At 46.5% G+C, this 71,872-nt stretch overlaps 1 protein-coding gene and 1 long non-coding RNA gene across 2 annotated transcripts; one reads left to right on the forward strand and one right to left on the reverse strand.

Moving 5' to 3' along the window:
- Window positions 1–30,162: 30,162 nt before the first annotated feature.
- On the reverse strand, window positions 30,163–48,118 carry SYT4 (synaptotagmin 4). Its single transcript, XM_077346700.1, has 4 exons — window positions 47,757–48,118; window positions 42,742–43,556; window positions 36,934–37,054; window positions 30,163–34,869 (listed from the first exon to the last, which is right to left on the reverse strand). Exons 1-4 carry the CDS (start codon window positions 47,788–47,790, stop codon window positions 34,562–34,564), a joined length of 1,278 nt encoding a protein of 425 aa, XP_077202815.1. The 5' UTR covers window positions 47,791–48,118; the 3' UTR covers window positions 30,163–34,561.
- Window positions 48,119–59,526: 11,408 nt separating this feature from the next.
- On the forward strand, window positions 59,527–60,503 carry LOC143841719 (uncharacterized). The gene is made up of 2 exons (XR_013232757.1): window positions 59,527–59,697; window positions 60,297–60,503. It is a non-coding gene; the product is annotated as an uncharacterized LOC143841719 (long non-coding RNA).
- The last annotated feature ends 11,369 nt before the right edge of the window (window positions 60,504–71,872 follow it).

Genomic DNA, 71,872 nt, shown 5'->3' on the forward strand with positions numbered 1-71,872 from the left:
TGTTTAATTCCGTAGCCCTCGATATTGTCTGTCTTTATTGCCCCAGTGAATGAGCCATGGCAATGAGAATTGAACCCAAACAAGACCCCGAGATGTCCACATGCTTTCATAGGAAAGGGAGCTTAATTTAAGGAAACGGGCAGCTGAAGACCTTTATTTACGGCATGGAGTTAAAGGACGTCCCCTGGGAAATACCATCCCATTCAGTCTTCGTTAAAGGGACCAGAGGTTCTTCGCCAGGAACAATGAGAATGCTACCAGTCCAAACCAGGGCATCTGGTGGGTCCCAGCACTCCATTTTCTCCTGTGGGACAAACCAGAATCCCAGGGGCAATTCCCCACCATTGCCCGTGGAAAGGCCATGCAAAAGCTGCAACTATCCAGAGGGAAACGCAGGAGGAAAAATAACCACAAAACACCCCACACCTTCTTTCTTTGTCTTGGGCAGTCCCAATATGGGTAGGTTAATATGCCTTTCCCCCCCACCCCCAATTTTCTTAGACTGAACATATGAGCGGCTTTGTTTTGTGCCGTTTTCACTGTCAGTTTTCCCCACTGATTTATGCCAGGTTCTTTTACGCAATTAGATGCTATTTGCTGGGTGGAAATAACATTAAATTTCATTACATACATTTAGCGCATGGGGGAGGGGAAGGGGAAGGGGGGACTGGCCCAAGGAAACGGCCTGGATGCTAAAATAAGAGGCTTGCGCTGGTTTTCGAGGAGAACGTGAAATGAGGATTTGTGAGCCAGATGTGCGGGTCTCGAAAATTCAGTCGTATGTGGCTGAACGCACATCCCAGCTGATACATGAGTACACTGTTCATTATAGATTGTCCTGCTTATAAGCACATTTTAAAAAAAATGAGGGTGCTTTAAGTTGTCATAAGAGGTGGTAGCAAATGCTGTCCCAATTTCTATTGACCCAATAAGAGGGTCATGGGCAGAAATATGGCAGGGGGGCAAAATACCATCTGCAATATTGTGTCATTTTGGGTTAAAAAAATGGGGGGGGGGATTTTTAAGAAGAAAATTTAGGTTTTGGGTGCTTACAGGAAGCTGTGGCCATAGAGTGCCTCGTCAGGTTGACATTCTCCACATGATAGCTCAAGAGCTCCCAGAACAGCAACTGGGCATGTGCAAAATAAAAAAAAATGGTATTTTTCAAATTCAGGTATATTAGATTTGAAAAATATTTGTATTTCCCTGTATGGTAAGAGCTGTAGGCTATAATGTGGAAATCCAGGTTTGATCCCGCACTCCTCCACATGCAGCCAACTGGATGATTCTGGGCTAGTCACAGTTCTTTTGGCATAGTTCTTACAGAGCAGTTCTGTTGGAGCTCTCAGGCCCACTTACCACTTACCAGGTCGTGAGTAGTCAAAGGGAAACAAGTTCGTTAGCTGCTTTTGGACCCCTTTGGGTAGTGAAAAGTGGAGTGTTTAAAAACAGCTCTTCTTCTATTCTCAAAAACCAATACCTGTCTTGATATTTGGGTTTGGCAATATTTGGAAATACTGAATATTTATTGCTCCAATGGAGCCATTAAGATCAAACCTAGATTGAGTCTATTCATTAATCTGGTGGGGGAAGGGTTTGAGGTAAAACACACCACATTTGGAGCGTAGCGTTTGGTGCCTCTCCTGATAAGAACCCCCCAAATTTCAAAAAGATTGGAATGGAGGGGGCAATTCCATGGGCACACAAAGAAGATGCTCCCATCCTCCATTTTTTCCAGTGGGAGAAAATCGGAGGGCAGCAGTAGAAGCCTAGAGAATCTCTGCAGTGAAAGTGAAGACAGATCATATTTAGAAGTGGAACCAGTGCAATGTGCCCAATAGAACCAGCACCAAAACCCAACAGGACTAAGGTCAAATATGAGGATCTCCAGGAATGTTCAACCCCAAAGCTGGCAACCCGAGAGGCGGGGTAGATTTCCCAATTACATCTGCCACCCATGAGAATAACGTTAATATAGTATTTCTCCCTCTGTTCTTCTTGCCTCATTCTGTATTCAAGAAGAACTTCAAAGCCATCTCTCGTTGGTGGTAGGCAAATCCGCACACGGAGACTTCTTACAAAATTATACATCCCAAGTTTTAGTAGTTTATTTACAATGCCCCAGCTTGGTCACCTGTCTCAGGGTGGTGAACCACAAGCATTCAATCTGTACAATAAAACAGTTTGGCAATAAAATCTAGAAACCTTAAACTCGCAATTAAAAGGACGAAGAGTCATCAGAATGATCAACATCAACAATATGTCCCAGGGGTGAAATTGATTGACGAAGGCACCAGAAGGCAGGAGGAGTAGGAAAGAAGGGATGGAAGGGAGGCCCGGGAGATTTTGGAGGTATAATATCCTGGCTGACCTCAACCATAAGCCCAGCAGAAGAGCTCCATCTTGCAGGCCCAGTGGGACTTGATAAATTCGGTCAGGGCTCTGCTGTCCCAGGGGAGCTCGTTCCACCAGGCATGGGCTAGGCTGAGAAAGCCCTGGCTCTAGTTGAGACCATATGTATTTCTTTAGGGACAGGGAACCTTAGTTTATTGGTATTACCGGATCGCAGTACTCTCCAGGACTCGTATTCAGAGAGACGGTCCTACGGATACTCAGGGCCCAGACCACATAAGACCTTAAAAGTTGTTGGTGAGCTACAGCTTAGTGGAAATCTTTCTAGTACACCATCAAATGATTCACTGCTGCTTAGTTGAGGGTTTCCCAATGCCCCCTGGGGGTTCCCTGGGGATGCCACCACCTTTCTCCATGCCTACCAGATGCTTTTATAAAGTAGACAGAGACAGGAAGGGCTTTCCACAGCAACAGATTGGCCATTGGAGATTTGATTAGCTATGGAGGAGGTCGGGATGCTGTTCCCGTTGGCTGCAGAGGAAAGGACACGCAGTAATGGGTTTAAACTACAAGTACAATGATATAGGCTAGATATCAGGAAAAAAATTTTCACAGTCAGAGTAGTTCAGCAGTGGAATAGGCTGCCTAAGGAGGTGGTGAGCTCCCCCTCACTGGCAGTCTTCAAGCGAAGGTTGGATACACACTTTTCTTGGATGCTTTAGGATGCTTAGGGCTAATCCTGCGTTGAGCAGGGGGTTGGACTAGATGGCCTGTATGGCCCCTTCCAACTCTATGATTCTATGATTCTATGGAAGGGAAGAGCTGGCTTTTTGTACCCCCTGGTTTTTACTACTCATTACAGTCTTAAAGCAGCTAACAATCAGCTACCCTTCCTCTTCCCACAACATGCAGGGAAGTAGGTGAGGTTGAGAGAGCTTTGAGGGAACTGTGGCTGGCCAAAGCTCACCCAGCCAGCTGCCTATGGAGGAGTAGGGAATCAAACCCGGCCCTCCCGATTAGATTCCCCTGTTCTTAACCTCTACAACAATCTGGCTCAAGGAGTTTAGGGGCCCTGGCCTACTCAGCTAGGCTCTCCAAGGAGACATCTTGCGATAGGAGATGTGTGTGATTAAAATAATGGGGTCTTAATATAGTGGGCAAGAACTGACTCATGCATCTTAAGGCGGCTTTGGCGTTCACTCTGTCTGTCAGTGACCCACACTCTTCCCCATCAATTAGCTGGGATAAATATTCTTGCCGATGCCTCATGGACCTGGTGCTTTGGAAACTCCAACCCCAAGCATTATGCAAATCTTAAGTGATTTTTGTGCCACCGCACGATGGCCTTAAAGACAGAAGAATCATTTAAGAAATACATGAATATGGATGAAGGCAGGCCTCGAGGATATTCCGTGAAGGGGCGTAGCCCGGGTCGCCCTTCCGCTCCTGTTTTTCACATCCGCTTAAGAAGAAGAAGAAGAGAAGAGTTGGATATTTATATGCCGCTTTTCCCTACCCGAAGGAGGCTCAAAGGGGTTTACATTCGCCTTCCCTTTCCTCTCCCCACTACAGACACCCTGTGAGGTGGGTGAGGCTGAGAGAGCCCTGAGATTCCTGCTCGGTCAGAACAGTTTTATCAGTGCTGTGACTAGCCCAAGGTCACCCTGCTGGTTGCATGTGGGGGAGAGCGGAATCGAACCTGGCATGCCAGATTAGAAGTCCGCACTCCTAACCACTACACCAAACTGGCTCTCTTAAGAGACGTAGGGAGTAACGTTATGGCTGATTCTCGAAAGAGGACATTTCCCTTCGACATGGGTTCCCCGTTTTCATTTGTATGATGTGCCTACTGGGATTGTGTTGGGGGGGGGGGCGCACCTTTGACATGATGCTGAGGATTCTAAACTCCAGCACATTCAAAAGAAATGGGATGGCAGCTCAGACCCCAAATTGCCTTCTGAAGAGACTGCAGTGTGTCCAGACAAATGATTATTGTTGTTGTTGTTTAAATTCAAAGGTCTCATAGAATCATAGAGTTGGAAGGTACCTCCTGGGTCATCTAGTCCAACCCCCTGCACTGTGCAGGACACTCCCAACCCTATCACTCATCCACTGTCACCTGCCACCCTCTTGAAGCTTCACAGAATCAGCCTCTCCGTCAGATGGCTATCCAGCCTCTTTTTAAGAATTTCCAAAGATGGAGAACCCACCACCTCCCGAGGAAGCCTAGAATCATATAATAGAGTTGGAAGGGATCTCATCTAGTCCAACCCCCTACACTGTGCAGGACACTCACAAGCCTCTCACTCCTCCACTGTCACCTGCCACCCCCTTGAAGCTTCACAGAATGAGCCTCTCCATCAGATGGCTCTCCAGCCTCTGTTTCAAAATCTCCAAAGATGGAAAATCCACCACCTCCCGAGGAAGGCTCTTCCCCTGAGAAACCACTCTGTCAGGAACTTCTTCCAGAGGTTTAGACTGAATTTCTTCTGGATGTTCAGACGTAATTTCTTCACTGTCTCAGGACAGTGAACATCATAATCAAATACAAAATGCCAAATACAAAATTATAATCCATGCTGAAAATTATTCTCATTATAATTCAACCTGCATTCGGTTAGTGTTGCTCGAAAAGCTGGTGATTTCTTATTTCATGCAAGAGCGGCAGCATGACAGGTGGTGGCTTGGAGGGGACAACAACCGGACACACCCAAAGCTGTGGATTGGCTTTTAGAAATTGGGAGAGTTGGCCAGAACGGCAAAGCTTACATGTCCAGTGAACAATCGCTCTGCAGATGAATTCCAGGAACTCTGGAGTTATTATATCGACTAACTAGGTAATTAGTTAAGGAATGCAAGGCATAATGGATTATATTCTATGTTTCATGTATTTTTTATTTTCTCTTCTCTCTGTTCTGTGTAAACTTCAATAAAAGCTGCTTTTCTTGTTGTTAGTTGCGAAGTCGTGTCCGACCCATCGCGACCCCATGGACAATGATCCTCCAGGCCTTCCTGTCCTCTACCGCAGGGGTAGTCAACCTGTGGTCCTCCAGATGTTCATGAACTACAGTTCCCATGAGCCCCTGCCAGCAAATGGGAGGACCACAGTTTGACTAACCCTGCTCTACCACTCCCTGGAGTCTATTTAAGCTCACAAAAAGCTGCTTTTACCAGCACCTTAAAAAAAAAATTCAACCTGCATTATACACAATTATTTAACATTTAAAACCATGAGAATTAAAGGTAAAAGTAAAGGTATCCCCTGTGCAAGCACCGGGTCATGTCTGACCCTTGGGGTGATGCCCTCTAGCATTTTCATGGCAGACTCAATACGGGGTGGTTTGCCAGTGCCTTCCCCAGTCATTACCGTTTACCCCCCAGCAAGCTGGGTCCTCATTTTACCGACCTCGGAAGGATGGAAGGCTGAGTCAACCTTGAGCCGGCTGCTGGGATCGAACTCCCAGCCTCATGGGCAAAGCTTTCAGACGGCTGCCTTACCACCCTGCGCCACAAGAGGCTCTATTTTAACCATTTTAAGACCCTGCAAAACTTGTCTAGTTGAGATAGGGCGCCGGGTCTTCCCTGGGATATCATTCCATCAAGTGAGCATTATGGGCAACCTGGAACTCATGTGCTGTACTCACAGCTCTGATTCCACTGTTCCAATTATCATGGCTGCTGCTGTTTTGTTGATGGTGACAGCAATGACAAGGGGACGATTGTGATTAAGAACAGTTGCTTTTCTTACCCCACTTCTCTCTGCCTTAAGAAGTCTCAAAGTGGCTTTCCTTCTCTTGCTCTCCCTGCAACAGGCACCTTGTGAGCTCTGACAGAATTGGGACTGGCCCAAGCAGGCCTCATGTGGAGGAAGAGTAGGGAATCAAACCTGGTTGTCCGGATCAAATGGCGTTTACCACTACGCCATGCTTGCTCTCAAGAATAGTTTTTTATACCCTGTTTTTCTCTACCTTAAGGAGTCTCAAAGCAGCTTACAATCACCCTTCCTTCCTCTTCTCACAGCAGGCACCTTGTGAGGCAGGGGGGATTGAGAAAGTTCTCAGAGAACCAGGAGTGGCCCTAGGCCACCCAGTTGGCTGCATGTAGGGGAAGAGTAGGGAATCAAGCACAGTTCTCCAGTTTTGAGTGTGCTGCTCTTAATCACTATTCCATACCATGCTGGCTCTCAGGATCATGATGATAAAAGTCTAAAAATACAATCTTAAAAGACACCTGGATCACAGATGAGGGAAAGAAATTGAGAGGAAAGCAAAGGGAAGATCTGGAATGTCTGCCCCCCCTTCCAAAGCACCGGGGAGAGATGAGATCCATGGCCATGATCTTAAAAAAATGGCAAAGCGTCATCTACAATTTGTGTAACAATTTAATGAAGATATGCTCCATTCCAAGCAGTAAAAGATTGAATAACGAATAGCAGAACACGTCTCATTCTGACAAACAATGAGCAAGGAGCAGTGGCAAGAATCTTCTGTCCCATGATCTGCCTCTCAATGACTTTTAATCTTGTGATCCAGATTCCAATCCTCACTCCACCACAGAAGGTGCCTGCATACGCTCTCTACCACAGGGGTAGTCAACCTGTGGTCCTCCAGATGTCCATGGACTACAATTCCCATGAGCCCCTGCCAGCTAATGCTGGCAGGGGCTCATGGGAATTGTAGTCCATGGACATCTGGAGGACCACAAGTTGACTACCCCTGCTCTACCAGACTTAACTCACAGGGTTGGTGTGCGGATAAGCTGGGGGAGTCAATCTTCCAAAGCAGCCATTTTGTTCAGGTCCGGTGGAATAAATGGTTTTCCCTAGCAGTGGGGAACAGGAACTGGGGGCGGAGCTTCCCGTTCTCTTGGCAGGGTCTGGGATGCCCTAATCTCTGTGGATGTTGTCTCCGGCAGGATTAGAAATACCTGACCGACTGGCAGGCCTAGGGATGCTTGTGCTGAAAACTTCAAGGCGTGGAAATGCTGCACAGCCACACGGAAGGTATCGTGCAATGAGAGAGACTGTAATATCCTAATTAAGATTTCGACGCCGTGGTGCAATGAATCTTCAATGGGTGCATTATCAGGATTTGCATATAAATGTAGATACCGAGGGAAACATTTGTACTCTGCAACAGAGCCGGGATAAGGAAACTCAGCAATAAAAAGATAAATTTGGGTTATTCACAAAATGATTTCACCGCCGAACATGAAATCCCGACAAGGAAACGTAAACTTTAAAATCTTGTCAGAATTCCTCATCAGTTTGTCTTCGGGAGTCCAACGTTGTTACACTTGCAGCTTAGTTGCTATGGCTTTTATCTCAAGAAATGGTGCCCCCAGAACCCCAGATAATTCCATTAAAGCCTATGGGGACCATTGACTATAATGGTCCCTGGAGCCAAAGAAATTTGATATTAGTGAATATTTTCAATTCTGAGTACCACACCAGGATTGGGATTTGGGAATATTGGAAAATACTTTCCAACGTGACCCAGAAATTCTGTCATCTTGTCGGTGATTTTGGGGTGACCCCCTGGGATTTGGGCAAAAGCTGTATGCTGGAAGCCAAATTTACCATAGAAATGTCGCCCAAATGTTAGAATACTATCCCAGAAACTCTGTGTGATGATGTCACTTCTGGGTCAATTAAAAAGTAGAGATGTGCAGTAAAGAACAATTTGGTACAACTGAGATTCGCCCCAAAATGATTTGGTTATACTCAAATGACTTGAATCCCAGTATTGGTACAGGAATTTGGCTTTGGGTGAGTCGATCACAGCTGGATCAATTCAGGCTTTGTGCAATTTAAAGAGATCTAGATGTCACTTTAAATGCCTTCAAACCTGCCAAACAGCTGACCCTACTGTGACGTTAAGAAAAGCCAGCGACTTTGATGGAAGGTCTAAAACAGTCCCCTGTGTGTAAGATTTGGTTTCCTAAAGCGCTTCCTTCTTTTTGCAGCCAAGAAAAAACCCGATTGAACCAAATCCTTTAATGTCTTTTATGACATCAGACAGCACGGGCAGAGCCTTGCTGTGTCCCTCACAACAGGAGCTAAATAATATATATTGTTAAAAATATATATGAAAATTCCAATCACCATTGATCCTACCACCATTGATGATCTGGGGCCAAGGGACCAAGCCCTATGAAGATAGGTTGAGGGACTTGGGAATGTTCAGCCTGGAGAAAAGGAGGTTAAGAGGGGACACGATAGCCCTCTTTAAGTATTTGAAAGGGTGTCACTTGGAGGAGGGCAGGATGCTGTTTCTTCTGGCTGCAGAGGAGAGGACACACAGTAATGGGTTTAAACTTCAAGTACAACGATATAGGCTAGATATCAGGAAAGAAATGTTCACAGTCAGAGTAGTTCAGCAGTGGAATAGGCTGCCTAAGGAGGTGGTGAGCTCCCCCTCACTGGCAGTCTTCAAGCAAAGGTTGGAGACACACTTTTCTTGGATGCTTTAGGATGCCTAGGGCTGATCCTGCGTTGAGCAGGGGGTTGGACTAGATGGCCTGTATGGCCCCTTCCAACTCTATGATTCTATGATTCTATGATTCTATGATTCTATGATCCTACAAGACCTTGTGGTATGGGATAAGGCGAAAGGCATATGTAGCAAAGAACAATGCCCTTGCAACACACATTTTAATTGAAGGGATGGGAATAGACTCTGAACATTTGGAAGAAAACACATCCATTTAAAGCACCCTTCCCAAGTCATTCCCAAGATTTATAGGTATTGACCAATCATCATTCTAAAAGCCACATGTTAGGAAAACAATAGAAATTGATGTCGGGTAACTTTCCCAGGGACGTTTTCCGAAAGGCAACGTTTCCAAGAATATAGATTTGGTAAGACCCCCTTGTTACCCCATGCTAAGGGGCTCACTAAGGAGATTTAGAAACGGTGAGGAGAGCTGAGCCCGGCCTTCACGGCAATCGGCTCTGGGCTTCCAATGGAAGAGCCGTTCCCTAACAAAGTGATTGGAGGACAGGCTATCCGTCATGTTGTCGCTAATCAATTTGAAGATGCTATTCTTCCAATGACTGATCAATCTATTAAAAGAGAAGGGGAGGGGCGGAGGAATGCGGGGAAAGACGTGGCCAAGACAGAAGGCGACACAATCGTCGGGCGAAGCTGCTACATCAGCACCTGCTATTCCTGGCTTGCGTCCTCGATTCCACCGCAAAATAATGAAGTCGAGCTCTTTGCGTGCTGTAAAGCGGTTGCCAAAACCAATATTAGAAGGGGGAGTTTGTCTGGATGAAAGGAGACCTCCACCCCCCACCCCCACCCCCACCCCCACCCCGTCCTCCTCCCTTTCATTATTTTTTTAATGTTACAATTTTTTCAGCATTCAGAAAGAGCACCTCGCCTCTTTCATTCCACGATTAACAAAGAGCCTTGCGGAACTGTAGCGTTTTCAAATTGCTGTTGTGTTCCGGTCTGTTCCTCACCTTCCTTCACCACTGTGGAGAGCATTTTCAAGGGTATCCCAGAATCCCAGAATCATAGAGTTGGAAGGGGCCATACAGGCCGTCTAGTCCAACCCCCTGCTCAGTGCAGGATCAGCCCAAAGCATCCTAAAACATCCAAGAAAAGTGTGTATCCAACCTTTGCTTGGATAAAATTAAATCTAAATAATAATAATAATAATAATAATAATAATAATAATAATAATAATAATAATAATAATAATAATACCCAAATTGAACAATGGGTGACCAAATTGTAGTTCACCAGATGTCCATGCTTGGAATTCCCATGATCCCCTGCATAAACTGGAAGGGGCTTATGGGAATTGTAGTCCGTGGGCACCTGGAGAGCCACCCTGCCCCACCCCTGCTATAGAGTCATCCAGCTGCTGCCATTGCAGTTTATTACATTGTGAATTCTCTTCTGGTCTAAAAAGCTGGTGAAGCCAAGGTGAAGTTACTCCCCAATCCGTGAGTGGAAAATTTGAGATCTTGGGTGGTGGCGATTTTCCTGAAAGGGGATCAACCGTTTTGTTGGTAACCGTTTGCCCGACCATAGCAATTAATTGTGTACTATCCACACAGGATCAGGGGGAAACATAATCAGTCAAATTTAATTGACAAGCCAGTGGAACAAAAGGAGATTTGATTTCCTCGAGCTGCAAATCTTTGGAAACCTCCAATTAAGGAGAGACAATTAAGATTAATTGAACACATAAGGAGGGAGGCAGCAGGCATCCAATAACATACCTTGCCTCCAAGTAATTAACCCATGTCCCAGTCAATCTCAGAAAGGTAAGACCAAATGCCTTTAAAAATCACCGTTGATTTCTCTTAAGGGCAAGGTTTTTAGCAAGTTTTAGAAAAGGGAGACGTTCTAGCAAACTAGCAGCTCCATTTAAAGCAGTGGTCCCCAACCTTTTTTCGGCTGGGGACCGGCAGGGCAAGTGCCCCGCCCGTGCAGCGCGCATGCGCGGCTGTGCCCGCGCAGCGCGCATGCGTGGCTGTGCCCGCACAGCGCGCATGTGCGGCTGTGCCCGCGCAGCGCGCATGCGCGGCTGTGCCCGCACAGCACGCATGTGCAGCTGTGCCCGCGCAGCGCGCATGCGCGGCTGTGCCCGCACAGCACGCATGTGCGGCTGTTCCCGCGCAGTGCGCATGTGCAGCCGGGCTGCGCATGCGCACATGCACGCTGCACGGCCTAAATAGTGCATGTGCGGCACATGCATCTGAGAACAGCAGCACATTTAAACTGTGATTCATAAATATGTGTCTGGGAACCTGGGTGGAGTACCAAATGTGGGAAGGGGCTTCCACAAACCTGTGGACTCCATCAGGACTGCCAAAGAGATCATACCTTCAGATATGCTCCAATTCTAAATTATACCAGCCAGCTTGGTGTGGTGGTTAGGAGCATGGATTTGTAATCTGGCAAGCCAGGTTTGATTCCCCACTCCTTCTCCACATGCAGCCAGATGGGTGACCTTGGGTTCGTCACAGCACTGATAGAGCTGTTCTGACCGAGCAGGAATATCAGGGCTCTTTCAGCCTCGCCCACCTCACAGGGTGTCTGTTGTGGGGAGAGGAAAGGGAAGATGACTGTAAGCCCTTTAAGCCTCCTTCGGGTAGAGAAAGTTAGCATAGAAGAACCAACTCTTCTTCTTCTTCTTCTACCCTTGATCTGTTTTGTTATTGATTGAGTTGAGTGGAGTTGAGTTGTAGACCACCCCTCTATGCGAGAAGGCTCAAGGTTGTTAATAACATAAGAACCCACTCGTACATCTTTAAAAATCATTAAAATTAGTAAATAAATTATCAAAATAAGAAAAAAAAAACATAAAATGCTCCAACAAATTCACTGTTAGAGGCTATCCAGATTCCAGATTCCAATGGTGGAGGGACGTTATGTGGTTCATAACTTGAACCTTCCTTATACTGGATCAGATTCTTGATCCATCAAGGACCTCTTGACTGGCTCTACCCCCAAAGGGCATTGTGCTCTACCAATTCCAACAGGCTGGTGATCCCTGGCCCCAGACAGGTCCATCTGGCCTCAACCAGGGCCAGGGTTTTTTCCGTGCTGGCCCCTACCTGGTGGGAAAAGCTCCTTGAAGAGCTGATAGCCCAGTTAGAGCTGACCCAGTTCCTCAGTGTCTGCAAAACAGAGCTCTTCTACCAGATATTGGGTTGGTACCACTTAACTCCAAGAACAACAGCACTGGAGTCCCACCCCCCTTTCCATATGAATACCCCACCCTGAAATCTAGCCAGTACCATTCTCTATGTAATTTAAACCCATAACTGTGGATCCTCTCTTCTGCTGCCAATAGGAACCTTTCCCTGCCCTCCTCTGAGTGACAGCCTTTCATGTAGTTCAAGAGAGCCATCCTGTCCCCTCTCAACCTCCTCTCCTCCAGGCTGAACATTCCCAGGTCCCTCAGCCTTTCTTCACAGGGCTTGGTCCCCAGGCTCTGGATCATCCTCTGCATCCTCTCCATTTTGTCCACGTCCTTTTTGAAGTGAGGCCTCCATCACTCCACCCCTTTCTGTTCCTCGGAGACGGTAGACATGGCTTACCCCCGGGTATCAATCTGCGGAACAAGAAACGGATACCATTTCTAGCCAGGTTGGCCGAAGAAGCAAAGTAGGATCTCCCGGAAGCGGAGTAACCTTGGAAAGTTGTAGAGCTATAAAATGCTCATCACAGAGACAGGCCTTTGAATAAAAAAAGGATCCTCGGTGAGGAAGGAGCACGGAGTCATCTGTCTTCCTGAGAGATGGACAGAGATTAATCTTTTGCTCAGTGGTTCGTAGCAAATCATGCAATGTCTACCTCTCCTTTCCTGGGGGGGGGGGGCACCCAAAAGAGGCTGTTCCCTTTTATGTATCAGACCTTTCTCTGGAACATAGATTAATCTGTGCCCTTGTTTGGAAGCAGAGCTCGGACTGTCTGCCTAGCACCCACTCTAATAACAGTCTTCCATCTTTATTCGATCACACCACTCCTGCTCCTGGAACCGCACTAGGGAGAAGATGGCGTTTTGTACAGTTCTTCATTATGATTATGATCACCAGGAAATCATTCATGTTGGAGGGTAATCCAGGATTCCAGGGAAAAGAAAGACAAACGCATGGAGGAGCGTCACAAATGGGATGTAGTGACACTTGAGGACAGGAAAGGAAGACAGTTTGGGGTCTATTTGGGGTCAAACTAATCCAAACCAAAAGCCCCATGATGAACCAGTTTATTAGGGGTGGCCCGTTTCACTTCTCTCCACTTGGAATTGGAATGGGGGGGGGGGAAATGAAACCAACTGGGGAAATGGCTGGAAACCTTTTCATCCATCCATTTCCCTCTCTTCCCTTGGTTCATGTCACACTGGCAGTCTTCAAGCAAAGGTTGGATACACACTTTTCTTGGATGCTTTAGGATGCTCTTGGCTGATCCTGCATTGAGCAGGGGGTTGGACTAGATGGCCTGTATGGCCCCTTCCAACTCTATGATTCTATGATTCTATGATTCTATGATGCTGCTGGAAATGGATGGTTTAAATCAGACTTTCTCCCAGCCCTGGATGTTTCTTGACAGCCCCGAGAGTGAGAGTTAATTAATTTTGTGGATATATTTTAAATGTGCTAAACCTTTCTTGGGTGATATGACCATATATGGCCATATCAACCCGCACCACCTCCCTCCCAAAAGGGCCACTAATGGGCCTGGAGGGGGTGGGAAGGGGAGGGGCCCCAGGTGGGCGTGTCCACAGCTCTGCTTCCCAACCATATTCTGCATAATTGAGCCACTTCTGGGGTTTCTTGAAACCTGAAGAATATTTCAGGGGTTTCTCAATGAGAAAAAAAGTTGAAAAGTGCTGGTTTAAATAGATTGCCCTGCTTGTCTGCTATGTTTATATGACATCAGCTTCCAAATGGGATGGGTCAAAAGGTTGGATACACTTTTCTTGGATGCTTTAGGATGCTTAGGGCTGATCCTGCGTAGAGCGGGGGGTTGGACTAGATGGCCTGTATGGCCCCTTCCAACTCTATGATTCTATGATTCTATGATTCTAAAAGCCCAGGAAATGTTCAGAGGAGGCACCTGCCTCAAACCTCAGTTTAGGGGACATGAATCCTGCCAAATTTACAATGAATTTTGGCTTGTGAACTGGTAGGTGCCCATCCCCACTTGGTAATATTGAGTAGTGAGTACTGAGAGTACTGAGAGTACTGAGACACCTGGTGTCTCAGTAGTATTTACCATTCATTCATTCATTCATTCATTCATTCATTCATTCATTCATTCATTCAAGAGCTTCTATACTTCCCCTCCCATCAAGTCATCTCAGAGTGGTCCACCACACAGGTGTGATATACAACATAAAACACATTGTTAAAACAACAGCAATATAAAACAGTTTACAAGCACTGGCCCTATAGAGGGGTGATGGAGTGAGGGAGTAGGAAAAGGTGAGGAGGAAAAGACGAGGGAGGCCCTAATTGCCTATTCCAACTGCATTTCCGCTGACCTCCAGCAAAGGCTTGACAGAAGAGCTCTGTTTTGCAGGCTCTGCAGAATTCTATGAGTTCTTCACCTCCCATCCTGAACCAAAAAGTACCTTTCCCTTGAGGGTTCCCCAACTATAAACAGAGGATTTGTGGACAAGCAAGATGGCAAACGCAGGGACAATTTGCCCTCCTCACTATCACAAAATCCTAGAAATACTCATATTTCTGTGCATTCCCGTTGCTTTTCCCTTCATTTTCTCACTGCAAAATCATCCTTCCAGTTTAAGGCCCCTCCGTGTTGCCCATTTGCGTTCACACTTTACACAAACGGGTTAGATTACCCGCTGTCAGATGGCGGGCGTTCGGCTTCAGGCGCACTAAACTTTTATACTTAAGGATATGGATTCCACTTAGCTTGATAGACTCCTCATTTTTAGAGCGTTTCGGCAAGTAATTCTTCTTCAAAGACCCAGAACGGCAACAAAAGAACTGCTCAAATATTTATAGGGATGTTATTGCCATAGGAGCAAAGGGAAGAAAGGTGCTTAAAGAAAACTCTTTGTGTAACACGGGACTCTGCTTTTCTTCCTCCCTGCAGCTCAGCAACTCAGTTTGAAGCTCTGCTCGACCTCCCATCAGAATGAATTGTTCCCGTGGGTTGGGGAGGGAGGACAGCGGAGTGGAGAAGCACATACCTGACATGGAGAAAGCCTCGGGTTGAATCCTTGACATGTGAAGCTGAAGGAGCACAAGTAATATAATTAACTAAACATAATAACTAAGTGCTGTCAAGGAGGGAAGGTGACATGGAATAGCTCAATCTCCTCAGATCTTGGCAGCCAAGCAGGGTCAATTCTTGGATGGGAGACCACCAAGGAAGGCTCTGCAGAGGAAGGCAATGGCCAACCACCTCTGCTTCTCTTCTTACAGGTGACTGTAAGCCGCTTTGAGCCTCCTTCGGGTAGGGAAAAGTGGCATATAAGAAACAACCCTCCTCCTCCTCCTCCTCCTCCTCCTCCTCCTCCTCCTCCTCCTCCTCCTTCTTCTTCTTCTTCTTCTTCTTCTTCCCAATACGTATCAGAAAGGTTATCCATTTGTCACCATCGCCCTCCTCCCTGGAGTGACGAAGGGGTTAACCGCCCCGGCTGGCCGTCCCGCATGCCTCTTGGCTCCGACCATGTTGAGATGTTTCACATCAAGTCGTGCTAGTCCCCTCCTGATTTCTCACGCTGCCTGCTCCCGTTGACACAACCCAAGATGACACGTCTTAAATAATATGTCAGAATACGAATATAAGAAAAGTGGAGCGTGCTGACCTCGGCACGGCAAGTTTTTTTCCTTGGGGATCTCGAGACATTTTATCCCCTCCCCCTCCCCCGCCATACCCTCACCAACCTCCCATCAAAGAGTTTTCTGGGGGGGGGGGGGTTGTTTGTTTTAAATGTGAAACTTAATCCTGGCATCATGCACCAAAATGAAATCGAGCAAGGCAGGCCTCTTAGGAAGCATTGCCTGCAGCAAGAAGAGAAATCAATGTCTCCTCTGATTCTGGGGAGAACGGCACGATAATTATAGTGAAATGACATCTTGGTTATTTCTATCCCAGTAAGATGGGCAGAATTTCACAATGATGTAGTCAAGCTTCAAGAGGGGTGGGGATAGACAGTTGGAGCAGAGGTCCATCTGTGGCTATTTGCCAAAAAGTATAGAGGGAACGCTCTGTCTGGGGTGGTGACCTCCATATTCTTGCTGGTGGAAGAAGAAGAAGAAGAAGAAGAAGAAGAAGAAGAAGAAGAAGAAGAAGAAGAAGAGTTGGTTCTTAGATGCCGCTTTTCTCTACCCGAAGGAGGCTCAAAGTGGCTTACATTCACCTTCCCTTTCCTCTCCCCACAACAGACCCCCTGTGAAGTGGATGAGGCTGAGAGAGCCCTGATATCACTGCTCGGTCAGAACAGTTTTATCAGTGCCGTGGCAAGCCCAAGGTCACCCAGCTGGCTGCATGTGGGGGAGTGCAGAATTGAACCCAGCATGCCAGATTAAAAGTCCACACTCCTAACCACTGCACCGAACTGGCTCTCCTAACCACAACACCAAACTGTTGAGAGGCAGCAGTGGGGGGAAGGGCTTCTGGAATTCTAGCCCTGGGGCTGGACTTCTGGGAGATGCCTGGTGTTTAGCCATTAGGTTGGACCAGGGACCTGTTCATAAAACCACAGAAACATAGAGTTGGGAGGTACCTCCAAAGGCATCTAGTCCAACCCCCATATCCTGGTCTGTGACCGTATAAATGAATGAATGAATGAATGAATCCAACCCCCTGCACAATGCAGGAACTCACAACTACCTGTCCATTCATCATGTCCCCAATTTCATGCCCTAGTGATCCCCCCTACCACCCCCCAAAATCTCCAGAATCCAGCCTGGCCTGGAAGAAATTCACCTCCCATCCCATAATGTCGATCAGCAATTCCCTTGGTAAGCAAGGAAGGGGCCACAAGAGACAAACACTGGCACATCCCTTCCTGCCCACCCACTCACAATGCCCACCCACCTCACAGAAATGCTGATTTTATGAATTTAGGCAGATGGTGCAGGGGGTTGGACTAAATGACCCTGGAGATCCCTTCCATCTCGATGACTCTATTATTTTAGTCATTCAGTTGCATCCAACTTTTGGTGATAATATGGCTCAACTGCTGCCATAATTTCCGATCTTGCTCTGTTTCCGTTAGTTGAAACATGCTCTGTCCGGTGTCCATCTTGATAGCCTCTATCCACCGTGTTCTTTGTCGTCCTGGTTTCCTTTTACCACCGACCAATACTAGCATGGTTGCTCTCTCCACTGAGCACGATCTGGCCAAAGCAAGTGAGCCGGAGTTTCATGATTTTTCCTTCTAGTCATACATCATGCTTTTTGCACTCTACTATTTCCTTGTTTAGAAGAGCCTAATGCTGGGAGCGATCGAGGGCAAAAGAAGAAGGGGACGACAGAGAACGAGGTGGCTGGATGGAGTCACTGAAGCAGTTGGTGCAAACTTAAATGGACTCCGGGGAATGGGAGAGGGCAGGAAGGCCTGGAGGATCATTGTCCAGGGGGTCACGATGGGTCGGACACGACTTCGCAACTAACAACAACAACATTTCCTTGTTTGTGTCTTTTGCTGTTCACGGAATCTGCAGAAGCCTTCTCCAGCACCAGAGTTCAAAAGAATCGATTCTTCTCCTGTCCGATTTCTTCATCGCCCAACAGCTATAGGAAATATGATAACTCAAACTAATCTACATTTTTAATCAGCCTTATGTCCTTGCTTTTTCATGTTACTGAGCCACCCCTATCCAAAAATGTCTGTCTTAAAATGGCTGACTTTGTGATTGGAACCAGCTTAAAAAGAGAACGAGTAAACCTTTCTGAACAGCTCCCCTTTAGATTTGTTAGCTCACTTTCGGGAGAAATGATTGCAAATATCTCCCACCCGCCGCTTTGACCCCAACCCTTTACCCTCGTGTAGTCCTTGGTTTCCAAGATCTTTCCTCTTTTTCTCCCGCGCATACCAAAATTCGCCCATCAAACGCCTGCATTTTAATGTTATTTGTGCATCAATAAATCAAGACGGTACATAGATCAGATGCATGGTGCTCCTTGTATGTATGAATTCTGTCTGTATCATGAATGCCAACTGCGCGGCGCAGGTGCCCAATGCAAACAAAGAGGTGGCAAACAGCAAGGAAGTGAAACTGTTGATAAAATATGAATGAATAGATAGAGAACTGAAACAGAGCAGATTTTTTTTTCATAGATCCATGGCAAAAGGGCTTTGAGAGTTAGGAGAAATTCAAAAGCATTTTGGGAGGTGGCTGGAGAGGCTTTCTTAAAAAGAAAAAGGTCACCTATTCCCATGAACCAATCACAGTCAGAGGCTGCAGGTAGGGATGCCAGCCTCCAGGGGGGACCTGGGGATCTCCTGGAATCACAGCTCTTCTCCAGACTACAGAGATAAGTTCCCCTGGAGGAAAGGGCTGCTTTGGAGGGGGGACTCTTTATAGGGATGCCAGCCTCCAGGGGGGACCTCGGAATACCCTGGAATTATAGCTCATCTCCAGACTACAGAGATCAATTCCCCTAGAGCAGGGGTAGTCAACCTGTGGTCCTCCAGATGTCCATGGACTACCATTCCCATGAACCCCTGTCAGCAAACGCTGGCAGAGGCTCATGGGAATTGTATTGCATGGACATCTGGAGGACCACAGGTTGACTACCCCTGCCCTAGATAAAAGGGCTGCTTGGGAGGGTGGACTAAGGGATGCCAGCCTCCAGGTGAGACCTGGAATTTACAGCTCCTCTCCAGACTACAGAGATCAGTTCTGCTGGAGGAAAAGGCTGCTTTGGAGGGGGGACTCTCTGCAGGGATGCCAGCCTCCAGGGGGGACCTCGGGATCCCCTGGAATTACAGGTGTGTGTTTTTTTCTTGACTGCATTAATTCAAGCACCCGCAACAGAACGCGTTGCAATATTTCTTTTTCTTTCCCTTGATGCAAGTCAAGCTTTCAAGCAATTAATGATGTTCTATATGACAAAGAGGGCACTTCATCGGTTCAGTTCCCCCGTAAACCCTTTGGACTCCCCCAGTCATTTTTATTTCTCATTCCGTGACCCCTTCAAATGTCCCAGGGGGCTATGGTCCCTGTTGAGACTAGCTGGTTTAGAGGACACAAGGAAGTTGTGGGCCAGTTTTTGTGAGCAGGCCTTTTTCACAAATAACCCATCCTATATCACTTAGAGCCTCTTGTAGTGCAGAGTAGTAAGGCAGCCGTCTGAAAGCTCTGCCCATGAGGCTGGGAGTTCAATCCCAGCAGCCGGCTCAAGGTTGACTCAGCCTTCCATCCTTCCGAGGTCGGTAAAATGAGTACCCAGCTTGCTGGGGGGTAAACGGTCATGACTGGGGAAGGCACTGGCAAACCACCCCATATTGAGTCTGCCATGAAAACGCTGGAGGGCGGCACCCCAAGGGTCAGACATGACTTGGTGCTTGCACAGGGGATACCTTCACCTTTATACCACTTAGAGCAGACTTACATAACTAGGGTTTTGTGAAAATGGGGGTTTCTCGATGGCCCTGGAAGTGAATTCATTTTTAAATATATATTTTAAATGTGTTAAACATTCCTCTGGCAATCGGACCACATATGGTCATGCCAACCTGTCCCCCCTTCCCAAAATTGTGATAACTAGTAATTGTTTTTATGGGATGTTTTATGGGTTTTATTGTCGGAAACCGCCACGAGACTGTTGGAGAACGGAGGCATAGAAATCTAAAAATAGGGCCTGCAAAATGGAGCTCTTCCACCAGGTCTACGGTTGAGGCCAGGGCAAAGAGAAGATCTGTGGGCCTCCCCCCCAAAGGAGGAGTAAGGAGGGGAGGTACTCCACCATGTTCTATGGTAACCAGCTGTTTCCCCCTGGTCCCCAGCAGGCATAGGTGGGGGGGCTGGTCTGTCGCCATGTTCTTGTTAGGTTGTATTTTATTAACTACTGTGTTTTAGGGGGATGCAGCCGTGAAATCAGACGGCGAATCACACTGGGCCGGAACTCAATGTTAGGCATGAACCGAATATGGAAGAGTAAGGATATCAGCCTTAGTACAAAGTGCCAGCTAGTCGATAAAGTTTTCTTCCCCATAACAACCTCTGGATGTGAAAGCTGGACCCTGAAGAAGAAAGACGGGAGGAGAATAGATGCTTTCGAATTATGGTGTTGGAGACGAAGGCAGCGAATACCATGGAAAGTCAAAGTTTCCAACAAGACAGTTTTAGAGAGGAGCAAACCCACTAAGTCATTAGAAGGCAAGATATTACGGCTGAAGCTCATTTACTTTGGACACATCATGCGATCAAACTCGCTAGAAAAATCATTAATGCTCAGCATGGTCAGCAGCAAAAGGAAACGTGGTCGCCAAATGCTCGACACGGTCAAAGCCGACACAGAGATGACCATGAACCAACTGAAAGAAGCAGTCAGAGACAGGGGCGCATGGCGAAGACTTTCCTATAGAACTGCTGAGGGTCAGACATTTCTTTTACCTTGTAACCCGCCATAAGCCGGATTTGCTGAGAGTGGTGAGCAATAAATTCAAATATAATAATACTAAATAAATAAACAAACAAACAAATATATAAAATGACCAGTGAGGGGCCTGGAGGGGATGGGGAGGTGAGGGGCCCCAGGTGGGCATGGCCACAGCTCTGCTTCCCAACCATATTCTGCACAATTATGCCACTTCTGGGGTTTCAGGGGCTTCTCAAGGGTAAAAAAGTTGAGCAAGGCTGACTTAGACGAAGGAAACAGCAGAAATCACTTGGCTACGATAAGCCTGATGTGAAGAACTCCTCTCTTTGGCCTTCTCTGCCACCCAGTCCCGCAGCATTTCCCCAGCCCCATGCTTAACGCTTCTTAATTTCTCCTCCTCGGATAAAACATTGCTATTCAAAACATTTCTGACTGGATAATAAGATTGCAGCGGCAAAAGGCCTTTGTCTTGATTGAAGTATGATTATATTCCAGCTGCCACGGTCAATAGGCAGGCCCGTATTCCCAGCTCTGTCGATACAGCACCATTTAGAACGCCTGTCTGATTTTCAGAGGTTGACATTTCGGAGTCTGTGATCCATGCTGAGCTAATTTAATAGAGATGCAAACGGAGATGTTGCGACTCAGGCTGACGAAGTCCGCTCTCCCTGTTCATTTATTTATTTTTGGCGCTCCCCAAGTAGCGGGAAGCCAATCGAATTTCGCCCGAGCCTGCATACTAATTATTTGGGGATTGGATGACATTCCCCCAGCGTGGGACCTGCAGGCTGCTCAATGGGCCTCCTACTGTTCACACAGAGGTGTCATCTTGGAAAAGCTACCTTCCTCTTCCCAAGACCACACCTGTTCTTTTGGTTGTTTTCATGAGCAAATCAGGAATTGTCAATTTGTGGAGACACTCTAGGATTCCCGGAGGCAGCCGGCCTGGGATGCGAACCACTGAAGTGCCACAACGAGTTTGAATCACTCAGGGGTGGTGGAAAGAGTCACTGAGTCACAGCCGATTGATGGCGACCCTGGAGGATTTCAAAGGCAGGAGGCAAACAGAGGTAGCTTGCCTTTGCCTGTCTCTGCATAGAAACCCTGAAGGTCCCATCCAAGAACTCACCAGGGCCCACCCGGCTTAGCTTCCAGGATCTGATCAGACTGGAATAGCTTGGGCCAAAACAATTGGCATGGAAGGAAGGCAGGAAGGAAGGCAGGAAGGAAGGAAGGAAGGAAGGAAGGAAGGAAGGAAGGAAGGAAAAGAAAGATAGAAAGAGAGGAAGGAAGGAAGGAAGGAAGGAAGGAAGGAAGGAAGGAAGGAAGGAAGGAAGGAAGGAAAAGAAAGAGAGGAAGGAAGGAAGGAAGGAAGGAAGGAAGGAAGGAAGGAAGGAAGGAAGGAAGGAAGGAAGGAAGGAAGGAAGGAAGGAAGGAAGGAAGGAGGGATCAGTGTGGGTAGACAGGTAATTGTGAATTCCTGCATTCTGCAGGGGGTTGGACTAGATGACCCTGAATTGCCTTCCAACTCTATTATTCTATGATTCTAGGAAGGAAGGAAGGAAGGAAGGAAGGAAGGAAGGAAGGAAGGAAGGAAGGAGGGAGGGAGGGAGGGAGGGGTCAGTGTGGGTAGACAGGTAGTTGTGAATTCCTGCATTCTGCAGGGGGTTGGACTGGATGACCCTGAATTGCCTTCCAACTCTATTATTCTATGATTCTAGGAAGGAAGGAAGGAAGGAAGGAAGGAAGGAAGGAAGGAAGGAAGGAAGGAAGGAAGGAAGGAAGGAAGGAAGGAAGGAAGGAAGGAAGGAAGGAAAGAAGGAAGGAAGGTAGGAAGGGAGGGAGGGAGGGAGGGAGGGAGGGAGGGAGAGAAGGAAGGAAGGAAGGAAGGAAGGAAGGAAGGAAGGAAGGAAGGAAGGAAGGAAGGAAGGAAGGAAGGAAGGAAATTTTCATGGTGGTGAACTCTAAATTTATGAAGCCCTTCAGAATATATGTTTTACATGATTCCCATATACTTGAAGGTGGTGTGGAGCCAGAAAGATCAGTTAACCTTGTGAGATATTTACTTTTCAGAAATTGTCTGGCAGGGACAAAGATGAAGGGATGGCCAATTGTATAGATGGCTTTAAAATGGATATTCAGATTCATGGAAGAGAGGGCTGTTAGTGCTCATTCACATGCAGCCAGTTCTCTAAGAGGTCTGTCAGCCCCACTTGTTGGGAGAGGAAGGGAAAGGGACTAGATGGCCTGGACGGCCCTTCCCACAATAGGATTCTAGGAGTCTAGTTCAGCAGTGGAAGGGGCTGCCTGAGGAGGTGGGGAGCCCCCCTCACTGGTGGTCTTCAAGCAGCAGCTGGACAGATCCTTCTCCTGGATGCTTGAGGCTGATCCTGCCTTGAGCAGGGGGTGGGACTAGATGGCCTGTATGGCCCCTTCCCCCTCTAGGATTCTTCTCCTCCTCCTCCTCTTCCTCCTCCACAGGATTCTCCTCCTCCTCTTCCTCCTCTTCCTCCTTTGATGCCTCCTTTTATGACAATGGCGGCTACTGAATCACAACAGGTGAGAGCCTAACATCCCTCCTATCTTTCCCAGACCTTTGCTTATGAAAGATATCTATTGTTCTTTTTAAAGAATCTGTCATGGCAATTTTAAGGCCAAGCAGAGGCTGTATATCTGTGGCAAACTTTGAGGAAACGGCCATTTTTAGATAAATGGGTGCTATTAAAGTCCTAAGTTATGGCAGACCAAGAGTCCAATACAAACCTCTCTGTTTTATGACCCCTTATTTCTTCTCACAACTCATTTCCTTGCTGTTCCCAGCTCCTTTCATGCAATTCCTGAGCACAGTAATCAAAGGTGTGTAAATGCCTCTTCCTTTTATTAGCGGGAGCCGGCAATACACCTTGGTCCATCCCTCACTGTTTCTGGGGCCATGGCTGCAGCAGTTCTGGATTTTCCAGCATCCCTAAAAGTACAGATCATCAAATCATAATGTTGGAAGAGTGTCAGAAGCCTTCAAGTCCAACTCCCTTCTCAGTGCAGGATCAGCCTCAAGCATCCATGTATGTGACAGATGGCTAGCCTTGCAAATGTCAGGAGTCTTTAAGTATCATGTCTTCCAAGCAAAGAATCCTGGGCTCGCCTCTCTGCTTACACTCCCCAAAGAGCCTTGTGCTGTAGCAATGCCAACTTCCTGGTGATCCCTGGCTCCAGGGAAGCCCACTTGGCCTCAACCAGGGCCAGAGCTTTCTCCATCCTGGTCCCTACCTGGTGGAACGAGCTCCCAGAGGAGATCAGGGCCCTGACAGAACTTGAAGAGTTCCACAGGGCCTGTAAAAGGGAGCTCCTCCACCAGGCATTTGGTTGAGGTCGACCTGTATCACCACTTCCCAAGGGCCCTCCTCCTGAGCCCCCTCCTATGGCACCCACTGCAGTTCTGCCCAATCCACTGGGCTATCAGTAGGAATTACTTTAATGCTTAATTTTCTAGGGTTCCATGTTGTTTGTTGTTCTACTTCATTCATTATTGTTAATCTAAGTTATCTGTATTGTTTCTGTTCTTTTTTATGAGAACTGCCCTGAGCCTTCGGGAGGGCAGTATACAAATAAAATGAATGAATGAATGAATGAATGAATGAATGAATGAATGAATGAATGAATGAATGAATGAATGAATGAATGAATATGTGTCCAGGTGCTGCTTGAAGACTACCGGCGAGGAGGTGAACTGTTTTCTTTTCTTGGTGATTTATTTATGGCATGTGATAGGATGGGGCAATGGAGAATAAGGAAGAACAAAGAGATAGACTCTTGAATAAGACTGTTCGGCATACAGACCAGGCAAAGAATTTCTGATGTTCAGAGGTGTGTTTTCTCCACAACTGCAAAATGATGCCAGATGCCCAAAGAGGTCAAATTAAGATTTATTCACATTTATGACTATGAAAAAGAAAACTCTGGCTTACTTTGGCCAAATCATGTGATGTAAGTCAATGGAGGGAGCAGTCATGCTTGGACTGGTCGGTGGTATAAGGAAACCAGGCCGACAAAAACCCGGTGGTTAGAGATGATCAAAATGGACACTGGCCAGAGCATTATTCAGCTAAAAGAAACACTGCAAGATAGACAAACATGGTGACAGTTGAGCCACACGATTGCCAAAAGTAGGTATTTGTAAACTGCTTTGGACTCCTCCAGGTAACGAAAAGTGGGGTTTCAAAAACCAGCTCTTTTCTTCATTGGATAGGAAATCCATCTGTCTCCATTTTTCTCTGCCTTGCAAAGAAAGAGAGATTTTATAATGTGCATGTTGGGGGGGGGGAGGCGGAAATGGAGATATTGCAGTTCAGTGCAAGCTTATTAAGGAGTTACACCATTGATCTGACTTGGGGGGCCCAGACTAGCTTGATTTCATCAGATCTCAGAAGCTAAGCAGGTTAAGGCCTGGTTAGACTTAGGATGGGAGACAGGACAGTTGGGATGGTAACACAGAGGCAGGCAATGCAAGCCACCTCTGCCCATCTCAGGCCCTGAAAATCCTCTGTGGTCACCATAAGTCATAGAATAATAAAATCATAAAGTTGGAATGGACCTACTGGGTCATCTAGTCCAACCCCCTGCACTCTGCAGGACACTCACAACCCTATTGCTCATCCACTGTCACCTGCCACCCCCTTGAACCTTCACAGAATCAGCCTCTCTGTCAGATGGCTCTCCAGCCTCTGCTTAAAAATCTCCAAAGAGGGAGAACCCACCAACTCCCGAGGAAGCCTGTTCCACTGAGAAACCGCTCTAACTCTCAGGAACTTCTTCTGGAGGTTTAGATGGAATTTCTTTTGAATTAATTTCATTCCGTTGGTTCTGGTCTGTCCCTCTGGGGCAAGAGAGAACAATTCTGCTCCATCCTCCATATGGCACCTTTTTAAATACTTGAAGATGGTTATCAGATCCCCTCTCGGTCATTTCATTCGTCAGCTGTGGCTTCACAACTTTCTCTCCTCCTAAGGCCAAGGAATGTGGTGGGACTTACTGTTGAGTAAACATGCGCGGATCGGGATAGAGGAAGAGGAAAAGTGCCATGCAGTTTGACAGCTTATCAGTATCATCTCTCTCTAATGTATCAGGAAAAAAATTGCTTGCTTAAAATTCAATCATCGGCAAAGGTGGGGAAGGGGGAACATTTGTAACCCCTTAATCATATCCCATGAAGGCATTTGTGATAATCTATGTGATAAATTCTAATATAGATTTGTATATTTGTAATCCTTTTAATAATTTCAATAATTGCAACAAACCGTTTTTATAATTGTGATTGGATTGTATATGTCGTAAACCACCCTGAGCCCACGAGGGAAAGGCAGTATAGAAAATAACTGAAATGGAAAGTAAATTAAAATGGAAAATAATTAAAATGGAGAATAATGCAAGTCTGGTATTGATTTCCAAACTCACATAGGATAGCTGTTATTGTAACAAAAGCAAATGAATGTTTAAGCAATGGAGCTAAGTTCCTAGCAGTCTGGCTAAATAAATTCAAGATCAGAAAGAAAAGAAGGGTGTCAGGAAGGAGCAGGGCTCATGAAACTGACAGCTTTCCAATCAGCAGAGTCAAATAGTTCTCAGGACAGATCTCTTGGAAACAGTGCTTAAAGAGAGGAGAGAGAGAGAGCAGCAGGTGTGAAACCGATGGCTACGCTTTCCAATCATCATTCAGACAGATTTTGCAAGAGAACAAGTTCAAGTGGAACTCAGAGAGAGGGAGAAGAAGACCAGGGCTGAATCTGCACGGAGCTTTTATTCCAATCTAAGGTTGATTCAGTCCCTGCCATCTACATTGAAACCAATTTCCATTTTGATTTTGGGTGATTTAAATTTTTCATCTGCAACAAGCATGATTGATCCAGAGTGACCCTATCTTTCCCCCGCAATATCCTGGAGTGGCTATAACCCTTGATATTTGAAAAATCGCCATCAGTTATCGTGCAGCTCTCTGCTTTCCCCGAAATAACTTGCTGCTGAGCCTCCAATGCTGTAGAAAAGCCCTGATAGGCCAGAGCATCAGTTCAAAGGCTTCCTCATTCCCAGGTTCCCAGGTCGGCAGAAGCTCCAGAAGCCCTAACTTTTCTTGGCAGAGATTTTCCTCTTGGATTTATTCCCCCTCCTTTGCTGTCTCCAATCCTCCCCCCTCCCCCTCCTCACATTCAAGAAAAGAAAGAGGCTCCTGCTGCACTTGGCTCTCCCCCCCCCTTCTGAGCTTCCTTAATCACCTGCAGAACACTTTTCTGTTTCAATGAGGGGGGGATAGAGTAATGCCCAAGTTCAAATTGATCTGAATTCAGCAGGATCCACAATGGAAAAAAACAAAGTAAGTGCAGAATCAGCCCAGGTTCTGATGCACAGATGATACTTTGCATTTTCCTAAATGAACCTGAAAAATGAAAAAAGAAATGACACACACACACGCAATAGAGAGAGAGAGAGAGAGAGAGAGAGAGAGAGAGAGAAAGAGAAAGAGAAAGAGAAAGAGAAGAAATAATAATGAAGAAAATAAAAATGAATGAACCTTTTGAATTCCTCAGTTTTTCCTGTAAAATTGTACATCCTTACTGAGGTACAGCTGCATTTTTAATGCAGCCTTTTAGTACACATTCCAGGCATGGGGGAGGCAAGTTGATATAAATTCTGGTATTTTCCTAGCACTGAAATTTGTGCCGTTCATTGTGTTTCTTCGTGGGAAAGAACCGCCTGAAAGGCCTCATTTTTCAGACGTCTCAATTGCCGAGGAAACCCGCCAATGATGGTATGAACTTCAAAAGGGTAATATAGCATGAAGATTAAAGGTGAACGTGTTTGTTTTCAGCTCTGATAGCAACTAGCAATTCAGATAATGTGTATTTCATTTAAATTTATTGTAAGGGATAACAAGAGAAAGAGCACCGTGGCAGATAATGGAATCCTTTGTGCTTTAAAACAGTTTGGGCATTTCCCTTTCCTAAGAGGATGGGGAGAGAGAGGGAAAATAAAAAACAATTTGAGTCAAAAGGGATGTTTTGTTTAAATGGCTTCATGTAAATCCACAGGGCCTGTAAGACGGAGCTCTTCCGCCAGGCATATGGTTGAGGCCATGGCGGGTCCCCCCAGAGTTACCTTCGGGGGATCCCTTCCAGGTGGTGACATCGGGAGAAAAATAGCTAGGGGGTGGGGGGATGGGAACTCTTGTATTTCCATCTTGCTGTGTTTACGGTGTGCATTGTTATAGTTACCTTTGTTACAGTTATTATTATTATTATTATTATTATTATTATTATTATTATTATTATTATTATTATTATTATTATTATTTCCCACCACTCCCAAATGGCTCGCGGCGGGTTACAGTGTCTTAAAACCCCATTAAAACTCCCATTAAAAGACTTTAAAATGTCACAACATGGCGGCACACTAATAAGATCCCCTTCCTACCCCTCTTCCTAAAAAAGGGGGGGGTGGAGGAGAAGGAGGTCAATGATGTTCAAGAAGAAGCCCCGGGGAGAGCAGTCGATGTACCCCAGCAGCCCCAGCCTCAACCATAGACCTGGCGGAAGAGCTCCGTCTTGCAGGCCCTGCGGAATGTCGAAAGGTCCCGCAGGGCCCGCAGCTCTCCCGGGAGCTCATTCCACCAGGTGGGGGCCAGGACCAAAAAGGCCCTGGCTCTGGTCGAGGCCAGGCGTGCTTCCCTAGGGCCGGGAACAACCAGAAGATTCTCACTTGCAGAGCGCAGAGCCCTGCGGGGGGCATAGGGCGCTAGGCGGTCCCTCAGGTATGTGGGTCCCAGCCCGCGTAAAGCCTTATTAATGTTAATATTATTGTTGTTGTGGTTATCTAAACATTATGGAAAAACGAAGCTCCTTGTATTGTTCTACGTTCTATGAAAACCGCCCCGAGCCTCAGGGGAGGGCGGTATATAAATATAAATAAATAAATAAAAATAAAATAATGTGAATGTTAAGGTTTTTAAGCGGTTTTAGGGGTTTACTGGTTTTTACTGTTTTTATTGTGAACTGCCAGGAGTCCAAATGGAGAGTGGCAGTGTATAAATTTGAAAATAAACAAACAAACAAATACATACATAAATAACTTTATGAGCCTCTTGTGGCGCAGAGTGGTAAGGCAGCAGACATGCAGTCTGAAAGCTCTGCCCATGAGGCTGGGAGTTCGATCCCAGCAGCCGGCTCAAGGTTGACTCAGCCTTCCATCCTTCCGAGGTCGGTAAAATCAGTACCCAGCTTGCTGGGGGGGGTAAACGGTAATGACTGGGGAAGGCACTGGCAAACCACCCCATATTGAGTCTGCCATGAAAATGCTGGAGGGCGTCACCCCAAGGGTCAGACATGACCTGGTGCTTGCACAGGGGATACCTTTACCTTTTACTTTAACTTTATGTAACCCTGAAGAAAATGGCTGCTTTGGAGGGTGGAGAGGATGATGTCACATGCTGCTGAAGCCCCTCCCCTCCTCAAACCGTGACTTCCCCTGGCTTCACCCCCAAATACCCAGGAATTCTCTAACTCAGTGGTATCAACCTTAGCACCACTCTGGAGCTGCCACTGTGCTGTCAGCAGGGGAGGAGGCAAATTTTCCAGGAGCTCCTCTCCCCTCACTTACCAGAACCCGGAGGAGCATCCGGTGCGTTGATGTCACCAGGAAGTGATGTCAGCATATTGGAGACATTGGAGGTAACGCTCTGGCTTTTGGAGAAACTCTGTGGTAAAAAGTCCATAGAGTTCTGCCCAAAACCCAGAGTGTCATTCCTCAATGACCCCTGATGTGCTGATACCACTTCCGGGTCATGTCAGCACTCCAGGATGTTCTTCCTGGGAGTGTGGGGAGAGACCTGGTGGGGATGAGGATTGCCATGAAAGCAGTTGTTTTGTAGGGGGGGTCCCTCCCACTTTCTGTATCCCCCAAAGACAAAGTGGGGGTTCCCCTGGCCTAAGCAGGGGTCTGACTTCCATATACGAGTGACTGAGTCATCCTATTCTTGGGTTGCCAACCTCCAGGTTGGGTCTGGAGATCTCCTGCTATTACCAATGCTCTTCAGAGGGTGAGGGTGGGATCTGTTGCTCTGTACCTTACATTAGCCTTCCCTTTCCTCTCCCCACAACAGACCCAGAGCTCTGCGCTTGCATGCATGCGCCAACTGGCCTGCTAGCACCGGTGCTGCCCCGCCCCCTGTGCCGTGGCACTGGCTGCTTGTGGCTGGCACGGCTGCTTCGATGGCTGAAGTCCACAACCCTAGTTATAATCCTTACCAATGGATGATAATAAGTTGATGAAGTTTACCGAAACAAGGGTAATTCACCGAGATTTTTTTTGTTGTTCTGCTGGAAATTGGCACAATCCTCTTCGGAGGTTCCCTCGTTAAATGGTTTATGGCGCCTGCGCAGATTTATTTGGCGCTTCCATACAACTTACCTTCAGCCACACAGTGAAAACCCTTGTGCTAGGGAGACAGGTGCCCCCAAGCCAACATTTTAAGAGATCTGCACAGCCAATCAGATCAGCCGTGGCCCACCAGAAAGCTTGCTCCCAACCCCGCTTGGCCCCTCCCCACTGGGCCCCAGTGAAGTTATTGTTGTCAGCGGGCGTCTTCATGCATGAGCATGCGTTACAAAGAAGGCACCCGTCTAAAAAGTTCTGGGGAAGGAATTGCATTTTGAGAAAAGAACGTTCAAAAGAAACTCAAAAGGCAAAGATGCATAAGTAAAATGTTGTGTTGGGATGGAATGAATGGACTTATTTATTCTCGTCTCACATATATGGCACAACATACAAAGCCAGCACAAAAGACGTACAAATCCTCCGGCCCCATGCTTCCTCCAAAGAACTGCTATTGAATGTACAACATCATTCACAAAATTGATTACTGAGTTACATCAGATTGCCAAACATGAATAGCCCCATCTTTCGGAGTAATGTCGTCGCCGTTGTTCACTACCTTGACAAACATTGTTATTTTTACAGGGTTTCGTACAGGACGGTATATTCTTAACAGGTTTCGAGATATTCACATTGAGAATCAAATACTTTATAAAACAGACATTCCCCTCCCCACCCCGATGCCTCTCTTAAAGAATCATCGTTTGGATTTCTCTCCCATCAAGTTCCCAGATGGGTTCGCGATGGAACTCGGCAAGACAAACTGTTTTGTTTTTTTAAAGATTTTTTTTTAAAAAAAGAAATCCTATTTACAATTTGCCCAGTGTAAAAAGAACGGTTTGCCTTCTTCCCTCACCCCCTTACTGTCATTTCACCAATAGGACAACTCTCTTCCAGGCAACTCATGGTCGTTGTGGTGAAGTTACCCAGTTGGTGTCAAAATGGCAGATTGTCTCTTTTTAAATAAAAAATAAGACACGCACACAAAGAAAAGCAAGGCATACTTCCGATCCAAGTCTTATGTGCCTTCTAAAGAACTATTGGCTGAAGGCAACTGTTAAACTAAGTAACAAGATGTTATACTAGGTATGGGCCAGAGATCATTCAAACTTCATACCTTCTGGGAATGCCTACTGCATGGACTTGCCCACCACAGGTCCCCCCCAAGTTGCCCAGAGTTGTGAGAAGCATTTGGCATCTCACCATTAATCCACATTGAATGCTAGACTTGTGAGACTTCACCAGTGCTATGGGAGAACTTGGAATGCGCTCAACATGTCACCTGAGGACATTGGGGAGGGCAATCAATTTGATGTTCCAAGATGATTGCACACATATGGGACCCTGGGACAACCACTGGGCTAGGCAAACATAACACTGTGATTATTGGAAAGCACTAAGCCCATAATTGAGTCTTTTTCAACCTTTTGACCATTCATGAGGCTTTGAGGAACCCCAAGTGTGGTGATATGCCTCTTCAGAGAAGAGGACAATGAAGTAAGATGTGGGAACCATCCAATCAATCAATTGATCATTCTTCCATTGAGGAGAAAGATACTAGGCCTGTACAGCAACAGGGAAAGCAGATTCCAGTGATGTCTAGGGATATCCATCCAAACTTCTGGGAAAGTCCGCATAAACCCTTTGAAGCTTTCACATTCTGTGGAACCCCAGTTGATAATCCCCGCCCAAGACCATTCAGTATTTGACTCTGAAGACAAATTTCAGTTCAACATGAATAAGGTTATTTTGATTCCCACCCCCTTAATAATGGTGGCATTGGATGCATTTTCCTGTTGGGATTTAGTATTCCTGCACTCTGGGTATGAATCAGTTACCTCCATGATCCCACTCAATGGACTTCTCATGAATGAATGAATGGGCTTTCCTCCCCAAAGCATCAAAGCCACTGAAAATCTCACTCTTGACTTCATTGCATTTTGATGTGCCTTTAGGATGGTAATCATAGTCATTTCAATGGGATGACCCTGGAATTAAGCAGTCCGAAGATCTGAAGCCAGGGCAGCTATCAGCTACAAAATGCTTGAAATGAAACCAAAGAGGTTCAAATCCTTTATACACACGAGTTGCAAATCTTTTTTTCTTCTTCTTCTTCTTTTTTTCTTTATACATTGTGCATTTTCATTAAAAAGCACGTCATGAAAATGCCTCCGAGCGTATATAAACACCATGATATCAAACACATCGATCAAAAACCTGGATAAATTACCGACACAAAAACCTGAAAGACTCCCAATGGAATTCTTCCAGTGATATTTCTTGCATATTTCACATTCCAATCTTCACTCAATTGGTTCAGGCCAGGTTAGGACTCTGGCAAAACCCATTGCCAACCTCCTGCAGTCTTTGCTAGATTGAACAATTCATTGTCTAACTCTCCTTTCTCCACTGTTGCTCATGCTATGGAATTCCTTGGCTCTGAGCCACCACCCCGGTATGCGAAAAGACTTGGCTTTCGTCTTGCTGAAAACCAACAAAATCAATGGGGGTGGTCTTCTGATTCCAAATATTATAGCCATTACAACTTTTTGCAGGGCTTGAAATAACCTGCCAGAGACGGTGTTGCCCAAAGACATCAAAGCAGTCATGGTTAGAACACCCATTCAATGGCACAAAGCCCCCCAGAACTTGAGCTCTACTGGACAGTGGAATCAGCCAATCCCCTTCTCCGACACATCCCTAGGGCCGTTAAAATGCCGTAACGTGCTAGTGGAGGCAGGGGTAGACCGGTAGCATCTTCTCCTTCCCCACCCTTCACCAGACGTTGCTATTCTGTCCTCCTTGCGAACAATTCGGACATAGGAAAGGGTGAATCCATGCCTCTTTTACAAAGTGATCTTCATCTTCCTACGTGATCTTCGATTCTACCAGACTTCATTTGGGATGGCTTCCTTAGGGACATGTCTGGAGAGTATCATGCCGGATGTGACATTTTCTGGAAAGATCCCGTGAGCTGGCTACTAGATCTAGGTAGCTCACGTCTGCAGGGGAATCCACCTTTTACTGTTTCGTTTCCACCTTGAGATAGTTACCCATGGGCTTGCCTAAAAACAATAATCTAGGAGTGAATGCTCTCCTGGAGGTTATCCTAAGCAATATTCACATCAAGAATACCTCTGACATCAAGTACCCACCTACGAAGGATAGGATAGGGAACTTTCCATTTGCGATTGTGCTAATTCAACAGCTTCGAAAATGCCTTCGAATGTAAACACTTGAATATGTTTCACAGGGTTCCAATGGAGAGGGTATCGCTTTGTGCATTGATTGGCTTTGCGTAAGCCTACACAACTCATAACTGGCCCAGTCGAGCACAACCCACAAACTTTTCTGTGATTGTTGTGTGCTGTAAATGGCCAAAAAGTTATGATTCGGTTGGCAGGTCTTGGCTAGGATTTGACCAATCCCAAATGATGAAGAATGGGCTTTATATTACACAACTCTTCCCCTAATCTGGCCAAAAGTTCTGATCCTATGACACATGCATGCTTGACCCCGAATGAAGAGCAAATGTGAGATTGCCCTGCCCACCCTCCTCCCCCCTCCAACAGAACTGGCCGATGACATGAATGCAATGAAGCTAAGCGAATCTCTATGGTGAAAGAGCTCATCTACATGTCGCATGAGGTATAAAGCTCTCCGTGAGCCTGCTTAAGCTTGGCCCAATGGGAACTGTACGTTTTTGTAGGATCGGTACTTGGTATTTACAGCATTTTTGTTTTGTCTTGTTTAGATTTCCCCACCGACAACAACACCCTTAGTGTTACAAAGCAAATAGAAACAAATAGTAACAAACCTTCATTTTGGCACTGAAAGCCATTTGGAAAGCATACCAAGGATGATTCTTGGTTTGACCTTAGAAATATCGGATGTGTCGTTCGGTTTGGGCCCTACCCCCACTGTATAGATATCTAGAGACAGTCTAAAAAAAAAATCGTAGACTATATTAAAAGCACAGTTCTTAACCTTCTTGTAACATTTACACTTCCTTACACCTAGTATCATCAAAGCCCTTTCTGAAACAAAATGAGTTCTTTTGAAGATGCCCATAGAGGTTTCTTTTTTCCCCTCCCCAACATTTCCTGTAATGGTCTCTCACTCCCTCCTTTTCAAAATGAACATGCTGATACCATGGAGTTACAAAAGAAATGGACTCTGGTGAGGTGTGATTCTTCAGAGACCAAACTTTTGGGGGGCTAGAGGGAGGAAAGAGTTAAAATTTTCAAGAAAGGTTTTCTACCTCCAAAATCCATTCACTCAGCCCTAGTTTAGGCTGAACATAACAGAGGTGATTTTAGGGCCAGCAACGGATAAAAATGAGGCTAACATTGCCGGAATGATGGCACAAATCTGGGTTTGCCGATGACTTTTGTAATACTAATAATCGTAATAATAATAAAAAAAGATTTCTGAATTAGGTTTACAGCATTTTGTGTCTCTGTCACTGTGTCGACTCCGGCAGAATACGGACCTCTGACGTCAGGATGCCGAGTGCTTCTCGCTTGCAAAACAAGAAAAGCGTGAACGGAATGAGAAAAAACAGAGTCACCGTCGCATAATTCAATTCAGTCTCAACATCAAGAAAAGTTGTGTGGTTTGTTTGTTTTTTTTCCGTCCCTAGCCTGTGATTACACATTGCAAAGAAAGAAAATGGATCCTTGCCTATGGGAGTTGATTTATTTTTTTGTCCGAAAGTTCCGTCCGTCCTCTTCCGGGGACCATTAACCATCGCACAACCCGTGCCATTTGGCAATCTGTCTCCTGGGGAACTCGCAGATTTCCTTCCAGTGTTCTCCAGCCGTTCCTTCCGCGGACGCCCCCAAGGTTAAGCGGCCGACGATTTCGTTCCGGGAGCCCCGATCTGAATCCAAAACCAAGAACTCGATGCTGATCTCTTCGAGGCCTTCACAGGGGATGTCGAAGACAAAAAGTTCATTGAACACTGCGTTGGGGGTACACTTCTTAACATGGGTTTTCTTTTTGGAGATCCTTTTCTTGGCGTGATAGAGGTTGACCTTGACATAGGGGTCTGCAAAGACAAGGGGCATCCAACCAATATTTTAAACAGCAGGAACCCAAGGAGCTCACCAGTTCAAGTCTCAAATCTGATTTTGGGGGCAAGCTATTTTCCTTCTGTTCCCCACATGTAATAAATATATAACAGGTCTACACTAACAGTGCTGCTATAAAGATTTTTATTTTGCCATCAAGACACAGCTGACATTGTGTGGGATGAGTGTTTATTTAATTTGTATACTGCACCTCTTGAACAGGCCATCTCAGGAAGGTATATAAATTAAAAAAAAAACCAAACCAAGTGGCAGTTTATGGCAATTCATAGGTAGAGTAGAGATCAGGAGTTTAAAGGGACTCCAAGTCCCTTTAAACCCCTGTTCCCCACTGCTCACCTATTTTTCAGGCTGTTTTGTGCAGTCCCTTTAAAGAAACTGCACAACACAACATGAAACAGATGAGTGGTGGGGAGCTAGTTGCTCCCCTTCACTCATGTGTTTTTCAAGGTTTTCATCAAACCCCACTGAAAGGGACTCCCCGTCGACCATTATGAAAAGCCACACACCATGCTACCATGAAGGGGTCTTTGTGATACCATACAGTTTTGCTGTATTGTGGTACCATAGTCATGGTCCAATCTCTACCACAATCCCCCCCCCCCTGCAAGTCATATAATATACAGAAAGGGAAATTTTTGGTCCTTTAAACATGGCTGAATTGCACTCGAATCGTGGTTCAGCAATTCAGCCAAGGCTATTTTGGATGGTTTTACTTCAATGGAAGGTCATTCTGGACCTGGTTAATCCCAAAAGTGTCTGAATCAACATTGATTTGGGTACTTTTCTGTTCTGAAATGCACGTGTCTAACCTCAACCAGAGAAATGTGCTTCTTGCTTCCTGAGATGCAACTAAATAGGCCATTTTTTTTTTCAGTTGGGTATGACCGTGCCTAGTTGCCATTTTGGTATGATTCCATCCCACAATACTCCTGTACTGTTCAAGAGGGGGAAAGCTCCGGGAGCTATACCAGTGTGAGAAGTACCCAGCCTTTCCAACTTTTCAAAGAAAGGTGAGAGAATAACTTCATAGGTAAGCAAGTTACAGATGTCCAGATAAAAGCCCCCATTAAAAACCTCATTCAAATGGATGCAAAAATTATAAAGTACAATAAACCAACAAACCCAACAACATGGTAGAACGCCCCCCCCCCCATCCCAACACTCCCTACCTCTAGAGCAGGGGTAGTCAAACTGCGGCCCTCCAGATGTCCATGGACTACAATTCCCAGGCCCTGTGGAATGCTGGACACCTTTGTCAAATTTGTTACGTGGAATAATGACTTGACACTTTGAGGTCATCCACTGGAATTGGAGCTTGTAGAACTGGGGCTTTTGGTTTGGCCTGAATCCAAGAGTGGAAGCTGAGCCCTGGAAGTGCTGCTCTCCTGAACCAGAATTCCAGATTCCCGACCTTTTTCTTTCAGCAGCTCTTCCCCCTGTCACTCATCTATCCCTGCTGCTTCCAATTTTTATGTTATTTATTTAGGCAGAGTCAAAGCCTAAATAAATAACATAAGAGACTTTTTATCTTCTTATGCTTAATTAAGCCACTGGATAGATTCTGTCTCTCCTTCGTCTCTAATTTTAAAATGCACATTGTTCAAAGGGCAGGGGGAAGGGCTGTGATTCATAGCAGAGCTTTACTACTTATATATCTCTGTGTGCTTTCCATGCCTGCCTAGCTAATCCGACAGGGGCTTCCTGCAGTCTTCTCTTGAATAGACTCTGCTGACTGCTCAATGCAAAAAGCAGCTAACACCGTGTAGCCGATATCAGGCATTTTGAAATGGGCCCTGCTGCATAAACGCAAAAAGGAGACCCACATCAGTTGCCTCAAGGTAAATTCACATGACAACTGAGTTTGTGCTGATGCTTTCTGTGCCCAAAGGGGTTCTAATGGCTTGTGCATAGACAGTTCCGGGAAATCTCCCGGACTAAATCTCCCAACCTGAGGACACCAGCCTAGTAGATGAAGTCACCAGTTCTTTACCGTGTAAAATGTACATCTCGGTCGCAATTACCTGATAATCCTGAAACATCCGCTTTGGGTAGGTGTCTGGCTTTTAATACCACCACAGTGAGGGTGTTTGTCGTGGACTGGTAACAGAGAGAAATCAGCAGCTCTCCCCGCCCAGAAGACTTCTGGAGAACCAAAAAGAGAATTATTTATGCGACGCTTTGGAGCGAGAAGAACATTTAATGCCGTTCTGAAGCTTTTGGGCCTAACCTCGATTTGTGCGATACATTCAGATCCAAGGACCGTTAACGGGGGCATCCAATTCCACGGCCCTTAAAAATAGTCAGACATAAGACTCAACACCTTTCCCAATCCTATCATTGATAGCTCAGGTAAGGCCAATCCTTTTAGATCTCCGTGGCTAAGCAGGGCTGACTCTGACTAGTATTTGGATGAGAGACCTCCAAAAATGTGGGGGTTCATTCCTCCAAGGGACACTAGGGGTAGTGGCTGCTGGGCTACATTACACACACACCATACAATAAATAAATAATAAATAGGTCAGTCCATAAGATCCCAATCTACAGAAAGTCGCCCGTGCTTATAGTAATACTTATGTGTTCCACATAATATATTTCTGGTAAGGCCTTGGAGGAGGAGCGTGTCTCATGCCTTAAGTGCTGCTCAGAACACCCACTCAGGGCAGCTGTCCCGCCCCTGAGTGCCTCCTCCTCCTCCAACCAGCTTGCCTTTCTGCCCAGCGGCCAGCCAATTACCTTCCATCCCCCACCCCTGGCCACCCCCTCCTCCTTCCACTTCTCCCCGAGGCTCGGAGGCTGCAGATCCCTGCCGCGTGAGAGCTGCCCCTGCCGGTGAGTTCCCTAACAGCTTCCTGCAGCCTTTTCAGGTCCTGGGGGGAGGGGGAGGCCATCCCCAGAGTCCTTCCACCCCACCTCCCTAATCTAGTGCCCATGGTATTCCTGAATGCAACAGGCTTGGCCCCTTGTTTTCAATATTACTTGTTAGCCATCATTATAATGTCTCTATTTCATTGAAACCAATGGATTTTGGCTCTTTGTAACCAGTGATTCTGGCCCAATCCTTCCCTTCCATCTGTTGAAATGTTTCATTCCATTTACTGGTGCTCAGGGGAGGGGGAATCCACAAATTGTTACAGATCACAGTCTGAGGATCATGCTGAAGAAATCTGTGCAGAGGTTTGTGTTTTTTAAAAGAAAACAAAATTCAAAATTCAGTCCCCAGGAGATTTATTTGTATATGGCCAGCCTGGTGTAATTCTTGACAGCTGTGGAAGGGGTACCCAAATCTATATCTATCTATATCTATATCTATCTATATCTATAGGACCAATAGTAGTATGATTGAATGCTTGAGCTTGGGAAAGCATGGACCACAAAGTCAATAGACGGATGGGTCCTGGGAAGGCCAGCTGGGATTTGAGTCCTCTGCCAGGAGGGGAATTTTAAGCAGAATGGCCTGCCAATTAAGACGAAGGTGGTTGTTGTGGGTTTTCCAGGCTCTATGGATGTGGTCTGGTAGTTTTATTCCTTGTCAGTAACCATGGTTGGCATCTTCTGAAGTAGGGCATGGCAAGGTGGGATTATCTCCATGCCAATGTGCGGAGTGTGTGAACAGTTGTTGGGTGTTCTATTTAATTCTCAGTGTGAGTGGGTGGGGGGGGTGAGGCATAACATCACATTCATGGCTTATCAGGAATTCTCCTTGAGGGTGAACTGGAAGCAGGATGTGGTTTTTTCCTGTGTTTTGGGTGTGGTTCATTAGCAAGTCCATTGATAAGTGTTTTTCCTGTGTCTTTGGTGGAGTTCATTAGCAAGTCCATTTAGAAGTGCTTTTCCAGGGTCAGGGTGGAATTCATGAGGCATTAGTCCTGTTCCCCAAAAGTAAATGAAATGCCCAGCAATTGTTCACACACTCCACACTTTGGCATGGAGAGATCCCTATCTTCCCATATCCTACATCTGAGCATGCCAGCCACGGTTGCTAGAGAAATATCAGGAATGAAAACTAACAGATCATGGCCACAGAGCCTGGAAGACCCACAAAGAGCCAGCTGCCTTCAGGAATTCATTAAGCTGAACTTCTGTCATAGACTGATTTGCAACCTGATAATAAAGGCATTGATGGAGAAGTTAGGCCCATTGATAATGGTGGGGTTTATTTCCAGGTAGAACACTAGGGACTGGCACCAGAACCATTGAGATGAATGGGACTGAAGACTGGAAGCTTCTTACTCCAGTTTAAGACCTGTTGAGGATTACCAGACCGCTGGATATGAAACAGGCTTGAGGATTGCAAACACGGCCCACAAATTGAGGGTTAATTACTTGTGGATCACAGCCACGGTGATGTACAGAGATGCTCTCAGCCTTGAAAATCAAGGAAGTTTTGCCACTAACTTCAACGGCTTATTGATTGTATCTTTGCAGCTGGGAATTTGGTTGGATTTCAGCCAGGTTATCCCTATTGAAGGCCAGGTAACTGTATTGGTATCTTTCCCCAAGCACTTTAGTTTTGTTGGAATATGCAATATTTGTTTGTGTATGATTGAACAGAATCATAGAATCCTAGAATTGGGAGGGACTATATGAGCCATCTAGTCCCACCCCCTGCTCAATGCAGGATCAGCCTCAAGCATCCATGATAAGCATCTGTCCAGCTGCTGCTTGAAGGCGGCCAGTGAGGGGGAGCTCCCCACCTCCTTAGACAGCCCATTCCACTGCTGAACAAGACTCCTAGAATCCTAGAATGGGAAGGGGCCATGCAGGCCATCCAGTCCCACCCCCTGCTCAGTGCAGGATCAGCCTCAAGCATCCAGGAGAAGGATCTGTCCAGCCGCTGCTTGAAGACCGCCAGGGAGTGGGAGCTCACCACCTCTTTAGGCAGCAGATTCCACGGTTGAACTACTCTGATTGTGATTTCCCCCCCCCCCCTGATATCTAGCTGGTAACATTTTAACTATAGTTTAACCCCATTTCCTACAGGTCGTCTCCTCTGCTGCCAACAGGAAGCTTTCCCTGCCCTCCTCCAAGTGCCAACCTTTCAAATACTTCAGGAGAGCCACCCATTCCCCTTTTCATCTCTTCTCCACCAGACTGGACAATCCCAGGTCCCTCAGCCTTTCCTCTTAGAGATTTGTTACCAGGCCTATGATCTTCCTTATCACTCTCCTCTGCACAATCCCAGTTTTCAAAGGGGACATTGGAGAAGATGTATATGTAGAATAGACAGGATTGGAACTTCCTGATGATATCCAATTTTCCTCCTGCATCCTGATTGGCTCAACAGAAGGCTTCCTGCTTCTTTGAATTTGATTCCCTACTCCTCCACAAGCAGCCAGCTCAGTCACTTTGGACCAGTCTCGATTCTGTTAGAGTTCTTTCTTGCTGAGCAGTTCTTGCACAGCTTCTCAGCCCCAACTACCTCAAAGGGTATCTGTTGTGGGGAGAGGAAGATGAGGCGATTGTAGGTCACTGAGACCCATGGGGCCTATTGGATGACCTTGGGCCAGTCACAGTTCTCTGGAGCTCTCTCAGCCTCACCTACCTCACAGGATGCCTGTTGCAGGGAGAGGAAGGGAAGGTGATTGTAAGCCGCTTGGAGACTCCTTTGGGCTCTGAAAAGCAGGGTATAAAAACCAACTCTTCCTCTTCTTCTTCAGTATTTCTGAATTTCAGTTTGAAGTCTTGGGAATGAGGAGGTAGAATGATAGAATCATAGAATTGGAAGGGGTCATACAGGCCATCTAGTCCAACCCCCTGCTCAATGCAGGATCAGCCCAAAGCATCCTAAAGCATCCAAGAAAAGAGCGTATCCAACCTTTCTTTGAAGACTGCCAGTAATCCTTAGACAGTCGGTATAATTTCCAATCTCTGTGCCTTCTACGCTACTTTCTTGGTTTTATACCTGTCTGTGTGATGGGAACATGAAAGTGATACCCTAATACAGAAAGAAGAAAGGTTTGGTGGAATGGAATATTTGAAGCTTCACAAAGGAGAATGTAACCAGGCGTGTTCGACTAGGGAAAGAGAGAGGCACCCCTTATCTAATTACCCTCTCCCAATGCTGTTTGCAAAAGTATTAAAATAGAACTCGGGCATTGCTAGACAGGTCACCCTCAGTTGGCACGCCCGTTCTAGCCCATGGGCAATTTCTGCCACGGAGTGATATGCGATAGCTTCCTGAATGTCTAATTATCTTACTTGTCTCTATGCTTCCTCCTGCTGCTACCGGGTAAAATGTGTTTGAGCACAGATATGGAATTTTCTCTTCCCCAGTAATTTGGATCCTCTGAAGATGAAATTAGTCCTACCGATCTGGGGGTTTCTGGGTTGCGCACAAGAAGCTGCATTCTTCCAAACCAGTCTTTCTCCACATTTTTACCATTGAGAAACCCCACAACAACTCCCATCAAAGATAGAAGAGGCACAATTGCGAAGAATATGATTGGAAGCATAGCTGTCTCCACCCCCTCACATCCCCTCCACGCCCATCATTGGCCATTTGGGGAGGGAGGTGGGTGGGTTGACATGACCATATATGGTTGTATCACCCAATAAATGAGTAACACATTTTAAAAATATATTTAAAATTAATGAACTCCCACACATTCAAGAAACCCTTCCAGGGCCATCAAGAAACCTGGCCCTGGAAGACTTTCATGAATGGTGGGAGGTAGTTAATTGATTAATGTTTATAACACACACACACATGTATTATCGGGTGATATAACCCTAGATAGCCATGTTGATCTGCCCCCTCTCCCAAAATGGCCAATGATGGGCTTGGAGGGGGGAAAGGGGAGGGGCCCCAGGTGGGCGTGTCCACAGCTATGCTCCTCAACCATATTCAGCATGATTGCACCACTTCTGGGGTTTCTCGAAGCCTGAAGAAAGTCTCAGAGGCTTCTCAACAGTAATGGTGTTGAGAAAGTTTTCTCTAGAGGCCCAATAGCAGGATATAGAGGCCAGGGCCTTCCCCTAATTTTGCCTCCCAACATTGCTATGCACAGATTCACTGTCTCTGAATATAGAAGAAGAAGAAAATCTGTTTTTTATACCCCACTTTTCAGTACACGAAGGAGTCCCAACGTGGCTTCCAGACACCTTTCCCCTCTTCTCCTGTGAAGTTGGAGGGGTGAGGAACCAAACCTGGTTCTCAAGATTATTGTCCACCATTCTCAATCATGACACCATGCTGGCTCTCACATAGAAATTTCCTTTAACCACTAGGGCTCATGATCACTGATAGACCAATATCCCACGAACGTGTCTAATCTCCTAGTGGAACATCAGAGGATAAAGCAACAAAGGGGCCACTGCCGAAAATTATCACCCTGTTTCTACCTCCAGACAAAACACCGATGAACCATTCAAAGGTATGGACTGGACCAAATATGGAGTCAAATTTTCATCCAGCCATGAAGCTCTCTATAGATCAAGCTCCATCTCATTGTCTAACCTACCATGGATCAAGCTCCATCTCATGGCCTAGCCTAACTCATAGGATCCTTACAAAGATGGAAATGGATAACTTCCCTGAGTTTCTTGAAGGAATGGCAGAATACCCAACCAATGAATGAAAATTAATGTCAAATTCTGTTTGGGTCAAAAAATGGTTTGGGTTTGGAGCTACCAACAGGGATCTGAGAAGTGTCATAAAGTCTGAAGACTAGATTTACATGTTGGGATTGTATAGCTTACATCTTCAAGTTTTCTGTCTTATGGTGCTAGATCCTACATTTTTAAAGGTGTGAACCCTCTCTTAGCGGCTGGGCTGGTGAAACGCATGCATAGATCAGTAAAAAAAAAAAAAAAGATTTGAGATCAATTACCCTAACGTTCTTTTTGACGATCTCCTTATTCATCAACATTCTTCCTTCTGTTAGTTCGATCCCCGAGAGAGGAAAGAGGACTTCTCCAATGATGTCATCACGGGAAAACCTGTCGAAGCTCAGGATCATAAAGTGGAGACTTAGATCTTGAATTTGGGTGTAAGGGATCCCGTAGAACGTGAAGGTTTCATCAAAAGCGGGATCTAAGGTTTTCCTCAGCACACGCGTTTTCACCTTGTGTTTCTTCTCTGGGAGTATCGTCATTTTGATGTACGGATCAGAAGTCATTGACTGCTCATCCATGGCTGGCAAGCCACAAGCTTCTTTGATGTTCACCATGAATGATTTCTTCTCAAAGTTGTACTCAATGGAAAAGAACAGAGTCCCGAGCTTATCTTGTTTCTCCTCAGAAGATACTGACGTTGTGGACTTCAGGCTATCGGGAGATATTGAATCTTTCTCCTTTTCTGGAAAGAGTTTTGGAGTAAAGCTCTCGAGATCAGATGAGCTTGGAATTTTAGGGATCGTTTTGGGGAAATTGCCATTCAGATCCCGTTTCTCCAGGTCAAGGTGAAGGGAGCTCTTGGGCACCACCGGCTTGCCTTTGGCTTCGTTTTTGTCATCAGCCCCAAATTTCTTCTTGCTGTTGAGGTTCTCTGGGTAAATATCGACCCCCTTCAGCACATGGACAAATTTGTACGGAGGGGTCTTGTTGGATTTGGAAGATTTGCGTTGGCAGCAGATCCAAGCAAAAAGAGAGACGGTGAAGACCAGCCCGAAGGCACTGAAGATTCCAACCACCGTTGGAATTTCATCTGGAAGTCAAAGCAAACGGCAAACAAAGGCATGAATGCTAGATCAAAGTCAAAATAACCAAACAAGAGGCCTGTGAGAGTGAACGAGAAAGAATTGCCCCAAGCGCTATCCAACCGAATGCACGTACATTCTGTGCCCCCTGCAGGTATGAACATAAACGTTAAAAAAAAAAAAGTTTATCGCTGCTTAATGGCTGAGGCAAGCACAACTGCACATCACAATTGCCATAAAAGACACAGTTCTCGTCAAATTCGCTAACGCGGCAGACAAAAACACACACAAACACTCCAAGCTCACTCTTCCTGCCTCCGCTCTAGTCTTTTGAGTCGACAGATGAAAGGGAATTTGAAATATGAACTGCTCACATGCACGCCATCTGCTTTTATATCCATCAACCGATTTCTCTTCATCTTCAAGGCACTAAATACCATCATGATCCCTGGGAGGGGTTCCGCCGTGACATGAGAAGGGTAACTTCAATGGGAACTAACAGCTCCTTAGGAAAGGCCGATTTCCTTGGTAACATCAGTCCAAGACAAATTAATTATAACAATCTTTTTTTGGGGTTTTTTTTTTTGCTTGCAGTTTTTGTTTGTTATTCCCGGACATTTTAAAAAGACATCCACTTGTGCCACAAAACGGGGCCCAAGAAAATTTAGAATCATAGAGTTGGAAGGGACCATACAGATCATCTAGTCCAACCCCCTGCTCAACGCAGGATAGAATCATAGAATCATAGAGTTGGAAGAGGCCATGCAGGCCATCTAGTCCAACCCCCTGCTCAACGCAGGATCAGCCCAGAGCATCCTAAAGCAGCTATTTGGTTTCGAGCTATCTGAAAGGGGTAGGTGCCCCCGACTATAGTCTGTGGCATGCTCGCCTGTGCTCAAGTCTTGCAGAAGTTGGTAGAAAAGGCTCATAAGTAAAGCAAATGCACCTTGCACTGGGCCCAAGACACCTCATCATTCAGGATAGCCAGCAAGAACCTAAAGGTCTTTTCTCTGCCCCCCCCCACCTCGTTTCAAACAACCAAAGGGTGATCCAGGCACGGAGACTGCAAAGCCAACATCTGGCGTCAGGCAAAAAGAGGGACGGGGGGGGGGGATGTCGTTAGCATTTCATGAGTAAGCAGGGCGGCATGGGGTGGGGGTGGGGGTGAGTAGAGCGCCACTAATGGGAAATCCAATTCTGCCCATAAGTAAGAAGGCTAAGTGAGTCGAAGCACAGAGCCACCGGTCGGAGGAAACAAGCCCAAGTCTACGTTCGCAGAGCAAATCGTGGGGATTGGCGGTGGGGGGGGGGGAGGGCTCATGTAATATTAATGAGATGGCATGGGTTTGCGCAGGAAGGTAATCGTGTCTTTTAGACAACTGCAGACGGTATTCTAACAAATAATCACAGTCTTCTGTCTGGGAGAGGGAAGGGGGAGGAGGGACAGTTCTCTCTGTCTCTGTCTCTGTCTGTTTCTCTCTCTCTTAGCTGGTGGAGATTCAAGTTGATTCTCTTGTACTCTCCTGCTACTCTGTCCTTTCTGCATCAGAAATCCATTTACACATACATCACACTGAGTTTTACCTTACCACTGAGTTTCTTTGAGTTTAATACATGAGGAATGATAGAATCCTAGAGATGGAAGAGGCCATCCAGGCCATCTAGTCCCACCCCCTTCTCAATGCAAGATCAGCCTCAAGCATCCAGGAGAAGGATCTGTCCAGCCGCTGCTTGAAGACGGCCAGTGAGGGGGAGCTCCCCACCTCCTTAGGCAGCCCATTCCACTGCTGAACTAAACTCACAGAATCCTAGAGTGGGAAGGGTCCATAGAGGCCATCTAGTCCCACCCCCTGCTCAGTGCAGGATCAGCCTCAAGCATCCAGGAGAAGGATCTGTCCAGCCACAGCTTAAGGATCATCAGTGATGGGGAGACCACCACTGCTGAACTATTTGGACTATGATTTTCTCCCCCCTTGATATCTAGCTGGTACCATTCTACTTGGAGTTGAAGCCCATTCCTGTGGGTCCTCTCCTCTGCTGCCCACAGGAACTGCTTCCTGCCCTCCTCCAAGGGACAACCATTCAAATACTTCAAGAGAACAATCCTGTCCCCTCTCCATCTCCTCTCCTCCAGGCTGAACATGTCAAGGATTAAACCCAGAGTCTGTTCAACCTCTCCCTAGCTACGTTGCTACTTTTGTTATAATCTATGTCTGGTAAGGGACAGACGTCTTTGCTCCACCTCTGTCCTCTTGCATTCAAAGATGTCTGTCTGTCTCTCTGTCAGTCTGTCTGTGGGAGGGGCCGTGGCCCGATTTGGCATGCAGAAGGTCCCAGGTCCCATCCCCAGCATATCCAGGTGAAAATACGAGGCAGGAGGGTGGCTGGCCGCCTAAGCAGACAGTGGACTCAAGGTCTGATTCAGCATCACGCAGCTTCCTGTCTGTCTCCCTGTCTGCCTACCTGCCTACCAACCCATCCATCCACACCCACACACTGTCCCCATGCCACATGGGTAGAGTAGTGGCGTCCAGACCGATCCTGATGGCATCAGATGCTGGAATCCCTGCGGTCAGTGAGTCACCTCAAGCCAGCTCCGTGCCTGCGTCCCCTCTCTGCCTAGGCTTGTGTGCTTCCTCAAGCAGAACATGTGGCCATGAGGTTAGACAAAACCCCATCGGCGGTGAGGTAATGGCAGTTGCATAAGACGCCTCGGGAAAGAGGCCAGGTCTGCTCTCTAGCTCGACTGAGCCGATTTTAACGGTCAATTGAGGGGCTTTCCGAGGGCTCTTTCAGCAGGGTCTCCGGCAGCAGGAAGGAGGCTCCCAGATACAGGGACAGCTGCTAGGGATTAATTACCCTCGTATCAGGTGAGCAGGCAGCCGCCCCTGAAGCTGGAAAGACCCGAGGGGGCTGGCACAGGATGAACTTGGAACAAAATGTGCTGCACAGTCTCTGGAAAGGGGATTGCAATGTGCCTTTGTTGCCTAAATGAGTGGGCTAGGTTTCAGAGAAACGACGCAAGGAGAGGGCAGGCTGAGTTGAGAACAGGGCAGTTTGGCCAGCTGAGAAAGATGCAGTCTGGATACGGTCCAGACGTGAGCACAACGGAAGAAGAGCCCTGCTGGATCGGCCCAGGGGCCCACCTAGACTCCTGCTGCCCTTTGAGCTTCTCTCAGGTTCAGCCCGTGATGGGCGCTGAAGTCCCTTCAGCCTCTCTATCTTTGACGAGAACCCAGAGCTCCCAGAATCAAATGACAAAGAAGAAGCCTGGCTCCCAGGGCCGTCATCCCAGTGCAAGTGGGCACCAACCCACCCTTGTGAAAAGCTGGGGAAAGAACAACGTTGCAGGCATGCATTTCCCCCAGACTCTCCAACTCATAAGAATAGACGGCAGGCCATTCTGGAGTTTCAAAAGCTGATAAATACACATCCCGAAAACTTTTTTTTAATTGCCTGCCTTGGGTGAGTGTCAAGATCCATCAGGGGCATTTGAGAGATGGGCAAGGCTCTTAGAGTATGACATGAGGTGGGGGAGGCGGTGGAAATCACTGGGGGGATGCTCAGCAAGCATGCTGTTGGGAACATCACTGGTGACAGGAGAAAAACCAACGCATGGATGGATGGAGGGGGAGCAAGACAACCCTGGGATGGATGAGTGGGTAGACGAATGACTAATCGGTTTGAGTAAATAGCTAGCTAGTTAGTTACCTCTCTCTCTCTCTCTCTCTCTCTCTCTCTCTGAGGAATCGACCATGACAAATATGCTGGGAGTTTGGGATGACTCATCCGACCCCTTCCAGAAGCTGACATCGCAGCTAATAACGTCTCCTGCCTGACTCCCAGATGCACCCTATCTGTTTTGCTCTGACCAGTGAGAGGAAGGAAGGAAGGAAGGAAGGAAGGAGAGAGAGAGAGAGAGAAAGAGAGAGAGAGAGAGAGAGAGAGAGAGAGAGAGAGAGAGAGAGAGAGAGAGAGAGGTACCCATCTCTAAATCCTAAACTTCTGTCAAATCCATGCAGGCGAGGAAAAGAGCGTGCAAGAGGACGCCGGTCCGAGCATCTGCCACCCACCCCAAAGCCCCCAGCGCCGCCGGATCCCCCCCCCCCCCCCAGAGACAGCGCAATGGCAGAGATGCGCAAACGCCTTCCGAGCGCACCCAGGTGCCACCAGCGCAGACCCGAGAATTGGTAGGAGCTGCTGCTTACCAAATTCTTCTCTGCTGGCCGCGATCGGAGCCATGTTGGCTGCTCCTGGCGCTCTCCAAGGTCCTGAAACTGCTCGCCCTTCTCGCTCAGCCTCTCCCGGAGACAGAGGAGCGGAGAGAAACGGGAGCCAAGCGGACCTTGTTTTCCAACGTGATCAAAAACACCAGCTTGAGAGATCGGGGAGGCTTCAGAGGAGAGGAGGCGGTTGAGTTCAAAGAGGGGGGGTTTGGGGGCGATGGGGAGGGAGGGTGTCGCCCAGGTCCTTCCCTTCTGCTCCCTGATTCGCGAGACTTCGCCCGTGGTCCGGATCTACTGACTAACGGAGCTCCGAGACCGAAGACGTGGTTGAGACCCAAATTGACGCAATCCTGACGCTACAGGACTGAAATCGGCACCTCCCTCTCCGCCACCCCCCCCTCTCCACTCACTCCCCCACTCCTGGGAATTCAGCCCACATCCATCAATTGTTTTAACAGCTTTGCTGCAAGAGATTAGCTCCCGCTCTCCCTTGGACGCCGATAACAATGCTAATTTCTGGGGTGGGGGTGGGGGTGGGAGGGTGGGGGGCAAATGTCCCAGTGTTTTAGAAAACACCGTCTGGCATGCTTTGAGGATTGTCAGACTGATCTCGGCTGGAAGTCGGGATGCTCTGAGGAGAGGCGGCAGAAGCCCTGGAGGGTGAAAGAGAGCTTAGGTCCCTCTGTCCTTTTGCAATTTTTTTTTTTTTACTCAGTTGCCAAATTGGTTGGGCCCCCATTGGGGGGCATGTGGAAGAGACATGGCGGCATTCCTTGGATTCTCCACCACCACCAAAACCTTTCAATCAACGTATTTCCTTATTCTATTAGAGCTAATGCTGACCCTTGTTTTAAATTTCACAATGTAATTGGTGCAGTAAAAAGACCCAGAAAATATTCAGAATTGTCTCCTCCGGTAGGAACATGTGCTTACACACATATGCACATACACAGAGACATCACCACAAACCACCAAGAATTCACAGTTCTACTAGAGCTGTTCTCACAGAACAGTTCTGCCACAGCTTACTCAGCCCTGCTGACCTCACCAGTTCCTCAGGAGGGTCAACAACAGAGCATATAGGCTGGGACTCCCATAAGAACATAAGGAGAGACCTGCTGGATCAGGCCAGGGGTCCATCAAGTCCAGCATCCTGTCTCACACAAAGTTTGACAGGTTCCTTTCGAGAGCCAACAACAATCCTCCAATGTTACCTTTTTGATCTGGGATTCAGAGGCTTAGTACCTCTGAATGTGGAGGTTCCCCTCATTTATCATGCCCTTTAGCCATTGTTTGACTTACCCCATTTCCCTCCATCCATCTATCTACCCACCCACCCATCCATCCCTTTTACAGTCATCTATGCATGTGGCCATCACTACATCTTCTGGCTGTAAATCCCAATTTTAATCTCTCTCTGTGCAAGGTAGTATATCTTTTTGTCTGTCCTGAACCTACTGCCCATCAGCTGCATTGGATGCCCTCAATTGCTAGTATTTGGGGAGAGGGAGAAACATTTATCTTTGCCCATTCTCTCCACCCCTTCCATAATTTTATAAATCTCTATCATGCTTAGACGTGTCCTTTCTAATCTGCAAAATCCCAGATTTTCCAGACTTTCCTCCTAGGAAACATACCCCAAATCTCCTAAGCATCTCAGTTGCCCTCCTCTATGCTTTTTCTAGCTTTGCAACATCCTCCTTAAGGCACTCAAGAGATGCATTATGGTGTAGACATTAAGAGCAGTTGCCTCTCATCTGGAGAGCTGGGTTTGATTCCTCACTCCTCCACATGCAGCCAGCTCGGTGACCTTGGGCCAGTCACAGTCCTCACACAGCAGTTCTGTCAGAGCTCTTCCAGCCTCCCCTCCCTCACAGGGTGTCTGTTGCGGTGAGAGGAAGGGAAGGCAATTGTAAGCCACTTTGAGACTCCTTTGGGTAGAGAAAAGTGGGGTATAAAAACCAACTCTTCTACAGAAAGCTGGTGCCGGAATTGGTCCCCTTTTCTCTTCCCCTTTTCTCTCTTTCATTTTGTTTTGCAAATGCCGTCCTTTTTCTTCATTCCATCTGTCTGGCTTCCCTCCCTGCCCCATCCCCCTTGACATCTGAAAGTCAGACTCCTCCGTATTGGTGAGCTCATGGGACGTAATTACATTTAGTTTTGGGCTCCGCGCCAGACAAAACACAGTTAGCTCTCCGTGATCAAAACGACGGTTCAGAAGCAAAAGGGGGAAGGAAAAAAGGGAAAGCAAAACAACCACCCAAAAAAGGTTAAACAAATGCAGGCTAGCGAGTGATTATTAAGCTGCCACTGTAGCCGAATGTTAACACAACAAAAACCAGCGTGTCAGTGTGTAATATGTTTTGCTGTTGCATTGAGCCATATTGATTTACTCGTCCAAAGGACTTTGGCTTCAGGTTCCTGGGACACAGCAAGAGGAAGAATATAGTTGTTCTCCCCGACATTTTCAGCTTTGCAGCCTTGGAGATCAGGGAGGGGATCCAGGGGTGCCCCTTGAGAGCTTTGGAGCAAGAGGGAGCAGTCTGTTAGGGACACCTGGAGGTGTTCTCCCCATGTGGTTTCTTGGGGAAGATAAGAGCTGGAATTTCACAGCTGAGCATGCTTCTGCATGGCTTTCCTTGGATCAGAAAGTGGGTGGGCAGAAGGGAATGTGTCTGAGCTTGGCTTTTGTGGTCCCTTCTTGCATGTCCATTTTATTTTCCTGGGCTCCAAGATCACTGCAGATGGGGACTGCAGCAAAGAAATTAAAAGACGCTTGCTCCTGGGGAGGAAAGCTATGGCAAATCTAGACAGCATCCTAAAAAGCAAAGACATCACCCTGCCAACAAAAGTGCGTTTAGTCAAGGCTATGGTCTTCTCAGTTGCAATGTATGGCTGGAAAGTTGGACCATAAGGAAGGCCGAGCGTCAAAGAATTGAGGCTTTTGAACTCTGGTGCTGGAGAAGACTCTTGCGAGTCCCTTGGACTGCAAGGTGAACAAACCGGTCAGTCCTAGAGGAGATCAACCCTGACTGCTCTTTAGAAGGCCAGATCCTGAAGATGAAACTCAAATACTTTGGCCACCTCATGAGAAGGAAGGACTCCCTGGAGAAGAGCCTAATGCTGGGAGCGATTGAGGGCAAAAGAAGAAGGGGACGACAGAGAATGAGGTGTCTGGATGGAGTCACTGAAGCAGTAGGTGTAAACTTAAATGGACTCCGGGGAATGGTAGAGGACAGGAAGGCCTGGAGGATCATTGTCCATGGGGTCGCGATGGGTCGGACACGATTTCGCACATAACAACAACAACAACTTGCATGTCCATAACAAAAAGGAAAAAAAATATCCGGACCCAGGTCAAGAACACCCCCCCCCAAAAAAAAAGGATCAAAATAAGGAAAATATGCTCAAACATCTGTAGGGTAAAATGTGTTGTGAAATTGAATATTAATATTTATTAAAATTAGAAACCCCAGGCTTAAAATATAGCCTCATTAAAATCCAAGTGTTTATTCATATTAATGCCTCCACTGACCAGATGCGTTTTGGCAAGGCTGCCTTTAACAATGGTCAGGCATAAATAAAACAAGCAGCAGACATAAAATACTGAAACACAAATGTTAAATATACAGTTGGCTCCTTTGCATACCGTGATACAGTCTCTTAACTATGTAGGACACGTAGGACCTTAATCGATTCTAGGGACCAGAAGGCCAGATAAAATTCTTTGAGGCCTCTCGTGTTTCTAAAACAGGCCCTGGTCCAGAGGATCACTCCTTCTCACTAAAGGAGCCAGGCTTTCTCCAAAGTATTCATCCTATGTCACACAATGGCCAACAAGTTCCTCTGGAGGGTCAACAATAAGGCCAAGAGGATGAGGCCTTCACAGAACTTAAGAAGAGCCCTGGTGGATCAGACCATTGGTCCATCTAGTCCAGCATCTATCTAGTCCAGCTCTCCAGTTCCTCTGGAGAGCCAACAACAGGGCATAGAGGCCAAGGCCTATGCAGGAACATCAGAAGAGCCCTGAGTATAAGAAAAGTGGCATACAAGAACCAACTCTTCTTCTTCTTCAGTAATCTCAGGGCTCTCTCCACCACCTCACAGGGTGTCTGTTGTGGGGAGAGGAAAGGGAAGGTGACTGTAAGCGACTCCTTCGGGTAGAGAAAAGTGGCATCTAAGAACCAACTATTCTTCTTCAGCGTCTACTAGCCATAAGGTATCGATGGAACACTCTTCTTGGTGCTTGGGGGGGCACATTGGGAGGACCTCTGGAGTTCTGGCCCTGCTCATGAACCTTCTGATGGTCACTGAGTGACCCAGAGTGTCAGACTGGATGGGCCATTGTCCCGCTGCAACATGACGTCTCCTACAATCTGCACATCCTCAACAGTTGCCACAATTTTTTGGTGTGGGATGATTTTGAAGTCACTTGGTCTATCCCCCTCCCCCTTTTTGGAAAGAGAAACCCATTCTCTTTATTCACTCTCTCCATGAAGTCTATAATCATAATCACCGTATTAATCATTTATATAGCGCTATTAATATGCAACACGCAATGCCAAATTCAGCTCATGTTTGGGAACAGATCGGAACGACGCCCTAATTTTTTCCACCTCAGGGGAATAGAGGTGGAGGAAACGTGGCTTATTCATAACACGGAGGCTGGAGAACAAAGGCCAGGGGCCATGGCTTGCTTGCAAAACACCTGCTTTAAGTGCAGAAGGGCCTGAGTTCAATCCCTGGCATTTCCAGTTAGAAATAACCAACAAGGATATAGATGAAGTGAAAGACTTTGAGCCAAGATATGGAAGAGGATCTGCCAGTCAGAGCTGAAAATAAATGTTCTGTTGAGTGTTCCCTGGTTGTATTTTCACATGTAGCTGAGGCTCCTCTTGTTCATCTTCCACATGTCCATGCTGTCCACTCAATCGGTTGAACATCTGTCTGTCAGAACGTCCAAGCGTTCAGCTGGTTATCATCCCATTGTTGTTGTATCTTCAGCCACTGGAAGGCAAACTTTCAAAACCAGTAGCCAGGGAACATGGGAACCATGGGACCTAGAACCATCGAAGGAGAAGGGGCCAACCAGGCCATCTAGCCCAACCCCCAGCTCAATGCAGAATCAGCCCAAAGCATCCAGGATAAGTATCTTTCTACCCCCTGCAGCCCATTCACTGTAGAACTAGACTCCTAGAATCCTAGAGTGGGAAGGGGCTATCAAGGCCATCTAGTCCCACCTCCTTCTCAAGGCAGCACCAGCTTAAAGCATCCAGGATAAGGATCTGTCCAGATTCTGCTTTCCAATCACCAGTGAGGGGGAGCTCACCACCTCCTTAAGCTGAACTACACTCATAGAATCCTAGAGTGGAAAGGGGCCATGCAGGCCATCTAGTCCCACCCCCTGCTCAATGCGAGATCAGCCTCAAGCATCCAGTACAAGGATCTGTCTAGCCCCTGCTTGAAGATCACCAGTGAGGGGGTGCTCACAACCTTATTAGGCAGCTGGTTCCACTGCTGAACTATTCTGACTGTAAATTGTTTTTTCTGATATCTAGCTGGTACCATTCTAAATGTAGTTTAAAGCCATTACTGGGGATCTTCTCCTCTGCTGCCAACAGGAACAGCTCCCTGCCCTCCTCTAAGTGACAACCTTTCTAGTACTTCAAGAGAGCCATCCCTCTCAGCCTCCTCTTCTGCAGGCTGGACATTCCCAAGTCCCTCAGCCTTTCCTTACAAGGCTCGGCCCCCAGGCCCCTGGTCATCCTCATCGCTCTCCTTTGCATCCTCTCCACTTTCTCTGCGTCCTTTATGGGGTGAGGCCTCCAGAACTGCACGTGGTCTCATTAACTGTATATGAAGAACAACAAGCCTAATCCGGATTTTTCAAAATCAGTGCATTTCACTTCATCATAGGAAGCTCCCTCTATGCCACGAAGTCCCTTGGACTCAGTCTGTTGCGCTGTGTACATTAGGAAGCCAGATAGGAAGCCCTGGACAGATACGTCATGCAGGCTCCATCTAGTGTACATTTTCGATGTGCCAGTGGTTCATGAATGGCAAGCAGAAGCGTGAGAACAAGCACATAGACAGGAATCCGGTGTCTGGATTTGAGTGAAGACTTACCAAGGTGTAGCTTAAGAGCTTCTGTCTTAATGCGGAGGGTTTAGCCACAAGAAATGTGATGTCGAAATTTCATTTATTTAGAAAATCTCTCTCCCCCTCTCAGGACTCTCCCCCATAACTGACAACACCCTCAAAACACCCATGCAGGAATATGACAAATAACTATAAATCATCCATTCTGAAGCTTTCCACCATTCGTTTGCAGACTTGCAACTCTGTCTCTCCCTACATAGGAGTGAAGGGAATCTTTGTCAGCTTTGGGATCTGTTGCCTGATGATAGACTATCAAACCAAGGGATCCCCAGGTCCCACCTGGAGACTGGCATCCCTGAATCTGGGCCAGAAAACCCAGAAGCTGATGAAAGGCAATGGTGAATTGACCGCCTAAGGAGATGGGGATCTCCCTCCCACTAAGCAGCAGCCAGGCAGATCCTTCTCATGGATGCTTGGGGGCAGTTTTTCTCAACTTTTTTTTACTGCTGAGGAACTCCTGGAACATTCTTCAAGCTTCAGGAACCTCCAGAAGTGGCACGATCATGCAGAATATGATTGGGAAGCAGAACTGTGGACACGCCCACCTGGGGCCCCTCCCCACCCCTTCCAGGACCATCATTGGCCATTTGGGGTGGGGGGTGGGGCAGCTGACATGACCATATGTGGTCATATCACCCAAGAAATGTTTAACAAATTCATTCATTCATTCATTCATTCATTCATTCATTCATTCATTCCATACATGCCTGCCTGCATGCATGCCGGCAATATTGGCAATGTTATTATTGTTTTTATGGGGTTTTAATGGGGATTTGCGATATTGTTACCCGCCACGAGCCGTAAGGGAGTGGCGGGCTATAAATCTAATAATAATAATAATAATAATAATAATAATAATAATAATAATAATAAATTCATACTTGTAACCCACCACGATGCGGGTTCCGGGAGTGGCAAGCAATAATAATAATAACAACAACAACAACAACAACGAAACGACAACAATAACAACAACAACAATAACAACAACAACATACACACATACATTAAGTGTGTTTAAAACTATACTAAGTGTGCAGGACTCAGCAATAATTATAAAGTTAGCTAAGACTTTGCTGGCAATTTTAGATGAAAATCTTTCCATTATGGAACCTGTAACTGAAATTGTTTAAAATTTCACTTTTATGCTTTGCCATCCTTATGCCCATAAAGCTTCTCTGACTGAGATTCTATTTAGTTTAGGTTTGAAAATGCAATTACATTTAAAGCCGCCACCACTGTATAACTAGATTGTGTGTGGGGGGGGGCTTCTTCAAATTTAGGGGCATTTTTTTAATAGATGGCTCTCAGATAGGAAGACCAGCACCTTTGCCTGCCCTCGGCCCTAAGCCTGGAGTTAAAGCTCTGTCTTCCAGTCCTGCCTTGATACCCCTTGGAACAGAGTCTCCTTCCTTATCAGTAAATCCCTTATGGAGAGAGCTCGGGCCCAGCTTCTGGGCAAGGTCACGGGGAGGGGGGAAACAGCAGGGAAGGTTGAGATGCAGATGTGATTCCAAACTTGCAGGAGTTTCGAGTTTCCCACTAAGAGCTCCTGGGTTTCTAAGCAGCGGATTACCTGGAGGCCAGGTGGGAACACAGCAGCACCCTCCTGCACACCGAAAGAGCAAGGAGTTCAGTTGCTAGGAGACAGTGCATACACTCCAACTAAGCCTCAAATGAGCTTACAGCCGTGGAAAGGAATATTTTTTTTTCCTGCCGTGGCTCGATCGTCTTCTCCTTCCCAGTTGTAAATAATGATCCAGATAGCTTTTATCACCTCAGAAATCCTTCAACAAAAGAGATGGTTCCCATGCCTTTGGCCAGGACCGTCACACAATCCGTTTTCCTCCTGATGTCAAAATATTTGCAACAGGCCAAAGCTTCTCTCATAGACCTGGGGCTACATTAACTACTTCAAGTCTGATGTGTGAAGAGAAGCAGAGAATTAATGACTTGGTGCTTAGGGGGCAAAGGGGGGAGGGCTTCTGGAGTTCTGGACCTGCTGGTGGACCTGATGGCACCTGGGTTTTGGCCACTGTGTGACACACAGTATTGGGCTGGGTGAGCTATTGGCGTGATTCAACATGGCTTCCTTTATGTTCCCAAGAACATCAGAAGAGCCCTGCTGGATCAGACCGGAGGTCCACCTAGTAGAACATTCTGTTTCACACAGTATTGTTGGCCCTCTAGATAGTCGTCCCCAACCTTTTTCTCACCGGGGACCACTCAACGCTTGATATTTTTACTGAGGCCCGGTGTGTGGGGGGGGGTAGTTTACTCCTCTACTCTCAACCACTGCCCTAACGCTCTCTGATCGCTATGGTAATGTTTAAACATCCCTTCAAAATAAGTTACAGACACGCCACAACAAGGAACATAAGGAACATTTTATATTCATGGACATTTTAACTCATGACAATGACAAATCAATGGGAACCCTGAGCTTGTTTCTCTGCAACGAGATAGTCCAATCTGGGAGTGATGGGAGACAATGACACCCGAAGTGTGTTGTAAAGGGCCGGGAGGGGGAGAAGGTGTCCTTCGGGGCCCACCTCCAATTAGTCGACAAACCACATGTGGTCCGCGGCCCACAGGTTGGGGATTGCTACTCTAGAGGAACTGGTTGGCCACTGTGTGAGACAGCATGTTGATGGACCACTGGCCTGATCCAGCAGGGCTTTTTTAAAAAGTCCTTGTGTGTGTGTGTGTGTTTTTTAAATTAGAGTGGCTTCTGATGAGCTGTAGAAAGCAAAATTAAAAACGACAGTAATGGACATGGTTTTACTGTCTTCTGGACATCTGATCTGTGCTGAATTATTCTTCTGAATGGTATAACAATGTTGTTAAAAATATTAATATGGTAGGGATAACATGATATATAACCAATAGGGTCACCAGCTCTGGATTGGGAAATACCGATGGACTATGGGGGAGGAGTGGGTGGGATTTTGGGAGGGGAGGGACCTCAAGGAAGTATAATACCATGCCCCCCCCAAAAGGAACTGATTTCCGATATCTGAGAGATGAACTGTAAAACCAGGGGATCCTCAGGTCCTACGTAGGGACTGGGATCCCTAAAATGGAATAACCAGGAATAATTAGCAGCCGTGACTCACCGCGGACACCATTGATGATGTAGGTGAGCATCCAGAAGACAAAGACGGGCCTGGGCGCAAGCATGCATGCCACGCCGAGCATGCACAGGAGACGGGGGCACATGCGCCTTTATAAGCACCATGTGCTTCCGCCTCTCCCTTCTATACGCTCCGCAGCCAAACTGCTTCCCTCCCCCCACCCATGTTTTGGGACCTTGTTTCAGGTTTGAGTTGTTGTGGTTCAATGTATTTGTCACTGTTGTTTCAGGCATGGTAGGAACCTGTTGTCAAGGAGTCCAGTTTTGGCCTGGACACCCTCGGGATTAGGGATAATGTTTAATAATTATTGAACTGTTATGTATAACCATTTCTCCCTCTCTTTTCCCATTTTCTGTTCTGCCTATTTCTTTCTTCTTCTTTTTTAGGAAAAAAACTATATTTCAAAAGCCCCAAAAGTCACCTCAACAGTGATTGGACAGCCACCTGCGTCTTCTTTCTCTTGCTGACCACCACAGACCACAGGCCAGTGGGAGTTAAGATTGCAAGCAGGCCATGGTTCATCTGGTTTTTGTTTTTTTGCTTTAACTGCCTTGTCACTTCAATTGAGGTTTAACCAGCAGAAATGGAAGCTGAAGCATTGCACGGCATAGAGCTAAGCAACATCGACAGATAACTGGAGCAGATCAAATGGAGACAGCTGAAGTCAGGTTGTCAGGCGACGAGTGGGAGATGAGGGGAGGGGACCTCTGGCTTCCCAATGGTGCAATGGTCAGAACCCTGGGAGTGCAGCCCACAGTTCTTCTGAGAATCAACAAACAGGAGTTCCAAGCAGTGGAATAAAACTAAAAGTCTTTGTTTTGTTTTGTTTGCTGGAATTACCAGCATTTATTAGTTTAAATAGAAAAATAGCAAAAGAGTAGAATACAGTAATGCAGAAATATTGGCCCTCCGTATGATTGAAGTTAGCTTTTTCAGCAAATACATTTGTTTGTTGTCTGTATATATATAGTCTATGTAATAAGGACATCATTCCTTGAATTCTTCTGCTGGTCTGCCATTAACCAGACTGGTAAGAAGAAGAAGAGTTGGTTCTTATATGCTGCTTTTCCCCACCCAAAGAGTCTCAAAACGGCTTGCATTCGCCTTCCCTTTCCTCTCCCCACAACAGTCACCCTGTGAGGGAGGAGAGGCTGAGAGAGCCCTGATTTTACTGAAGAAAACAAAGAGTTGGTTCTTATATGCCACTTTTCACTGCCTGAAGGAGTCTCAAAGTGACTTACAGTCGCCTTTCCCTTTCTTTCCCCAAAACAGACACCCTGTGGTGTGGGTGAGGCTGAGAGAGCCCTGATATCACTGCCCGGTCAGAACAGCTTTATCATTGCTTTGGCGAGCCCAAGGTCACCCAGCTGGTTGCTTGTGGGGGAGTGCAGAATCGAACTTGGCTCACCAGATTAGAAGTCCGCACTCCTAACCACTACATGAAGCTTTGCCTTTTTATATAGTTCTCCAGGTTTGTCTAACCAGTCCATTATTTCTGGTGCATCCTGTTGTTTCCATTTCTTAGCAATAATTATCCTTGCTGTGGTAGTTGCGTGGAAAAATGATCTTCAGCCCGTTGAGGAATATTAGCTGGCATTACACTTAATAAATCAGGATAGGCTGGAAAATTAATGTTTAACGCCGTTTCTAAATACTATGTGTTTTAATCCAAAATTTAGTGATTTTTTTATAAGACTACCACATATGATAAAAGGAGCCAACCTTATCCTTATATCTCCAATATTTATTATCACATTCTTCAGACATTTTGCTGATTTGTTCAGGTGTAATGTAGCATCTAGAGCCTCTTGTGGTGCTGAGTGGTAAGGCAGCGACATGCTGTCTGAAGCTCTGCCCATGAGGCTGGGAGTTCAATCCCAGCAGCTGGCTCAAGGTAGACTCAGCCTTCCATCCTTCCAAGGTTGGTAAAATGAGTACCCAGCTTGCTGGGGGGTAAATGGTAATGACTGGGGAAGGTACTGGCAAACCCACCCTGTATTGAGTCTGCCATGAAAACGCTGGAGGGCGTCACCCCAAGGGTCAGACATGACCTGGTGCTTGCACAGGGGATACCTTTACATTTTAATGTAGCATCTGCAAAACATTTTATGCCTATTTTCCCTTAATAACTGACATTTTGTACGTTTTACTGTTTTGACAATATAATTCCCATTCATCTGGTGGGGTATTTTGTTTTAAGTTCTACATCCATTTAATCATGCCACTTTTGACCTATTCATTGTCAGTCTTATATTTTAACTCCAAATTTCTCTTCCACAGTTGTTTTCCAATCCTTTAGCACCATCACTTGGGATGCCACTTTTTGGTTGATGGTCTTCATCAGTTTGTTCAGTATTTAAATCCACTGACATCTTTAAATCATCAATTCTCTCTGAAAGTTCTTTTTTAGAATCTATAACTTCCATTCTGACATTAGAATCTATAACTGACATTAGAATCTATAACTTCCTTTCTGATATTCTTTGTGGTACTATTATTTCTTTGTTATGTTTGTGTAATCCACACAGGATCTGTGGAGTATCTACTCCTTCCTCCTCTTCTTCCCCATCATCAAGCTTCTACCTTGTGGTTCTTTTTGCATGTGCTGTATCTTTTTTCCCCAATGGGAAGTAAGTCTGTTATACATTTCTTTTTAGTGACTTTTTTAAATGCCTTAGTTTGAAAGACATCAATCAAAATTCAGTTTCATTATAGCAGTTAATTATAAATCACATAAACAGGGTTCAACAGTGATTATCAGACTATTATAGCGATTATAGTGATTTTAAATCCTATAACAGAAATAAAAGCAATGATTTTGTTAATATTAGCGATAAGCTTACACAGAAGACCTAACTTCTTACATTTACCTTTATGTTAGAATTCAAGTTTATCTTTTTATATGACCTTAAATTGTATATATGGAATAAAAAAACTCATAAAACTGTAATTTCACTGATGCTTCAAAACAATAGTTTAATCTTTAAATTATCAACAGATATAATGAGCTGTTATTCTTATGACCAGATTTATTTTATTTAGCTTTGAGACAGTTCAACTTCTCACTGGCAATTCCTTTCTCTTTGTGTCTTCTAAAAATATCGTCGCTTAAGGATCTGCGGGAACACAGTTCCTAATACTGGCACCTATATGAGGGCTTAAAAGTGCCGCCTGGCTGTCCAGATTTCTAATCCAAAGGTGTCTTCTTTTTCCCCCTTCTCTTTTAAAGCTGAAACAAGATGCTTTTCGATGAGCTCAATGGACTGGCAGATGTTGCCTGCATCACCAAAAAAGGACTGGAGGGAGAGTTCTCTTCCTGTCTGCCCAAGTATTCTCTATGGTTAGCACTTCATGTATAGGAGATCCTGTTAATTTTGTTTTGTATTCTTGTGTTCTTTTAAGTATGATATCAAGCAAAGGATCTTCTTAAAGTAAACATCATCCTTATAGTCTCATTTAATATTACGGGCTGATCCTGCGTTGAGCAGGAGGTTGGACTAGATGGACTGTATGGCCCCTTCCAACTCTATGATTCTATGATTATCAACTAAAGCTTGCTCTGATTAGAAGAACAAGAGTTGGTTCTTATATGCCGCTTTTCCCTACCTGAAGGAGGCTCAAAGCGGCTTACAGTCGCCTTCCCTTTCCTCTCCCCACAACAGACACCCTGTGAGGGAGGTGAGGCTGAGAGAGCCCTCATATCACTGCTCGATCAGAACAGTTTTATCAGTGTCATTGGCAAGCCCAAGGTCACCGAGCTGGCTGCATGTGGGGGAGTGTAGAATCGAACCCAATTTGCCAGATTAGAAGTCCGCACTCCTAACCACTACACCAAACTGGCTCTCAGTTTGGTAATCATCTACCTACTTTGCATATTTTAAGAGCCTCTTGTGGCGCAGAGTGGTAAGGCAGCCGTCTGAAAGCTTTGCCCATGAGGCTGGGAGTTCAATCCCAGCAGCCAGCTCAAGGTTGACTCAGCCTTCCATCCTTCCGAGGTCGGTAAAATGAGTACCCAGCTTGCTGGGGGGTAAACGGTAATGACTGGGGAAGGCACTGGCAAACCACCCCGTATTGAGTCTGCCATGAAAACGCTGGAGGGCATCACCCCAAGGGTCAGACATGACTCGGTGCTTGCACAGGGGAAACCTTTACCTTTTTTTACCTTACTTTGCATATTTTAAGAGAGATATAAGCAGTTGATTTTAAGATGCCAAATGAGAGAGGAGAGGGAGAGTCTAATAAAAGAGACTTATAGATCAATTTTTCAGTTCTTCAGGTCCAAGTGAAGTTTTTGGGCAGAGTGTCAAAATATTAAAACAGTTTCATAAAAATGTTTTATCCAATGGGAGGTTCAGAGGCAGGAAAAAAAGAAAAGGAAAAAAAGATTACAGGTTGTAGACAGCGGCACCAGGACCCCAAACAAGGAAGACTTCAGATCCAGGGGGTGGAGACCTCTACAGATCAGTTCAAGGCCTCTGAAGATACTACCAGAGTAGAGATGAGGGGAGGTTAGCATGGCTCCCCTGTTTCTGCCACTCACAGTCATGACCGACCCATGTCCATTGCAGGAGCTTTTAAGAAGCTAACTTACTAAACCACCATCTCCCTCGGCCCTGAAGTTAGTCTTTATTAAACAAAATCAGGAAGCATCAAAAAGAGATCAAACATTGGCAAACTGTGTCGGGGATGCGTTTGCCCCAGAAAACCAGAACAATTATACCCTCCTCCCCACACACCTCAAATCACCATATTCCATGTGGGAATAACCTTTCCCAACATCAATACATTTGATCAGTAACAGTGAGAAAAGAAGGGCAAGGCTGTGTGAGCCACAAGCAGTTGTTAAGGCTATAATAGAGAGTTGTTTATGTTCTAACCAGGAACAGCCAAATAAGACATTAGGGTGTAAACTGCACGGAGCTTTTATTCCAACCCCAGATTGATTCAGTCCCTGCCCTCTACACAGAATGTGATTTCCGTTTGGATTTGGGGCGATTTAAAATTTCCTTCTGCAGCAAGAAGGATTGACCCGGAGTGACCCTACCTTTATTGTGCCATATCTCAGACTGCTTTTAATCTTCAATATCCATTTGGGAAAGAAAGCTCCATGGTAGAGAACCTCTGATAGGCTAAACCTGGTCATGTGACACACTTGCCTTAAAGGAGAAGCCCCTAATTTCTCTCAACTTCTGTCGGTCCTGGATTTTTCCTCCCTCCCCTGCCTTTTTCGATCCTCTCCCCCACCCCCTCCAAGAAAAGAAAGAGGCTCCCTGCCTGGCTCCTCTTCCCCACCCCCTTCAAGAAAAGAAAGAAAGAGGCTTGGCTCCCCCCCCCCCTTCTGAACTACCCTAAACACGTGCAGAAGACTTTCCTGTTTCAATGGGGAGGGGGGGAAAGAGGAAGACCCGAGTTCAAAGCGATCTGAATTCAACAGGATTGACAATGGGATAAAGAAAGTAAGTGCAGACTCTGCCCTAGAGAATAACCAGGCACACAGGGCAAGGTGTGGCACCCACTAGGAATACAACTCAAGCCCTGGAGGAAAATGGCCAAACCGACCTGAGCCAGGCATGGTACATGACAGCAATTGTCACCCACCAAGGATAATTAGGTTGCTGTTTATTTTGGCATGATCCAGGTTGTGTATTTGAATATTCAACTCTCACAGACTATATGAAAATGAGGGACTGGAATTTAGTCAAATACTGACTGAATTGGGATTCTAAACATTGACCAATTGATGGGCTCCAATAAAGGCTGATCAGGTTCTTCGGTGGGCTAACCAAACTGTATATAAGTTCATGCTGTGTCTATATTCCCTGTTCATTGTTTGAGTTGGAGTTTGGAGTTAATAAAGAGCTAATTGCTTTCAAAGATCTCTGTCTGAGACTACAGAACTCAAAGACTTAATAATAACCATTAGGAGAGGAGCTGTAATTCCAGGGGATCCCCAGGACTTAATCATCTTTATAACACCGTATTTTTGTTGGCTATTTTCATCATGCTGTTTATCAATTTACTGCTTATTTACTCAATCCTTATGTTTGAGTCTGGTGATTTCCATGTCACTGTCTTAAGAAGTGTGTATGCACCCTTGAATCTTCACAGAATCAGCCTCTCTGTCTGTTTAAAAATGTCCAAAGAAGGAGAATACACCACCTCCCGAAGAAGCCTCTTCCACTGAGGAACCACTCTGACTATCAGGAATTTCTTCCGGAGGTTTAGACAGAATTTCTTTTGAATTAATTTCATCCCATTGGTCCTAGTCTGTCCGTATGGGGCAAGAGAGAATAACTCTGCTCTATCCTCTACATGGCAGCCTTTTAAACACTTGAAGATGGTTATCAGATCCCTTCTCAGTCAGCTCCTCTCCAGGCTAAACAGACCAACTCCCCCAACCTTTCCTCATACGTCTTGGTCTCCAAACTCCTCACCATCTTTGTTGCCCTCCTCTGGACACGCTCCAGTTTGTCTACATCCCTGTTCAACTGGGGTGCCGAAAACTGAACACAGGACTCCAAGTGAGGCCGAACCGGAGCAGAGCAGAAAGTCTCAAGGGGGTCTCCAGCTGAGCCAGTCATGAGACAGAAGAAGATTATTTGAAATACACCAGGAAGTTCCTAACCTAACTATGCTAAATACACATTTCCCCCGATGCCCCCTATAGGATATCCTCAATATGCTATCGAAACATGCACACTGCAGAACTTGCATCTTCCAATAATTCTACCCTCTCATTCTGAGTAAAAGCATCGAAAGACTTTAATCGGATTATTGGCCTGGAGCAGGAAATCCTTGCTTCTCTTGTCCTGGAAGCAACTGGCAAGTTGGAGTGAATTAGCCAGGAGGAGACCAAGAGAGAGTGAACACGCAGGCTCAGCCAAATGTGATTTGAAACATGACTCAGCATTTCCACATCTGTTTACGTCTCCCTGCATTAGCTACAGCCTCTCTGGCCAAGATAAGAGCTCTTACGAGAAATGTGACGATCGGGGGCCAGCCTGTGTCTCAAAAGTCACTTGAATAATTGTACCGTTCGGTCACAGTTTCCCCAAAACTACACGGTTAAAGGAACACTGCAGAATTTTTTTTTAATGTCAGAAAGGCCAATCACACAAGAGTGTTTTCTCAGCAGGGATGTCCCAGAATGCATCTGGACAGAAAACAATCCTTCTAGAAATGTTAAAAAAAACCAGCCAATGGGAAACAAGGATTTTCGCAGTTCTGTAATCAATTAACAGCCAGAGATAATATCCAATGAGAGGTGTCTGCTTAGGACTGATGAGGTTAAAGGGTGAAGAGATCCTTTGTTCGGGATTTTGTTGTGTGAAGTTCCTGCAATCTGCAAAAGGAGTGGGACTAGATGATCCTGGAGGTCCCTTCCAACTCTATGATTCTGTGATCTGTCTATATCGGGCGAGGTAGGGAAACTCAGTTCAGTGTTTGGCTTGGGTCAAATAAAGAACCCAAATGCACTAGCCTGTCTGTGCTTCTTGAACCCACGTATACCTCAAAGGCCTCTTTGAAAGGTGGACTCTAAGGCATTGCGGACCACTGAAACTCCACCTCCCCCCAAAAAGTCCATGTATTTCCCAACCCAGAGCTGTAACTCTTCGCTCGACAGCAAAATAGGGGCATTTAAAATATAAATATGCTCCTAATTCAGTCGCAGGATGTTCAGGAGCAGGCCGAAAATACATCTGCAGAAACAGAAGGCTGGGGGAGCAATGGACCAAGATTCAAGGAGGTGGCAGGTGACAGTGGATGAGCGATAGGGTTGGGAGTCTCCTGCATAGTGCAGGGGGTTGGACTAGATGACCCAGGAGGTCCCTTCCAACCCTGTGATTCGGTGATTCTATGGTCATGGAGCCATTGGAATGGAAGGCTCAGAAGTCACGTTGCAACGTAATCCACAATCATGCATGTCCTTTGCCTCCCCATATTTCAGCGATTGGTGTCTCGGGTAAGAGGCTGAGGAAAATGTAACCCGGCCCTGCAGTGAGTAAGGTGTTTCTGACAGCGGCTGCCGTCAGCGTGCGTTGGCAGCATAATGCGTTCTTGGCCCTGCTTGCCTTACAGACACATTAAGATAATGCAGTATCGGGGAATTGCACTCAGAAGCCAGTTAACGCCAGAGCTCCTGTGGATTTCTTCCCCCTTCTTCCCTGACCGCTTTTCTGCACAGTAAAGGTTATCTTTTTTTTTTCCCCTCTCCTGAACAATGCATCTCTTCTCTGACAGCTTTATTTTGGTAATACTCACACTTCACTGCTCCTGATGAGACTGGGTCGGCGTAGACGAGAGTTAACAGCACAGACAGGTCCTTCCGAGACTCGAGGTCTGATCCCCTAGGAAATTGTGCCATGTGCACGATGGAACGGCGAGGGTTCAGTGGCTGCACATATGTTTGGCATGCAGAGGGGCCCAGATGCAATCCACAGCAGCTCCAGGCTCAGAGAAGTTTGAGAGGGAGATCTAGGATCACTGAAGCCAGTTTGGGGGATTCCTGGAGGTGAACAGGGGAGAGAGTGAGGTTGGAAGGCAATGGAACCTCCAGTGGGGTATATTGGCAATAAAGATGGTGGGCCAAGTGGCAAGGTTGAGGGCGGGAACGTGGTGGGAAGCAGCATTGCCGGAATGGTGGCGCCACTTCTGGACGTGAAGATGGGTAGCTCTAGGAATCCCTGGAAACTCTATGACAAAACAAGCACAACCATAGAGTTTCTGCCATTGCCTAGAGCAGCCCTCTGTTCTGGGATTCAGATTCAGTTTCAGAAAATCTTGATTAGCATAAATACTGTTCTGAGATAGAATCATAGAATCATAGAATCATAGAGTTGGAAGGGGCCATACAGGCCATCTAGTCCAACCCCTGCTCAATGCAGGATTAGCCCTAAGCATCCTAAAGCATCCAAGAAAAGTGTGCATCCAACCTTTGCTTGAAGACTGCCAGTTTATAGAATCATCACAGAATCATAGAGTTGAAAGGAGCCATCCTGGCCATCTGGCCCCACCTCCTTAGGCAGTTGATTCCACTGCTGAAGTAGACTCAGACTGTCCAGCCCCTTTTCCTGAACTCTATTCAACTCCCCTCTTTGTCTCCCATCTCTGTTAGTGTGTGAGTGTGCCTGTTTGGTTAGTCTCTCATCTGTGTTATTCCTTTGCTGCGCAATAAAGACTGCTGGTTATTTTATTCTGCAATCTGTTATCTGCCTTGAGATCTTCAGTATTATCTCGTAAAACATAGGCAATTTGATCCTTTGCTGTGTCACCTGACCTCTTGCTAGCCATTACCCACTTAATGTATTTTCAGGATTAGTGCAAAATGGTGGGCGTTGACCCGCAATTCCCCTAACAGTCTCCCATATCATGGGTCAATGCTACACTGCACATATATCGGTGGTTTTATCCATTTCTTCCCATGGCATAGGCCTGAATTTCTCCACTGGGATATCTTGAAACCCTGGAGTTTCTTGATGGCCCTGGAGGGGTTTCCTGAATAGGTGAGAGTTAATTCATTTTTAATTAATTAAAAGCTTGTTGTAGCAGTTAGGAATATGGATTCTAAAGTGGTGAGCTGGGTTTGATTCTTCACTCCCCCACATGGAACCAGTTGAGTGACCTTGGGCTCCCCACAGCACTGATAGAGCTGTTCTGCCTGAGGAGGAATATCAGGGCTCTCTCAGCCTCACCCACCTCACAGGGTGTCTGTTGTGGGGAGAGGAAAGGGAAGGTGAATGTAAGAAAGTTTGAAACTCCTTCGGATAGAGAAAAGCAGCATATAAGAACTAACTCTTCTTCAGTAATATCAGGGCAGGCAGAGGCTCATGGGAACTGTAGTCCATGGACATCTGTAGGGCTGCAGTTTGACCAACCCTGGACTAAATGTTCCACCTGAACGGAAAACAGAAGGAAGTGTACTCAAAGGAACAGGAAGTCTCTTGAATCCTACACATTATAGATCTCACGGATTCCAAAGAACCAGCCCATGGATGGAAGAGAAACCTGTTCCATGCACTCTTCCTCTGTTCAGGTGTCAATTCCCAGGCCTCAATTCTGTAAGCATCAGTGACAAGGGTGTATGTGGATTTTGCATGCCTGCACCTCTCCCTCCCTCTCTTCCCCTTCTTCCTTCTGCCCTTTTAAGAGCTGTGGGTGACATTTCCCAAAGCAGCATAGTCGCTTCATGTTCAACCTGTGCTGTGGAAATTTCCCCCTTGCAATTGGGATGCAGTCAAGTGTCTGGAGGTGGGCACGGTTCCAGGGAACCTGGTATACAAACACCGCTTGGGGGGAAAGCGTGAGGGCTGAGAGCCGAAGATATTGCTCAATGTCTAGCAAAATAATGAATCGTGCAGGGGAGAAAGGATGGCTGACAGGCCAACGACGGGCGTCTGCAGCTCACTTTTCGCCTCGCTGGATTCTCTTCCTCCTTGAGTTTTGCATAAGGCCAGAGTTGCACATTTTATAACTTCTTCCCTTCCTCCCTCGCATACAGCAGGTCCCAGAGGAGGGACGACGGGATTGCCACAATCCAGAGGCAGAACTTTATATCACCGGAGAAGATGGCATCGACTCACCTGGCTATATTGCAAGTTGTAAGGCTTCTCGGAGGAATTCCATGCTTCCAGACGGATCCCCTGCCCTGCTGGTGGGAAAGGCCATCAAGATGTAGGGCGCTTATGGCAACTCCTTGGGATCAGGAGGCATTTCTCCTAGCATCACATGCTATGGGAAACGCAGTTCCTGGGGCTTCCTATTGCTTTAGGATGCTTAGGGCTGATCCTGCGTTGAGCAGGGGGTTGGACTAGATGGCCTGTATGGCCCCCTCCAACTCTATGATTCTATGATATTGCTGTCCAGTTAGGAGGCCTTCATGCTGTGATGGTTAGGGGGGTCTTAGGAGGCTGGTGGACCACTGTTAAGTATGGCAGGGCCCCTGCCTCACATGCTGGCGCACTGTACTCCATAACCAGCAGTACACCGCAAACGTCTAGGCTTGGGAGCAAGCCGGACACTGAAACAACCTGACACACTGCTAGGGCAGAATCCACCTTGGAAACCAGGACATGCCTCGGCTTGTCCTCTGCTACAGGTTGGAATTTCTGGACAAAGGGTAGTCAAACTGCGGCCCTCCAGATGTCCATGGACTACAATTCCCATGAGCCTCTGCCAGCCCTGATATTACTGAAGACGAAGAAGTCTCAAAATGGCTTACATTCATCTTCTAGTCCAACCCCCTGCACTATGCAGGACACTCACATCCCAATTGCTCATCTACTGTCACCTGCCACCCCTTTGCCTTCACAGAATCAGCCTCTCTCTGATGGCTAACTAGTCTTCAATCTTCAATAAATCCTTTAATAAGCAGAATTCCTAATCAATCCCAACACGGTTTTCTGCATGGCTTTCTCAAGGGGCATCAAATTCTTGAAATATACACTAGTATAAATAATTGTTCCAAAAATAATCAATAACTGTATTAACAAAGGACAAGAATACATACTCAAATTCAGGAAAATTCAGTATAGAACCATCTCTTAACAGAGAATCTAAAGCCAAGTAAAACTATAGAAAAGCTCTTCATTGTAATGACGTAGCATGAAAATAAATCTCAGGATTGTGAAAAAGAAAAATCTATCTGGTATATAGAGCCTCTTGTGGCGCAGAGTGGTAAGGCAGCTGTCTGAAGCTCTGCCCATGAGGCTGGGATTTCGATCCCAGCAGCCGGCTCAAGGTTGACTCAGCCTTCCATCCTTCCGAGGTCGGTAAAATGAGTCCCCAGCTTGCTGGGGGGTAAACAGTAAGGACTGGGGAAGGCACTGGCAAACCACCCCGTATTGAGTCTGCCATGAAAACGCTAGAGGGCGTCACCCAAAGGGTCAGACATGACTCGGTGCTTGCACAGGGGATACCTTTACTTTACCTTTTATCTGGTATATACGGTTTTTAACCTGAATACCATTACAGTCAACCACTGTAAAAGTAAAGAAAACAACATTAAGAAAACAAGACCAGAAAGTCCTAGAAATTCTAACTCAAGCTATAATAGAGACTTACAAGACTGTGGTAGAAAATTCTATGAACAGCTTACTCTTAGAGTAATGTGTTCCAGAGCACAAGCTGCATAAGTGTGAAGATCCCATTAGAGCAAACTTCTGCTTCTGCGTCACCTAGTTTACTTTGATGTTGTAGTTAACAGTGGTAGCTTCTAATCTGGAGAACTGGGTTTGATTCCTCCCTCCTCCACATGCAGCCAGCTGGTTGACCTTGGGCTTGTCACAGTCCTGTTAGAATAGTCCCTTCAGAGCTCTCTCAGCCTTTCTTATCTCACAGGGTGTCTGTTGTGGAGAGAGGAAGGGAAGGCGATTGGAAGCCACTTGGAGACTCCTTCAGGCAGGGAAAAGCAGAGTCTAAGAACCATCTCTTCTTCATCTTCTCATGAAGCAAAATTAGGTCACAGAATTCTGAGATGGCATCATATTTGGATCGCCTTTTTTTTCTACTTCAAGAATACTCCAAACTAGGCCATAAAGTCATGAGCACAAAAATGAATGTGGTTGAGGAGTGTTCCTCTGGGTTTTCCTCCTAACACAATTGAGTGCTTCCACCGACCTGTCACCCTATGCATCAACCGAGTTTAACCTCCAGTACTGAATATACAACCACTTCTGCATTGTGCCCCAGCCCTCGGCCTCTGACAGAACAATAGGGCCAAGAACCAGCCATAGAGGCCGAGGCCTTCATCAGAACAATGGCTCATTGAATCGGAAGATGTGTCCTTGCACGTGAAAGCTCATCCCTTCAATGAAACATGGTTGGCCTTGAAGATGCCCCTGGCCTTCAACGTTGTTCAGGAGGCGCTACTGGTTGGGTTAAATTAAGTTGGATTGAACGGATGGTCTGCTTATTATTAAACATTTCCCTTTCGTGTGGGTTTTACCACTAATGGAAAGCTTTGGCTGAGTTGCAACACTTGGGGCAAACCTGTCCTGACTCCAAACCCAGCTGGCTTTCTTTCCAGGTTTGTTGGTCTCCAACATCTGCTAAGAGGTACCAGATCTTGTCTCTCTCTCCCCTCCCCCCTTAACCAGAGCATTTAGCCTTCAAGCCCCTTGCCAACTTCCAGGTTGCTGGATATCAGGATTCTGGATTTCAGAGGCTCTGGGAGAACAAAGGTTAAGAGAATTTTCTCATCGGGGTTACATCTGGCAGTTGGAGAAGCATCTACTAGGGGTGGATTTAGGGATTCCCAGGTAATATTGGCAGGGGGAGCCCCAGAATCATAAAGACAACAAGAGGGAGAGAAAACCACTACCAGTTGGGGGTAACTGAAGATCCAACAACAAATATCATAAAAGGAAATAAAAACCCAGCCTAGAGAACAGGTGAGAACCACAAAGGTTCAGGATAAAACCAAGTACATAACAATAGAAACTATCTTCCTGACCCCCACATACCCCAAAGTCTAGGCCACACAGGGAAGGGTGCAGGGGTGCTGCCTCCTTCTTGCCTGTTCTCATGCTGGGTGGGGAAGGTCATGGCGGACTGCCTCTTTCCCACCCATAACTCCCAAAGGCATGCTGCTCAAGGAAGGCCATGGAGGCTGCCTCCTTTCCACCCCTTTCCACCCCACCCTACACATTTTCCCCAGGGTAAAGTGGGCTAGGAAGGGTGAGGGTGGGGGTGGGGGTGAGGATGACTCCTTCCTCCCCCCCCCACATCTCCCAAAGGCTGGGCCAAGCCAGGTAGGGAAGGCCATGGGAGGATGGGTTGCCTCAATCCCCCCCCTTCCCCACATTTCCCAAGGTCCAGGCTGGGGAGAGGATGCTGGATCCTCCCCCCAAGTAAAGATAGGATGGTGGGGAGATCATCCAACTTCAGGGCCATGGGGAGGTGTTGAGACCCCAGTTCCTGTTAGTGAGGACACTTTGGTGGGAAAACCAGGAGCTCCCAGCTTCACCCAAGTCTCACCTGGATGAGACATTAGCCCAGCCAGATATTCAACAGGTGGGGAATGATGACTAGCAGGAGGGAATGGAGTTTCCACAAACCAGGGCTTAGACTCCAAAGTTGTTCCTCTGCCCAGCCTCCAGCTGCAGCTTTTGGTCTTATCAGCTCACCTGAGCCAATTAAGCAATGCCAGCTGTGTGCTGGAAGGAGACTCCAGTCTAAAAGGCACCACACCATGTTAGCGAGACAGTTGCTGACTGCAGAAGACTGTGAGTCTTCACAGAGTGAGGACTGAGCCTGCTGACAGCCTATATCCAGGAGACTGAGAGGCCTGGGTTGTGGAACTGCTCCTTCTGCTGATGCCCTTGGACTGCCTGGATGAACCCTTGACTCACTGGACTGAGTTAAGGCATTCATTGCATTCTGTCTGTCCCTTGGCATTCTTTTTTTGGTATACTGATTCTCTCTTCCTTCCTCATCTGTGCTTCCTTCCAGCAGAGCTGAAACCTGAGACCAATACAGGAGCAAAGTAAGCAGCTGGCTTCTGCCCCTTGGCTGGGGGAGAGGGAGGGTGGGAAGACCGCTGAGGATGGGGCAACTTACCAGCAGCAATACTCTTCAAAGGGACCAGCAACTCTTCCACATGGCAAACAGCAGGAAGAGGAAGAAGAGGATATATAAGCCCCACCATTGAACCTGATTGACTGAGTACTCTCTCCCTATTGGACAGCACACCCCTAGGGACAGCCAATCAGGTAGGGAGTTGCCTGCATGCAATTTGAACTGATTGGCCCTCATTCACAGAGAGCTCTTTTCCTATTGGTGGCACACCACCAGGGAGAGCCAATTAGG

The sequence above is a fragment of the Paroedura picta genome, chromosome 7 (assembly GCF_049243985.1).
Source record: "Paroedura picta isolate Pp20150507F chromosome 7, Ppicta_v3.0, whole genome shotgun sequence".
Classification (NCBI taxonomy): domain Eukaryota; kingdom Metazoa; phylum Chordata; class Lepidosauria; order Squamata; family Gekkonidae; genus Paroedura; species Paroedura picta.

Bases quoted from the DNA above. Each gene is read 5' to 3' on its own strand.
- SYT4 (XM_077346700.1), bottom strand. From the start codon at position 47,790: ATGGCTCCGATCGCGGCCAGCAGAGAAGAATTTG. The intron at 43,557-47,756 runs GTAAGCAGCAGC...TTTGACTTCCAG, and splicing joins GGCCAGCAGAGAAGAATTTG to ATGAAATTCCAACGGTGGTT. The intron at 37,055-42,741 runs GTAATTGATCTC...TTGGTTCTCCAG, and splicing joins TCGTCAAAAAGAACGTTAGG to AAGTCTTCTGGGCGGGGAGA.